We start from the raw sequence: 72,089 nt of genomic DNA, 5'->3' as shown, positions 1-72,089 counted from the left end.
GGCGCTATTAGGAATGGCCGCCAGCTGGTATTAGGATTGGCGCCAGCATGTCTCGAGGATTGCCACCAAGACAGAATCTCTCGCCAGGTGTCTGCGGGGTGCATTTACCGCCCTCGCCCGGTCGTTGCTGCGTGGGACAAGCTGGGAGCAGGGTTCTGCGAAAATCCCTTTAAGGAGTCGTTGCCACGGGCCGCGAAGTGGTTCCGGCTGTCTTCCGATTTTCTCCGACGTCTCCACCGACCCGACTAGCCCTGGCCTCACGGGCACAGCACCAGCGTGGGAACGGATCGCCACAGTGGCTTGTCTGCAGGCTTCGCCGGCCATCGCTAATGTCAGAACCACTGGGGATTATCTCCCGACGGGGCTGCGCCTCGGTTTCTGCGAAGTTCACCGACCGGCGGAGAGCGGGCCGACCACCTGACGTCTCCTGCCAGCCCGACGGGGTCCTGGCCACATACTCCTTGCCCTCAAGCTCAACTTATGCCAGGGGCGTGTCCATGTGTGCGGAGGTGTCTGTGTGTGATAGTGAAAGTTTTGTCCACACCCACTACGGCAATGGCGTCTCCTACCTGGGGAATCTAGGGAAGACGCAGGGTATAAAACTGGACTGCAGATGCAGTTGAAGCAGCTCACTTCAGAACTCAAAGGCTTGCAAATATGTAAAATAAACCAAGTCTTCTTCCTCCACTAACGAATCCTTCACTCAGCGGCACTCCTGTCCAGGACGGAGCGGGCGTCATCTTGACCGAGGTTGTGTCGAGAAGCGACCCCAATCCCTACCTTCAACAACTGGTTGGCAGCGCTTGGGATGGACCAGGTGACATCGTTCTGCATATACTGGTGCGCGCTTTGTCTTTGTTCTATGATTCACCAGGCTTTAAACTATGGGTAAAAAGTTTGAACTGCTGGTAATCGGGTGTCTGTAGCACAGTGTAGTTTGCACAGAACCCTAGAACATTAGCGAGTGGGCAAAGTCACCATTTGGGGCAACGATCATGGACTTCAAGAAGGTTGATAGGGAAGAGCAGTTGCTGATGTGTGATGAGTTGGATGTGGAAGTGGAGGAAGGAATGAGGAAATGGGCAATCATAAAAGCAATCAATAATAGCGATGCCGACGAAGAAGCGATGCAAATTGCGTGGGAAATGGCAAAGAAAGAGCTAGAACGGCGAAGAAAGAAAGCAGAGGATGAAAAAAAGAAAGCAGAGGATGAAAAAGAAAGCAGAGGATGAAAGAAAAAAAGCAAGCCGCAGATCAGATACGACTGAAAATGATGGAGCTTTAACTCGAAAGGCAGCGTCTGGCAGCCCAAAACGGGGGAGCAAGCATTATTGACAGATTAAACAGGGTAGAGTCTCACCGTACAGACAACGCCTGCTAGGTCTTTTACCGTGCTAGGCGGCTAATGTGATCGCCAGGCGCAGCGAACAGGATGATAATAATAATAATAATTGGTTTTTGGTGGAAAGGAAATGGCGCAGTATCTGTCTCATATATCGTTGGACACCTGAACCGCGCCGTAAGGGAAGGGATAAAGGAGGGAGTGAAAGAAGAGAGGAACAAATAGGTCCGTAGTGGAGGGCTCCGGAATAATTTCGACCACCTGGGGATCTTTAACGTGCACTGACATCGCACAGCACACGGGCGCCTTAGCGTTTTTCCTCCATAAAAACGCAGCCGCCGCGGTCGGGATCGAACCCGGGAACTCCGGTTCAGTAGTCGAGCGCCATAACCACTGAGCCACCGCGGCGGGGCTGAAAATTATGAAAAGGTGAAATCTGCTCTACTGAAGAAATACCGCCTTTCAGATGAGGCATTTCGGCAACGTTTTAGGGAGGCAACAAAAAAAAGCAAAGAGGATTACGCGGAGTTTGCGTACACATTGAAAAGCAACCTTGTAGAGTGGCTTAAGGGGGCAGGCGTGTACGAAAGCAGGGACAAGGTAGTTGAGTGCGTCTGTCTGGAGCAGTTTTTCCGCAGCATTCCACCGTCTGTAAAACTATGGGTGCAGGACAAAGAAACGGTAGAGACAGTAGAGCGAGCAGCTCAACTCGCAGACGAATTCTCGACGCGGAGAAAGGCGACTGCGGAGGAAGGCCAGTCAGAAAGAGGAACTACCTCAAGAAAGTATTTTTCTTCTAGACGGCCGGCTCTAAATGGAAACGTGGGGCACGATGTAACACAAAAAAAGTCACCGAAAAGGCTCCAGAGAAGAGCGGCAGTCAAACGAAGGACGAAGGGGTAGAAAAGGCGGGGAAAAAGGAGTTGGAGGCCAGGCAGCCGTTGCGGTGTTATAACTGCCAAGAAACAGGGCGCATCGCTGCAAGATGTAGAAACCAGCGATTGGTGTTCTCGTACATAAACGGTAGTGATGAAAACCTAGAACTGCTTCGCCCCTACCTTTATGAGATAGAGGTAAATGGCAAGCCTTGTAAGGTGCTCAGGGACAGTGCGGCTACGATGGATGTAGTGCACCCATCCTATGTTACATCTGAGGATTTCACGGGAGGAGTAACGTGGATTAAACAGGTGTTGGAGGAGCACAGTGTTTGCTTACCTATGGCAAGGGTTGAAATTTCAGGTCGGTTTGGAAAACTGGTGACGGAGGCAGCCGTCTCGAAAAGAGTTCCGCTCGAATATCCTTATCTGTTCTCAAACCGGTCTGACCGGCTGTTGCGTGAGCGAGGGCAGATTTTTGGAGAAGGAAAAGTGCAGGCACTAACGCTCTCTAAAACCCGCCAGCTCGCCGCTCAGTTAACACAGGACCTGGGACAGGGAGAAGCAGAATTCGGAGCAGAACCTGAAATCATGGAGCCAAACCTAGTGGCCGAACAAGGGGTCGAGGTTGTCGCTAGATCAGGCGACGTCGACGCAGCTGCGGCGCCAAGCGAACCGCAGGAAATAGAGCCCGTCGGAGCGTCAATACTGGCACCGACTTCGCGCAGTTTTGAGCGGCTATTAGAAATAGACAGGAATGTGCTGAAAGCAGAGCAAAAGAATGACCCTAGTTTGAGGCGCCTGCATGCTACCGCGGAAAAGGGCATAGCGAGGCATAACATCACGATACTCGAAAAAGGCGGACTGCTGTACAGGCACTACAGAGATCGCAAAGGCAAGACGTTTGGTCAGCTGGTGATTCCGGAAAAATACCGAGCGGACCTTCTGAGATTGTGTCATGGGAACAGCTGGCCGGGACACTTGGGGATCAAGAAAACGAAAGAGCTACTTTTAATGGAGTACTACTGGCCAGGGTGCTTCAGAGACGTGGAGCAGTACGTGAAGTCGTGTGACGCATGTCAACGAGTCGGGAAACCAGGAGACAAATGGAAGGCTCCCCTGAAATAGGTTCCACTGATCACAGAGCCTTTTCGGCGGTTTGGGATTGACACGGTAGGACCCCTGCCGCAGTCTAAATCGGGATACAAATATCTCCTTACCATGCTGTGTCCAGCAACAAAATTCCCCGAAGCAGTCCCCCTCAAAGAGCTAAGCTCTACAGAGATAGTGGACGCTTTGCTCAGCACCTTTGCACGAATCGGTTTTCCCGCGGAGATTCAGGCGGATCAGGGAACCGTGTTCACCAGCGCCTTAACCACCACCTTTTTGAAGAGGTGCGGTATAAAGTTAATACACAGTTCGGTATATCATCCCCAGTCGAACAGTGTCGAGAAAATACACTCCGTGCTCAAAAGGGTTCTGTGCGCGTTGTGCTATGAACGGAAAAAAGACTGGGAGAGCTGTTTGCCGGCAACGCTGTTTGCGCTCAGAACAGTTCACCATGAAGCGACCGGATTCACCCCGGCTGAACGTATGTATGGGAGAGCCCTACGTTCTCCTCTCCGGATTTTGCGAGAATTCTGGGAGGGAACAGAAGCAAGCCAAACTGTCGTGAGTTACGTTTTAGAATTGCTCGACCGACTAAGTTCTACGCGTACCCTAGTAGAAGAAAACTTGAAAGCGGCACAGCAGTTGGCAAAAGTCTATTACGATCGAAACGCAAGACAACGAACATTTCAGACGGGCGATAAGGTTATGATTTTGGGACCATCCAGGAAAAACAAAATGGAAGTGCAGTAGGTGGGTCCGGTGGAAGTTCAGCACAGGCTGTCAGAAACAAACTACGTCATGAAAAAACCCGGCAAGAAAAATGAGGTTACCATCTACCACTGCAATTTGATGAAACCTTATGTAGATAGGGAGGAGGTGGTAAATATGATGTTAAACGCACCCGAGGAAGTACAGGCTGATCTACCTGAGTTAGCAACAGACCGCGATGCGGATTGCAGCGTCCAGGACATTCTTGCGCGCTCTGCGAGGGCTGATGTTCTGAAAGAGGAACAGGTAGATGAACTTAAGGGTCTTTTGGGGGAATTGAAAGCGATGTTTAGCAGTCGGCCAGGGAAAACTGACCTGATCACTCACGAGATCGAGCTGACCTCCTCCGAACCATTCAGGTCAAAAGCTTATCGAGTGTCACCACGTCAACGGCAGATCTTGGAGACGGAGATTAAGCGAATGCTCGAAATCAGGGTAATCGAGCCAACTGAAAGTGATTACACTTCCCCTATGATTCTCGTCGAAGCGCCAGGTAAAGAGCCTCGTCCATGCGTGGACTATCGAAAACTCAATGCAATCACCAGAGACCAGCTCTATCCGATTCCCAATATTGAAGAGAGAGTGGAGCGGGTAAGTGGGGCACAGTTCATCTCTACGTTAGATCTGGTGAGGGGATATTGGCAGGTTCCTCTCTCAGACACCTAGAGCCGCTATGCCGCCTTCATTCACCCATTGGGACATTCAGACCTCTAGTTTTAAGCTTCGGCCTCAAGAACGCACCGTATAGGTTCTCCAAATTAATGGATATTGTACTTAAAGTCATTCAGAGCTATGCAGTCCCCTACTTGGACGACATAGCCATTTTTTCGAACAGCTGGGAGGAGCATATCCCGCATCTGAGAAGCGTGTTGGCAAGGTTGCGGGACGCTGGGCTCACACTGAAGTCTGAAAAGTGTAACTTTTGTTGTTCACAAGTGACCTACCTGGGACACATTGTAGGTCTTGGAACTAGGCAGCCTTCGGAACTTAAAATTAAGCCCATAGCGGACTTTCCAACGCCTCGAACAAAGAAAGACATCCGTTCTTTTCTGGGGCTTGTTGGGTATTATCAGAGGTACATTCCTCGCTATTCTCAACGAGCCAGTGCATTGACAGATGCGCTACGAAAGGGAGAGCCCGAAAGGGTTTTTTGGGATGAAGCAAAGGAGAGCTATTCTCAACGAGCCAGTGCATTGACAGATGCGCTACGAAAGGGAGAGCCCGAAAGGGTTTTTTGGGATGAAGCAAAGGAGAGCGCCTTTGAAGAGCTCAAGAAAGTACTCATTTCACGGCCCGTATTGCGGACGCCTGACTACACAAAAGAGTTTGTAGTTCAGTGCGATGCTAGTGATAGGGGGATGGGCGTTGTATTGAGTCCGGTCGGAAAAGACAACGAAGAGCATCCCATCCTGTACGCAAGCCGGAAACTGACGCTAAGGGAGGAAGCTTACAGCGCCTCAGAAAAAGAATGCGCATGCTTAGTCTGGGCAGCACAAAAACTGTCATGCTACCTATACGGATCAAAATTCGTTTTTGAGACGGATCACCGCCCACTCACGTGGCTGAGGCAGATGTCTCAAAAGAACGGACGCTTGCTGCGGTGGAGCCTCATCCTTCAGGAGTACAACTTCTCTGTGAGGTATAAGAAAGGGAAAATGAATGGCAATGCCGATGATTTGCAGGCTATTCTGAAGTGCTTAAGGTGAAAAGGGTCCTCCAGCTTTTATGATTGTGTGTGTGTGTGTGCGTGTGTGTGTGTGTGTGTGTGTGCGTGCGTGTATTACTAGCGGACCTATGTATGTTTTTTTTCAAGTTTAGTTATCTACTTCGATCCATTTCATGCACGGCTCCGACTTTGTTGTGGCCCAAATATCCACGATACGTTGACTTAGATGGCGGAAGCACTCGGAGTCGGAAAAACGTTATGTTATTACCTTATCTGTTGGGATAAGCCTGGTGGATCAGGGGCACAGACTGGGTGCTTTCGCGTCGTGTGGAGCCTTGTTGCTGGGGCCGAACCGGCCGCTGTTTGCCATTGTGGGAAGTTTGGGGGTTGTTTTGGTGCTCGCAGAAGATAACCGGTCATCCCATTCCCAAGACCAGCCCATCTCTCATCGGCAAGGGATTGCTACCACTGGCCGAACGAGATTTTCCTGGCCGCGGAGGAGTTATTAGGAATGGCCGCCAGCTGGTACTGGGATTGGCGCCAGCATGTCTCGAGGATTGCCACCAAGACAGAATCTCTCGCCAGGTGTCTGCGGGGTGCATTTACCGCGCTCGCTCGGTCGTTGCTGCGTGGGACAAGCGGGGAGCAGGGTTCTGCGAAAATCCCTTTAAGGAGTTGCTGCCACGGGCCGCGAAGTGGTTCCGGCTGTCTTCCGATTTTCCCCGACGTCTCCACCGACCCGACTACCCCTGGCCTCACGGGCACAGCACCAGCGTGGGAACGGATCGCCACAGTGGCTTGTCTGCAGGCTTCGCCGGCCATCGCTAATGTCAGAACCACTGGGGATTATCTCCCGACGGGGCTGCGCCTCGGTTTCTGCGAAGTTCACCGACCGGCGGAGAGCGGGCCGACCACCTGACGTCTCCTGCCAGCCCAACGGGGTCCTGGCCGCATACCCCTTTCCCTCAAGCTCAACTTATGCCAGGGGCGTGTCCATGTGTGCGGAGGTGTCTGTGTGTGATAGTGAAAGTTTTGTCCCCACCCACTACAGCAATGGCGTCTCCTACCTGGGGAATCTAGGGAAGACGCAGGGTATAAAACTGGACTGCAGATGCAGTTGCAACAGCTCACTTCAGAATTCAAAAGCTTGTAAATATGCAAAATAAACCAAGTCTTCTTCCTCCACTAACGAATCCTTCACTCAGCGGCACTCCTGTCCTGGACGGAGCGGGCGTCATCTTGACCGAGGTTGTGTCGAGAAGCGACCCCGATCCCCACCTTCAACAGCACTCGGCTACTGATCCGGAGTTCCCGGGCTCGAACCCCACCGCGGCGGCTGCGTTTTTATGGAAGCAAAACGCTAAGGCGCCTGTGTGCTGTGCAATGTCAGTGCACGTTAAAGATCCCCAGGTGGTCGAAATTATTCCGGAGCCTTCCACTATGGCCCCTCTCTCTTCCTTCTTTCATTCCGTCCTTTATTCCTTCCCTTAAGGCGCGGTTCAGGTGTCCGCCAAAATATGAGACAGATACTGCGTCATTTCCTTTCCCAAATCCAATTATTATTATTACAACATATCACCTGCCACCGTTGACAGGTTGCGTTTCGCTCTGCTACTGCGTGCCACGCCTGTAAGATGCATGGCGTGTTAAGCCGCCACCGACGACTACGAGGAGGAATCCACGAGCGGGTGCCTAAGACCGGCGCTCTAAAACAAGCTTACTGTTACGGCAAGGTGTACTCGGAGGGATTCACTTTGATGCTACAATTCGTGTTTTAGCTAAATTAGGCGGTAGATTTTATGGGAAAGAACGTGTGGCACATTGTTATGCTCTGGAATAGCTTTTCTTGGCAACGAAGGGAAGGCTACAGAGGCCGAGCGTCCGTAACTGCGTTGTTCCCAGTTTGACCGCGCTACAATGCGCATGGCCGTCTGGCGCGTTGCTCTCATTGCGGCCGCTTCACTCCTGCGCTGGTGTAGCTGGCACCATCCACAGAGTAAACAGGCAGAAAAACTTTATTGGTGCAAGTGAGTTTTAGACACTGCCAATGTCCCTGGGCCACTGCGCGGTCCTGCGCTGCATCATGTTGATCATGTCGGGACATGACACCGGCAGCCCGAGTCACCGCAGCTAGCTGCGATGTCGGGTCTGGAGACGTGAGCAGAACCTCCCAGTCCTGCCAGATCGAGGTGACGTGCTGTCCCTGCGGGCGAGGGTTAGCAGGGCAGCCCATAAGGATGTGGGAGAGTGTCGTGTGAGGTTCATCGCATAGGGAGCATGCAGGGGACGTGCCCCAATAGTCGGATAACAGTTGAGGGGATGACGGAGAGAAATCTGGCGGCGATACACTTCCTCGGCTAAGAAGAGGCCCAGGAATGCGTGGAAGACGACACTTACTTGGTTTTAGTTGGAAACGATACATGGATTTAGCCGTAGAAATAGACTACGGCTAAATAATCCATGTATCGTTTCCAACTGAAACGAACTTCCGGTTGCGTAGAATCAGTTGAACAAGTGAAAAATGCAGTATAAAAAAATTTAATCTGCGCACACAAAAGACCATCGCGGCGCAACTGAAAATTTCGAAGTACAATCCACGCTTTACGTCTGTGCATAAGCCAACCATGCACAAAACCTTGTCTTCCTGGCATTCCCGCGGTTGATGAAGCGCTGCTTCAAAAACTCGCATGGACGGTGGCGGAGGCTTTCCCTCTAGGTTATACTTACAAAGCCTATGGCACCATCCATGGATGCTTTTTTATAACTAGACGAGCCTAACAAACTCATTCTATCCAAGAAAACTTTTGTAGCGACAGCTACACTACGCCACCTCTTCGACCCTTCAGCGTGACACCACTTGAGCTCCGTGGCGGCGCCGTTGGTCACGTGGTTGGTCACGTGGCGCGGCCGTTGGCCATGTGGATTGGTCACGTGGTGCGGAGCAGCTGCTGCTGCCGGCGCGGCGCGCAGCAGCTGCAAGAAACAGCTGTGCGCATGCGCTGTGTCTAGTGCGATGAAAATGAAGAAGGAACGCCCGGGGATACGGAGCGACTAAAGACACTGCAATTCGACTGAGCTAGTTCCACTCGGCCACATGTAGCTTCGCGTCACTCCAAATTTAGCCAGAGTCAAACCACAGCCATTTTTTCCCTTGACTTTGTAACTTTGAAAGTCAGTGATTGAACAGGAAGAATGTATCAAATTAATATTTTTGTCATTTATCTGCAGGCAATGTTAATGCCACTTCGGATAGTTACAAGAATGGTTGTCACATAGGAGAATATACAATTGCACATTAAAAGCGTCAAGATTAGTAAAATATATTGTCAGTGAGGAAACAAGTGCACAATCCGGTATACAATCAAATAAATTATAAAAACTTCGTATGGACGTATAAATTATGAAAAGAGTACACAGTGACCATCTAAAATTCATATTTTTGTTCAGGTACTATCACAGTGTCTTCGATCTCTAGGCAAAGAGCATTATAATGGCGCCTACAAAAAACTGAAGATTGCATTTCAAACATGCGGTGGGGCCACCAATCGTTGTCTTGAACATTCGTGCAGACCTTCCTAGAATAATTGCCGGAAACATTTATATAATACTTTTTTTCAGAGAAAGATAATAACTTTGGGCGGGGAGTATATTACGCTGTCGAAACAGGAAAGTTTCCCAGAAGGCTTGATGACCACAAACGTGAAGTAAGAAATAATCACGTGAACGCCATTTCTCAGCATGTGCAAGAGCATGCTCACACGATTTACTGGGACCGCGCCACTGTCATCGCGAGGGAAAGGAACGTGTCATCTCGGTGGCTGATGGAATCTCTAATCATCCAATCGACGCCAGCTACCATGAACTGGGTGCAAGGAACCATGCCACCCATCTACGCACGCTCTTTGCGCCCCGTGTTACGTCTATAAGTCGCGACAATTTCTTGTCCCGCTCAGTGATCAAGGAACCTGTACGAGGTTCCGAGACGTCTTGAACTTCATGACTTGGTCAGTGACCGCATTCCTTTCTTTCTTTACGCTGCGCAGGAAGACAGAGAGTGTTTCCGCTCGGTCGATTTCGTTCCACTGCCAGAAAAAGTTGATTTGGAGCATAGTTGGTGTCTCCAACATCGCTACCAAGAACGTTAACAGTCCATTTACAGACTCTGGGGCACTCGGCCCCTCTGTCCAGGCGCGTAAGAATTCGCACGATGAACCCACGCGATCGGCGCCATTCGTATTCGGACGAGCGCAACCGGCTGCCCTTGTTTGGCTCAAAAGCTCAGGACAGGTCCTCGCTATCCGAGCTGCACGCCAGAAAGTGTGCCGGAAGCCACGCGCTTTCGCATGGACAACTGGGAGTCTTTGGCCGACGGCGCAGCCAATGGTAGCGCGGATCGCGGCGTCGTCGTCTGCTACATTGTCTGCTGCGCATGCGCAAGCGTGGTGAGACTGGCCAAGTAGGCAGGGGTTGTAGGTTCGAGCGCCTTCAAAAATTGTGACTTAACCGCCTCTCCTGAATTCTTTCCTTCTTCCATGTCTTGCGCCGACCCTACTGCGCATGTCGGGCAAGCCCTTGGGCGGTAGAGCGTAGAGCATGCACGTGACCCGACCAGCGCCTAGATAAGCCGCGAGCAGTCAGCTACTGGGGCTTTTGTTTTCTGCGGGTGCGTGAGCTTAGGACGGAGGACACTTCATGTGTTCCCCATGTGTTCCTTTTGGAGGGAACGAAACTTTGCGTATGTGTGCGCGTACACGTGTAGCATTCTCTCGTTTCTCCAGCGAGTACAGTTTGTTCCTCCACCTTCGGTTGCCCTCATGGGAAGCCCAGCATTTGTGGCCACCTCATTGGCGCGGTCAGTTGCTTGCCTTGACTTATCGGCGCTTACCTGTTCGCCTCTTGCGTATCCAACCGGAGGTTAACGATGTGTGTTTGTCATGATCAGCAACATCGCTGTAGTTTTCTTTTTTAGTTGCTGCTTGAATATAGGTGGTTTTTGTTCCTTTGTTGCTGGTCGTTGGTCGCACGGAGCGCAGCTCACGAACCCCCCTGTGGGAAGGTCAAGGCCCTCAAGGTGCTGTCATCCTGCAAAGTTGTTGCTCGCAGGCGACGGTCGCTCTTGTCGGGATTTGACGCTTTGTATAGGCAAGACTTTTGAATATTCTGACGTCATTCTTGTGGCTCTCGTTTTCGCAGATTCCTAGAGCAAAAGTGTCTTTGAAACATTGTATGTCTTAAAACTATCCTATACACTACAGCTCTGCAAGCTGACCTTGAGGTAGCATAGCATAACGAAATGAAGATTGAATGCACGTGCAGGTCATATAGTGACACACAAAGCTGCCGCATTCCGACCATGGCGGACGTCGATCGTATCGTTAACAGTAATTTAGCACAGCGTTCTACGAGGAGCATGTGATGAAACTAACACACGGTGAACAATCTAAGAAAGGAGGTGGTGGATATGTCGAACATCTTTCAGTGTGTTTCTTCGGTGCTTGCGCTGCACAGGAGTTATAATCACACTGCAAAGGCCAACTCTTAGTGTCTTGAGAGAAGGCAATGCGCACTATATTTCTTTTTGGTCCCCGCTGACCGGGGAGTCATTCTAGGATGAAGATGCAGGTGCTGGTGAAGGCCGGTCTATGGCTGGCGCGAGCCATTATGCCAGTTTTGTGCTTTTAGGGGATTCGCTTAAATTTTCTTTAGGCACGTGATTAGTGGGGTTAGCTTACGGGGGTTCACACTCTTCTTTTTATGCGACAGCATTATACGTTCAGTTAGCACAAAAGTCGGCGTCCGTCGTCCTCCAGTCCACGAAATTCCCCAGTGATGTCACCCTGCTCTCGCAACCCGCTAGCGGTAGACCGTAAGGCAGTGGCGTCAACAATATAAATAGACGTGACCTTAATTGCCTGCACCGAATTCGACTGGACAATGCCTTCTCTGATTGCTATCTACATGAAATGAGTGCATCAAGTAGCCCTCTGTGCACAACATGTGGTGTTCCCGAGGATCTTCCACACTTGATCCGCCACTCCTCAATCTTTAGCAAATATCGTAAGGAACAGATAAGTGCTTTAGGACTCGGACAGGACGGCCTCGTGCACCTGGAGCATGTAATTGGACCCTAGAGGGATGCGGCTTTGGGTGCGCGCGGAACAAAAGCACAATTTCATTTATTCACTCTATGGGCCCTTTCAGCATTTACATAAGAGGGGATGCCACTAAAGAAGATAAGTTGTACACGCACATCAGCAAAAATCTCACTTTCAAGGTACCCATAGAATAAGTAAGAGGAAAAAAAATGCAAGAAAAATTTAATATAATTTTTGAAACCTGAGTATACAATAGACACATAGCACGTACAATATATACTATACAATATATATACATACTATATACATATACTGTGAGCCTTGTGCGCAAACTTTCATCTCTTTAATCTGTCTATCTCCATCAACATCATCGCCTGCCTGGGCTCTGGGGACCGCGCGCTGAGTGCCCGGCTGTTCCCGAATAAAGACGCCTGTTGTAGAAATAAACATACACTTGCCAAAAGTTTCGACGAAAAAAAAGGAAGCACGACGTTTCGGGGCCCGTACGGGTACCTTGATCACATAATTGTAGAAGTAAACATACATTCGCCAAAAGTTTCGACGAAAAAAAGGAAACACGACGTTTCGGGGCCCGTACGGGTCCCTTGATCACATGATTGTAGAAATAAACATACACTCGCCAAAAGTTTCGAAGAAAAAAAAGGAAACACGACATTTCGGGGCCCGTACGGGTCCCTTGATCACATGATTGTAGAAATAAACATACACTCGCCAAAAGTATTGACGGAAAAAAAGGAAACACGACGTTTCGGGGCCCGTACGGGTCCCTTGATCACATGATTGTAGAAATAAACATACACTCGCCAAAAATTTCGACGAAAAAAAAGGAAACACGACGTTTCGGGGCCCGTACGGGTCCATTGATCACATGATTGTAGAAATAAACATACACTCGCTAAAAGTTTCGACGAAAAAAAAAAGAAACACGACGTTTCGGGGTCCGTACGGGTCCCTTGATCACATGATTGTAGAAATAAACATACACTCGCCAAAAGTTTCGACGAAAAAAAGGAAACACGACGTTTCGGTGCCCGTACGGGTCCGTTGATCACATGATTGTAGAAATAAACATACACTCACCAAAAGTTTCGACGAAAAAAAAGGAAACACGACGTTTCGGGGCCCGTACAGGTCCCTTGATCACATGATTGTAGAAATAAACATACACTCGCCAAACGTTTCGACGAAAAAAAGGAAACACGACGTTTCGGGGCCCGTACGGGTCCCTTGATCACATGATTGCCGAAATAAACATACACTCGCCAAAAGGTTCGAAGAAAAAAAGAAACGACGTTTCGGGGCCCGTACGGGTTCCTTGATCATATGATTGTAAAAATAAACATACACTCGCCAAAAGTTTCGACGAAAAAAAAGGAAACACTACGTTTCGGGGCCCGTACGGGTCCCTTGATCACATGATTGTAGAAATAAACATACACTCGCCAAAAGTTTTGACGAAAAAAAGGAAAAACGACGATTCGGGGCCCGTACGGGTCCCTTGATCACATGATTGTAGAAATAAACATACACTCGCCAATAGTTTCGACGAAAAAAAAGGAAACACGACGTTTCGGGGCCCGTACGGGTCCCTTGATCACATGATCGTAGAAATAAACATACACTCGCCAAAAGTTTTGACGAAAAAAATGAAAACACGACGTTTCGGGGCCCGTACGGGTACCTTGATCACATGATTGTAGAAATAAACATACACTCGCCAAAAATTTCGACGAAAAAAAAGGAAACACGACGTTTCGGGGCCGGTACGGGTCCATTGATCACATGATTGTAGAAATAAACATACACTCGCCAAAAGTTTCGACGAAAAAAAAAGAAACACGACGTTTCGGGGTCCGTACGGGTCCCTTGATCACATGATTGTAGAAATAAACATACACTCGCCAAAAGTTTCGACGAAAAAAAGGAAACACGACGTTTCGGTGCCCGTACGGGTCCCTTGATCACATGATTGTAGAAATAAACATACACTCACCAAAAGTTTCGACGAAAAAAAAGGAAACACGACGTTTCGGGGCCCGTACGGGTCCCTTGATCACATGATTGTAGAAATAAACATACACTCGCCAAACGTTTCGACGAAAAAAAGGAAACACGACGTTTCGGGGCCCGTACGGGTCCCTTGATCACATGATTGCAGAAATAAACATACACTCGCCAAAAGGTTCGAAGAAAAAAAGAAACGACGTTTCGGGGCCCGTACGGGTTCCTTGATCATATGATTGTAAAAATAAACATACACTCGCCAAAAGTTTCGACGAAAAAAAAGGAAACACGACGTTTCGGGGCCCGTACGGGTCCCTTGATCACATGATTGTAGAAATGAACATACAGACGCCAAAAGTTTCGACGAAAAAAAAGAAACGACGTTTCGGGGCCCGTACGGGTTCCTTGATCACATGATTGTAGAAATAAACATACACTCGCCAAAACTTTTGACGGAAAAAAAGGAAACACGACGTTTCAGGGCCCGTACGGGTACCTTGATCACATGATTGTAGAAATAAACATACACTCGCCAAAAGTTTCGACGAAAAAAAAAGGAAACACGACGTTTCGGTGCCCGTACGTGTCCCTTGATTACATTATTGTAGAAATAAACATTCACTCGCGAAAAGTTTCGACGAAAAAAAAGGAAACACGACGTTTCGGGGCCCGTACGGGTACGTTGATCACATGAGTGTAGAAATAAACATACACTCGCCAAAAGTTTCGACGAAAAAAAAAGGAAACACGACGTTTCGGTGCCCGTACGTGTCCCTTGATTACATTATTGTAGAAATAAACATACACTCGCCAAAAGTTTTGACGAAAAAAAAGGAAACACGACGTTTCGGGGCCCGTACGGGTCCCTTGATCACATGATTGTAGGAATAAACATACACTCGCCAAAAGTTTCGACGAAAAAAAGGAAACGCGACGTTTCGGGGCCCGTACGGGTACCTTGATCACATGATTGTAGGAATAAACGAAAAAAAAGGAAACACGAAGTTTCGGGGCCCGTACGGTTCCCTTGATCACATGATTGTAGAAATAAACATCCACTCGCCAAAAGTTTTGACGAAAAAAAAAGAAAAACGACGTTTCGGGGCCCGTACGGGTACCTTGATCACATGATTGTAGAAATAAACATACACTCGCAAAAGTTTTGACGAAAAAAAAGGTAACACGACGTTTCGGGGCCCGTACGGTTCCCTTGATCACATGATTGTAGAAATAAACATACACTCGCCAAAATTTTCGACGAAAAAAAAGGAAACACGACGTTTCGGGGCCCGTACGGGTACCTTGATCACATGATTGTAGGAATAAACGAAAAAAAAGGAAACACGAAGTTTCGGGGCCCGTACGGTTCCCTTGATCACATGATTGTAGAAATAAACATACACTCGCCAAAAGTTTCGACGAAAAAAAAGGAAACACGACGTTTCGGGGCCCGTACGGGTACTTTGATCTCATGATTGTAGAAATAAACATACACTCGCCAAAAGTTTCGACGAAAAAAAAGGAAACACGACGTTTCGTGGCCCGTACGGGTCCCTTGATCACATGACTGTAGAAATAAACATTCACTCGCGAAAAGTTTTGACGAAAAAAAAGGAAACACGACGTTTCGGGGCCCGTACGGGTACGTTGATCACATGAGTGTAGAAATAAACATACACTCGCCAAAAGGTTCGACGAAAAAAAAAGGAAACACGACGTTTCGGAGTCCGTACGGGTCCCTTGATCACATGATTGCAGAAATAAACATACACTCGCCAAAAGTTTCACCGAAAAAAAAGGAAACACGACGTTTCGGGGCCCGTACGGGTCCCTTGACCACATGATTGTAGAAATAAACATACAGTCGCCAAAAGTTTCGACGAAAAAAAAGGAAACACGACGTATCGGGGCCCGTACGGGTCCCTTGATCACATGATTGTAGAAATAAACATACACTCGCCAAAAGTTTTGACGAAAAAAAAGGAAACACAACGTTTCGGGGCCCGTACGGGTCCCTTGATCACATGATTGTAGAAATAAACATACACTCGCCAAAAGTTTTGACGAAAAAAAAGGAAACACAACGTTTCGGGGCCCGTACGGGTCCCTTGATCACATGATTGTAGAAATAAACATACACTCGCCAAAAGTTTCGACGAAAAAAAAAGAAACGACGTTGCGGGGCCCGTACTGGTCCCTTGATCACATGATTGCAGAAATAAACATACACTCGCCAAAAGTTTTGACGAAAAAAAAGGAAACACGACGTTTTGGGGCCCGTACGTGTCCATTGATTACATTATTGTAGAAATAAACATACACTCGCCAAAAGTGTTGACGAAAAAAAGGAAACACTACGTTTCGGGGCCCGTACGGGTACCTTGATCACATGATTGTAGAAATAAACATACACTCGCCAAAAGATTTCACGAAAAAAAAGGAAACACGACGTTGCGGGGCCCGTACGGTTCCCTTGATCATTTGATTGTAGAAATAAACATACACTCGCCAAAAGTTTTGACGAAAAAAGAAACACGACGTTCCGGGGCCCGTACGGGTCCCTTGATCACATGATTGTAGAAATAATCATACACTCGCCAAACGTTTCGACGAAAAAAAAGGAAACACGACGTTTCGGGGCCCGTACGGGTCCCTTGATCACTTGATTGTAGAAATAAACATACACTCGCCAAAAGTTTTCACGAAAAAAAGGAAACACGACGTTTCAGGGCCCGTACGGGTCCCTTGATCACATGATTGTAGAAATAAACATACACTCTCCAAAAGTTTCGACGAAAAAAAAAGAAAACACGACGTTTCGGGGCCCGTACGGGTCCCTTGATCACATGATTGTAGGAATAAACGAAAATAAAGGAAACACGAAGTTTCGGGGCTCGTACGGTTTCCTTGATCACATGATTGTAGGAATAAACATACACTCGCCAAAAGTTTCGACGAATAAAAAGGAAACACGATGTTCGGGGCCCGTACAGGTCCCTTGATCACATGATGGTAGAAATAAGCATACATTCGCCAAAAGTTTTGACGAAAAAAAAGGAAACACGAAGTTTCGGGGCCCGTACGGGTTCCTTGATCACATGATTGTAGAAATAAACATACACTCGCCAAATGTTTCGACGAAAAAAAAAGGAAACACCACGTTTCGGGGCCCATACTTGTTGCGTGATCACATGATTGTAGAAATAAGCATACACTCGCCAAAAGTTTCGACGAAAAAAAGGAAACACGACGTTTCGGGGCCCGTACGGGTCTCTTGATCACATGATTGTAGAAATAAACATACACTCGCCAAAAGTTTCGACGAAAAAAAGGAGACACCACGTTTCGGGGCCCATACTTGTCCCCTGATCACATTATTGTAGAAATAAGCATTCACTCGCCAAACGTTTTGACGAAAAAAAGGAAACACGACGTTTCGGGGCCCGTACGGATCCCTTGGTTGCAAGAAGTAGCACACAAGTGGCGGAGGTGCTGGTTCTCTATTCCAGTACCTCTCGCTTTGGGCCCGTTTTTTGCTCTCTCTTGAGATCCGTTCAGTCCGTCGTTTGCGTCTGCAGCCCTCTGGTATGGAGGAAGGCAACGGAACACGCTCACCCCCGTCGACTTCGGCCGCTGTGGCTGCCGCAGCCTGGACCGTCACCAGCCGCCAGCACGACCCTCAGGCCTTCGCCGGATTTCGTGGCGACGGCTTCGACGACTGGCTCGACAACTACACCAGGGTCAGCACGTTCAACCGGTGGGATGACTCCCACAAGCTACTGAATTTCGTTTTCTACTTGACTGACGTCGCCAACACGTCGTCCTTTAATCACGAAGATGACATCTCTGACTGGCCTACATTCACATAGCAGCTGCATCAAATTTTCGGCAAGCCAATAGGCCTCTTTGAGCTAGCCAATAAGAAGGTAACCGCACGCCTGCAGCAGCCTAGGGAGTCCTAAACATCTTACATCGAGGACGTACTTGCTCTTTGCCGCCGCATCTGCGCTGACATGCCTGAGTCGGAGAGCGTCCACCACATTCTTAAGGGCATCGGGACCGTTGCTTTCAACGCCTTGTTAGCCCAGAACCCCTCCAGCGTATCTGCCATTACCTCCACATGCCAACGCCTGGACGACCTGCAGTTGTTCCGCCTTCAGCCAGACCCCAGTGAAGGTAGCGTCTTCGTCGACGGGAACCTTCGTTCCGTCATTCGTGCCCTGATACGCGGGGAACTCTAAGGGAAGATCACCGCTCTCGCCCCTCCCGCCTTAAATATCCCGCCTGCTACACCTTACTTGCGCAGCGTCATCAAAGATGAGCTGGCCGCTTTCACTTGCGACGTGGGCCCCCCCCCCCCCCCCCCCACAAATTCTCGCCTGCCCACCTATGCCGACATTGCCTCGAGGCCACTCGCCCCGGTCCCTCCGTCTTCTCCAACGCCTCTCTGTGGTCACGTGGCTGCCGTGGCTCCGTGTCCCCCAACAACGCCTTATGCTCGAGCCTGTCGTACTTTCCGTCCTGTCTGCTGCTACTGCGGGGTCCACGGTCATGTTTACCGCGTCTGTCGCCGGCGACAGCAGGATGAAAGACGCGGTTATGCTGCCTTCCCTAGCCTTATACTTCCTCCATGCCATTCTCTGAATTTTCCCGTCGCTCTCCCTCACCTCCATTGCCCCAGGGTGTTTCTAGGCCCTCCCATTTTGTTTGCCGCTGCTTCCCTTCAAGTCTTTGTCCCGCCTCGCAGCCCATCGCTCCTAGCCCGGAAAACTAAACGAAGCAGTTTCTGGAGGGAGAGCTTGTGTCCGTGCGAACTGTAAAATTCCTCCCTACCGCACGTCAAATATTTTAACAGTGTGTGTCGAAGAGGTGTGGACTCAAGCTCTCATCGATACGGACGCCGTTTTCTCCGTCATTCACATCGCCATGTGTTCCCGCCTGCGCAGTCACAACTCCGTACAGCGGTTCGCCTTTCCGTGGAGCCAACGGCACCCTCATCCAGCCCGCTCGCCAATGCACTGCGCGCGTTTTCATCAATAACCAACGTTATTATATTGAATTTGTTTTCCTCCCATCGTGAGTTCACTCGATAGTCGTGGGCTGGGACCTTTTGTCGTCGGCATCTGCCTTCATCTCTTGCCACGACTGCCTTATCCACATTGCAGATCCCGCCTTGGCATCCTCTTCTGACCGTTTACCACCGCGTGCGCTCGTTGCCGTCGACTTCGCTCTACCCGCTGGCCGTCAACAGCTCATCGTTGTCACTTCAGACTACGCTTTCGACGGCAATGCCTTAGTCATGTCTGCCCCACTCTGGATCTCCGAAGTCATCGCTCTTGCCTCACACGTTTCCCCGTGTTGCTTGGTCGTCACGGCGCTGAACACTACAAGCCAGTCCATGTTACTACCGAAAGGCGCTACTATTGGTTTCCTGCTTGAGGGCGAACGTGTCCCTCTCGACACCGACCCGATTTCATGTGCTGTGATAGCAGCCGATACTCCCGCTCCGTGTTCTTCCTCTGCGCTCTCGGCCGTTATCAGCCCTGACCTTACGCCTGAGCAGTCGGTAGCCTTAGAAGTCCTTACGGCTCACTAGAACTCATTTGATGTGTGCACGTTCGCTTAGGCCAGATTTATGTCACGTCCCATCGCATAGAGACGGACAGCTCAGCTATTGTAAGGTGACTTCCGTATCGCGTTTCCGCATCTGAGCGCAAGATCATTGAGGAACAGACTTGCTTTCGTGTCTTACATTCGACCGTATACAAGCTCTTGGTCCTCTCCTGTCGTCCTCCTCTGTAATAAGGATCGATAAATACGTTTCTGCGTAGATTACCGTGTGTTTAACAAAATAACCCGTAAATATGTCTACGCGCTGCCTCTCATCGACGACGCGCTGGACTGCCTCCAAGGTAATGAGTAATTTCAAGCCTCGACAACCAGCGCCTGGTGAACACTGTCAAAGGTTCGCTTACACGCAATAAACATAAATACACACGAGAGCAGCAGATTGGAGAGCCGTCGCCGTAGCTCAGTTGATAAGAGCACCGGACGCGATATTCAGAGGTCGTGGGTGCGGATCCCACCGGCGGCATGGTTGTTTTTTCTGCTGCTTTAGAAGCAGTTTTCTTTAAAATCAAAGCTTGATTGAAGTATTTTTCTCCCACTAATCCACACTATAAATTAAAAAAAACAGAAAACATTCCCCATTGCACCTTGGTTTCGGTGACTGTTGGCTTCCTTCATGTATTTGTCAAACGAGCCCCTCATTTCCCTTAACTTGTCTGCTTATATATATATATTATATATATATATATATATATATATATATATATATATATATATATATATATATATATATATATATATATATATATATATATATATATATATTTCGCGATGGCTCTCTGTGGAGGTGATTGGCGCGGCGATAGCGTGTAAGCTGTTAACCCCAGGGCTGAACGCAAGAACGCGTGGGTGATGCGTCAGGACAACCCGGGCAAGCGAAAGGATGCGCACGAGAGATTCCGTTCGCGTGGACCGGGCGCAACTTTCGCACGAACTACTTAGCAATGCAGAGGTCGCGTTCAGGTTGTGACCAGCAACCACACGTTTCTTTGAAGATCGCCATGTCCTGACCATGGAGACGCAGGGCCTAGACTCTGTTGCGACAACGTTGGTTGCCTGCTGGTATCTGTAAGTCTGGACCCGCAACGAAACCAAGCGGCCAACCTGGACTGCACCGCAGCCAACGGCAAGCAAAGCTGCCTACCATTGCAACCTGAGCCCTCCTCCAGGAAGGCTGGCTGTCGTATGGTGGTTACCACTGTGCATTTAGGACATTATATACGGGAGAAGAATCTCGAACATAAGCAGTATGGGTGGCTTCCCTTAACCCTCTACATACCTAGGGTGGAAAGCGGAGGACTGGAGCTAGAACGGGGCGATTCTGGTAACCTACGCCGTTGTGCGTCTGCGAGTGCTCTATCATTCTCAGGAGCACCCGCGTGCAGAAAAGAAAACGGTAGATTTAACTTAGTTAAACCGAGTGGACTTGCGAAAGCGTGTGTTCTTTATTCAACCGGGGGGGGGGGGGGGGGGGCACTTAGGCTGCGCCTTAAGGTCATGCGCGATAACTTTAGTAGGTTGATGCCCATATATGCAGAATTGGTCATTCTCTACGTAACATCCATAGATGGCGCCGAGTCCTCATGCCACTACCAGCAAAGTGGCGCACCGGTTCAGCGATGCGCCACTGCACTGGCAGGCGGCTGGTGATACCACAGCCACTGGTAGAGATTGTGCGACCCATCTTGCTCTTTCCGACCACCCTCTCGCGGCCAGTCATTAATTTAACTGCCACCTGTTTCCTATTGGCTGCAGCTGGCGCGAAGCTCCTCCTAACTTACCCGAGCTTCCCCTCATTGGCTGCAGCTTGCGCGACACTCCTCCGAATTAATCCTAGCTTACTCAAGTAACTCGGGTAAGCTAGAGTTAATTTAAGTTCGGTGCACAAGACAAGATTGGAAGATCCTTGCGCGGGAATTGTACGTCTGGAGTAGTGCTTTCTAAGGAAAAAATGATGTCCCTAACTTCATGTGGACAACCTCGGGAAGCCAAGCTCAGTGGGAACCTTTCTCTTTCCACTTCTCTCCGTGCGCGCCAAACTCGGCACCACGTGGCTGCTTGGACAGCGAACCGCCATGGGGGGTGAGGGAGGGGCTGCGGACTTTGTTCGCAACACGAAAGCCGCAAGCACGTTTTCACTACCTGCAAATTAAAATAAATGCTTTCCCAAGGACTTTTGGGGAGCCACAGTTGTGCGTATACAAAAATGAGCGGCTAATGTTCCGCAAGGAAAGGACACACCATCGTACATCTGCTTGCACCTTCTGGAATTTACCTGGCAAACCTGCCAAGATCTTGTCGGCTGGAGGACGAGCGAACACGACCCCCTTGCAAATGAAACTTGATGGCTAGAAATAGGCCGCCTTACTACTCGAGCCGTCGTACATTGAAGGGTGTGCCGCTAGTTGTTTGACTCGCTCGCAGTAGTGTGTCACTACTCGAGAAAGTCGTACATTTCGCAGGAATAGTTACCGCTAAAAAATACAGGACTAAAGGAGCGGACAGACACAGGCGCTGACTTGCGACTGATGATTTTATTGCTGTGATTGTGATAGCGCAATAAATATGACAACCAAAGCACAATCAACGTGCGACATTCCATCGCTGATTGAGTACGTCAACAAAATAGAAGGAAGGGAGGAAGGAGGTAAAACCAGGACTAGTCACTCAGCCGCTAAGCTAATCAATTTCTTTTTGAGTGAGTGCTAGAAATCGTGCTAGAGCTGGCTTGCTCACGCACTTTTCTTGCTTTTCATGAATCAGGAACGCTTCAACTATTTCACGCGTGCGTTGGTCTCTACGCCTCTACAAAATTGTTGTCGTACTGAAAGCTGAGGTGCATTTGCACTCAAGCCAGTGTAAGGCAAGATTAGTTTTGGGGGTGGTGCCAAGGAGCGTTGATGTACCCTTAAGCAGTCATTCACGCAAATCCCAGGTTGTCTGATGTAGCAGAGTCCACAAGATAGCTCAATTTTGTACACTACATTTTTTCGGCACGGGGCATAACGGGATTACTGGTCCTTCTCACAATCGGCACGTGGCGGTCTTTCAAAGTTCACTTTCTAGCAAAGACGCTGCAATTTGTCAGGAGCGGAAAAGGCGATTTGCACACCGGCTTTCCCGGCTATCCTTTTCAAGTTGTGCGATACCTTATGTACATAAGGTATTATCGCACTAACACGGCTGTGCAGAACTTTACAGGAGGCATTATTTGTTCTTGGTTGGAATTCGCCAAGCATCGTTCTTGCCACTGAGCGCATGATGTGTTCCGGAAAACCGGCTATTCCCAGCCTCATTATCTAGCTTTTGAAACTTGCTTGCATTTGATGGCAGCATGATCTAGATATAGCATTTTTCAAGGCGGCTGTTACGATGCCTCGTTTAACTAGCCTGGAGTGCGAGGATGAGCAATTTAAGAACCCTTTTTGCGCTCGGGGTGTGCAACTCTAGCACAGCTCTTCGTTGCTTGTTAGCATCTGTAGATCCAGAAAACGAATCGCATCTTGGTCAGGAACTTCCATCGTTAGGCGAAACGGATGCAGACCGGACTTGAACACGGAGATAATATCGCTGGCTTGATTTGCATCGCTGTAGTCGTTCTTATTAAAATCTCCAGAAAATCGTCGACATAACGGAAACAGGTTACACTTAAGACCCGGGTAAGGACTCTTGTAGTCTTTGGTCCAAGCAAGCTAGTAGACAGTCGCTGAGGAAAGGGGCTAGCCCTGAGCCTAAACAAACGCCTTCCTTCTGGATGAAATGTCTGTCGTTGAAGGAGACGACCGTAGAGCGTAGGTACAGGTCTAAGGGTTCGAGAAGGCTGTCCACATCGATGCCACAGTGGTTTTGAAATTTTGTGATGCAGTACTCGTCAATCGTTCGACCTACAGCACTGTGCAATGCGTCCTGAAAGAGGGAATAATACATGTCCTTGATGTCGATGAAAAGGGCGTTGACATTTTTTTTTGACATTTTTTAGTTTGTGCTTCTTAAAGAATTCGGACACAAGTGCTGACCTACGCACTAGGAAAGGGTCCTTGATTATTAGCTCGGAGAGAGACTGTTTAAGAGAAGAGCCAACGGCAAGTTGCCGCGCCGCCACCGCCACGGCGCCGCTACACTGAATGCTCGAAATGCTAGCATAATGTAGCTATTGCTACAAAAAAAGCGCAGCCTGAAAATAGCCACATAGCCAAGTGAGAAATTTTAATGCCAACTCAGCCTAAATGTAGCCCAATATGGCTATTATTAGCCCAATCGGGCAATTTTGACGGCTGCCCGCATGCATGAATGCGCGCACGCCGGAGCCGGTCTTCATATACGACCGCAGCGCGAGACAAGAGCAGACGCTAGCGTGTCGCGCACAGCAGAACATGAGATATGCACGCTCGGGAGGGCTCGGAAGCGGGGTCCCACTTACACCGCCGTACAGTCATTTTTCAGCGCATGCGGACGCGTCCTTGCGACTTTGTGCACGGACCCAGCAACGAGGCAGACGGCCGCTTGCATCTCGCGCACAGAGGGCGCGTCAAGCTGGGGAACTTCAACTTTGGGGAGCATGAACGCATGCTACAGACAATGTCGCATTGCAGCAGGTGACTGCTATCATGTGACTTGACAGGTTCCTTCTCATTTTTACGTGTGTAAAGACGGACGCTTGCGAAGCGGAGGGAGAAATCAGGCCAAGTTGGTGGTAGGTTTGACGCAACATCAAACACATGGTCAGGGCTTTGTATTTCAGGCCAACCTCCTCAGTTAACTTGCAGGGTCGTGCCAGACGGGCTTTTAATGTTGGCCGAGCAGTTCGGCACGGGTGCTCTATTTTTCCCGGCCTCTACATCCTAGCATTTGAACCCCTCCTCAAAGGACTTACTCATGACAGTCGGATCAATGGGTTCTTTTTACAACCTGGTTCCCCGCCAGCTCCCATCTTTGCTTATGCAGATGACATCATCATTGTCATCCCAGATGAGACATCAATCTCCTGTGTTTTTGGATGTGATGTGGGTACCAGAGAGCAAGTGGGGTTAGGCTTAATAGGATGAAGAGTGCTGCGTTGTGTTTTGGCCGAGTAACCTGGTTTCTCAGCCAATACCCGGTTTCTCGGGCTCTGGTAGAATACCCTCTGTGTCACTATGAATACAACACTGGGAATGGATGGTCGTCCTCTCTGACACTGATTGGCATTAAAGGTCTGATCACACAGTTGGCTTGCTGCCACAGTGGTGACCGTGGCCGCTTTCGTAAAAGGTATAACCACTTCTCAGCGATACCGCAAGACAGCCACTCGTGCCATTGAAGGGGCCTCGCCCGATGCCAAGAATCTCTCCCCTGTTCCCCCTTGGGCCCGGGGGGTGGGGGGTTGTGTCGCGCGTGTGAAGGTGTCAAGGGCTGATGGGTTATGTTTTGGGAAAAGGGGCTTTCGGGCGCCATTCATTTCTGACAACGGCAGCGTATTATATTCGCCGCATACAACTATTACGAATGTTGAGAGCGACTTGCCCTTAAGGTCTTTAGTTATATGGAAGACTTTTTTAACTGTTTACAACAAATGTACTTCATTTCAATTGAGATTACCTTTAAAAATTGCAGACGATTTAGCGTAGTTAGGCTAAAACATATTTGGCGCACCAGCGCTTTGGTTCTCACTTTGGTTTCTGCTAGAGGGTCGGTTTAAAAGTTAAGGCAGGCTTGACACTAATATCGGCCAAATCATACCAATTATGTGGGGGTTCCTACTAGGCCGTTGAGCCTCGTTTGAGGTCTAGCCCGTGAGCTTCGAGCTCCTGGTATCGCACACCACGCGCGGCCGCTCTCACGGTGGGGCAGCGGAAATGCGAAATAAATACAACGCGGAACAGGACGCTTTGCCTGGAGCCAAACGTTTATTGGGTACTCCCAAAATCGCTGGCTGCTGGATCTGCGACCCTTGCCCTCTGGCTTGGTCATGCGGCTGACGGGGCAAGATGGCCACCACAAAGAGGGAATATGGGAGGTATTTACATTTCGTCCTCTCTTTTTCGGGTAAGTGCGCCGAGATCGGCCCACTTGCCCGTTGTCACATTCGGCCAATCAGCGACCGCTCCGGCGGCGCCTGGCGGTGGGCGCTTGCGACCGGTTTTGAAGGAAGGAGGCGGCGCAACGCTCTTGAGCAGACCTTCTGGCTACTCGCCCGTAGGGAAGGAGGAAAGCGTCCGCCCGCTTTCCTGCGTTTCCACGGTGCGCCTTACCGGCCAGGGAAGGGTACGGCACTCCGAAACTCCCACACTCCTCCCCCCTAAAGACCGAACGTCCCCTGGGTTCAGCGGACTGTAGACTGCAATGATCTCATTAAAGTCTTTAACTTTGCCGCTTATAAATCCCCCAGAAAATCCAAGTTCATCACCATGTCCCCGATCTCGTCGTCCTCTGGGGGTGGTGCTCCTGGGGATCGATGGCGTCGCGGCAGCAGGCTCGGTCCCTGGCCCGGGTTGTGCGACCAGTGCTCGGGGCTCAGGCGCGATCTCCACCCGAAGCACACTGGCTGCGAACACAGGGCCCCGGGCCATCCGGGCCCGCATCACCTCGACGTGGAGTTCGCTCCTCTCCAGGTGCTGCCGGTGGTAGTGGGAGGCGACGTGTGTGCGCCGGCTGGTGACGAAGCCACCGCACTCCAGGCAGTACGCGGCTGCCGGCTCCGGTAGCATCACGGAGGCTGGGTGCTCCGCCAGGTGGTCTGCAATGGTGCCACCCCGAAAAATGCAGGGCACCCGTCCCGCCCGCCTCCACCTGCCGATCCCACGGCGCCACGCTCCCGTAGGAGGAGCGAGGTGGCGCATCGCCGGCCTGATGTGTCCACGTGCCGACGGACTGACAACGGGGTTCGGGTCTCCCGGCCGGAGCGGGTCCTCGGTGTCCGGCTGCATAACCCGGGCGGTGAGGTGGGGGCGCAGCTCCCGAAAGCTGCTTGCGGGGGCGAGGCACTTGCGGTCAGCCGGTGTGCTGCTCCGCTGCGTCGCGGCCTCCGTGTGCAGCGGTCGCGGACGTGGTCCTGAGTGTGGCCACGATGCCGGCTGATGTCTCGTTGTACCGCGGCCTCCTTGCTGCCGCGGCCGCGGCGGTTGTCGTGCGTGGGGCCGCGGCGCCGGCTGGTAGCGAATTCTTCGTGACCATTGCCGGTGAGCCCGTTGCCGCTGGTGGTCAGCCGGTCACTCGTGAACGGATCCCCGAGCTCGCTCCAGCGACAATTGCGACCGTTCCTGCATGGTGGTGCGAGGGAAGTGAGCGCCGCGGTCACTGTGGGCTGACAACCGTCCTCCCGCAGTGTCTTCTGGGAAACGCATTCGCCCTCATCATTGGCTCTTCCCTTTGATTCCAATATGTCGTAGCTTGCCATTTGGTCAAGTCACGGTTCGTCTGAGGAGCTGGGGTTGGCGAGGTCATCGCGTGGTCCCCTCCTGGAAATTCTTTGCGACCTCGGCCGCCCCTTTGCGCCGGTTGGTGCAATCTCCCGGGCTGCCTCCGTCCTTCGTCCGCTAATTAGCCTTCAGCGCGGCTCGGGCCCCATTCGCCCAGTGTACTCTTAGTAGAGCTTTCGCTTGCAGCGGGTATTGTAGGAGTGCGTTGGGGAAGCGACCTTTCCCCGCGATTTCGCATGGCCGGAGCCTCCCTCTCCAAGGCGACTTCCCTTTCGAAGTACCTTTATAGCTCCCCCACATGGATGGGTCCGCTGAGTCGAGCCGAGTTCGGATTCCTCAGTTTGTAGTTAAGTGGCGAGAGCTTCTCAGCAACAATGAATGGGCCGACCCATTTGTGCGCGAGGCCTGCCGCAAATCCCGTGCTCGCATCGCTGAGCACGTGGTTGCGTTTGAGAACCATGTCTCCCACATGGAATTGCAAGTCCCGATGCGCTCGATCATAGGCCGCCTTCTGGCTCACCCTGGCTCTCACGCGATTGCGGCTGGCCTCCTTCACTGCGTTTTCTATTCGTTCTAGAGCATGGGGCGAGTAGACGGCAGCTGCCGTCTCGGCCGCAGCAGCATTTTGTCAGTTGGCGTCTAACTCCCTCCCGAACATTAGGAAAGTCCGCGAAAAGCCTGTGGAGCGGTCTTCGCTCGTTCGCAGTGCGAAGGTGGTGGCGTCGAGGCTCGTCTCAGCCGCTGTGCGTCCGGGCGTATGCCCCGAGCAATGGTTTCACATAACGAGTGCGAAGCTCTGTCACATTGGACTGCGGATGATAGCACGTCATTTTTTGCTGCCGTACTCTCATTGCTGCGCACGTGTCACGAAAAACCTGTGACGTGAAGTACGATGCATTGTCGGTCGGGGAATCCAAAACGACAGAATAATCCTGAAATTCTCGGCAGGATCTCCTTCGCAGTGGCTCTTTGCAGCGGAAAGAGTTCAGCGATCCCGCTGAAGTGGCAAGTGAACACCAGCACAAATCTGCGCCCTCTTCTGCTGCGCGGCAGCGGTCCGATCAGCTCGCACGCCGCGATTTCCCATGGCTTTGTGCTCACTGTCGGCTGAAACAAGCCGGGTGGCCTTCCCCCTTTCGGCTTTCTTTCTTTACAGACATGGCAGGTTTGTACGTATTTACGTACTTTCATTCCAAGCCAGGCAGCGAACCGACATAGTTTCCTCCGTGTCGTTGGCGCGCTCCCATGTCCGTCCACGTCGTAGTAACGCTGCATCACATCTTGCCTGAGCTCCTACGGGATGACGGCTTTGAAGCACTCGATTGTGTCCTCTTTGCCTGGCACGTATTTCAGCAAAGCTCCGTCGGCATCAAGCAGAAAACTCTCCAGCTCACCTGCAGCACTGCAAGCTGCACTAGAGCTTGCGCCTACCGAGTTCATTGCGGTTCTCGGGCGCCCTTTGACTAGATTCGTCGGGTGGTTCGTCTCTTCATTAAGATTGGCGACAAGCCTCCGACAGTACGAGTCTTCGTGCTGAGCATTGAAAAGCTCTTCTCTGCTGAACGCAACCTCGATGGGAACCTTCACAGGAACGAGATGCGCGTGCAATCGAGCGAAATCTTTATCCCGTCGGCTCCGCTCTCCCGACGCTTGGGGAAATTGCTGCGGCGGCTCCTCCCCTCCACCGTCTGGGGAGCGGTCATTCACCGGCGCGCGCGACAACGCGTGAGAAACCACGTTTGTGGCCCTTTTTCGGTAGCGCACTCCGCATTCGAAGCGCTGTACCCTCAGGGCGCAACGCGAGAGCCTTCCGCGCGGCTCACGAAGGCATGTTAGCCATGTCAATGCCATGTGGTCGGTTTCGACCGTGAACCTGGTTCCTTCTACGTACATCTCGAATTTTTGCAGTGCGTAGATGATTGCCAACCATTCTTTCTACGTCACTGAATAGTTCCCCCCGGCCAGCGTCAGCGCACGGCTGGCAAATGCCGCAGGTAGCAGTTGTTTGTCTTCCATCTGGAGTAACACTGCGCCCACTCCGAAATCGCAGGCATCTGCCTGGATCACTAATGGCCTGTTTAGGTCTGGCAGTTTCAGTGACGCGATGTCGGCGATGGCCTGAGCGAGTTGACGAAAATTCGTCTGCTCTCCCCATTCTCACGGGGCTGCCTTCCTTAACAACTTTATCAGTGGGGCTTGCAGGCGTATGCAGTGGGAATGAACTGCCGGTAGAAGTCGACCATCCCGAGAAAGCGGCGCGTAGCCTTCACGTCGTTCGGCGCTGAGAGAGAGAGAGAGAAAAGCACTTTATTTGCACTCGACAGAGAGTATGGGTGATCGGGTGAGACGCAGCTCCCCCTTTCACCGTCTGCATCCCTCCTAGACGTCAGCCGGAATCAGTTGACTTCCGGCGGCGGCCTGGGCTTGACCGATGACTTGTTTCTGGACTTGTTCTTCCTGGCTATGGAGGGAGGATTCCCATGACTCTTTCTTTCCATGTAGACCATTTAGCGCTGGGCAAGCCAGGATCGAGCGAAGCTTCTCCGGATCCGGGGACACCTGTCCGCGCCGCACGCGGTAGTCGTCCAGGTAAGCGAAGGTGTGATGCCCTTTGGCGTCGCCGAGCACACGGTACGGTCAATCAGCCGCTGAAAGGTGCTCGAGCTTCCGGACAAACCGAAGGGCATCCTAGCGAACTCGTAGAGACCCCTGTGGCATGTGAATGCCGTTTTGCACTCGTCGCCTGGTCGCATCTCTACCTGAAGATAGCCTTTGCTAGCGTCCAGAGTAGAAAACGAGTATGACTGGAAATTTCCAGGGACTCATTGAGCGGCGAACAATGCCCGCATCGAGCAGCTCTTGCTGCGCCGCGTCAATCACCTGCCGTTTGGCGGTGCTGACCGGTCTGGGATTGGATTTCCAAGGCTGCGCGTCCTTTGTTTCGATGCTGTGCTGCACCATTTGTGTGCAGCCAGGGCGGTCCGTAAATATCTCCTCGAATCCGTTTAACAAGGAGAAGATGGGGCCGCGCTCACGCTCCGTCAAGTCACCCGCGGTTGCGAGGAGACCTTGGGGCGCCTTGGCAGCCGTCGACGCCACCGCCGCCGCGTAGGAACGACGCAGTCGGGGGTGGGATGGGCCCCACCGCGGCGCTTGCATACGGGCCTGCATTTCGCGCCCACGTGCCCGTGAGCGCCGCATCGTCCGCCTTGCAGGCAGCACCGAAGTGGCCCTCTCCTCCGCAACGGGAACAGACGCGCCTTACGCCGCGGTACTCGATCATGGCTCGAGTCCCGGCCACCGTCAGGTAGTTGGGTTGTGACTTCAACATCTCCAACTTGGCGAGGCGCGTCCCGTTCCCGAGGCTGTTCTTGCCAAAGGATGCTGTTCTTGCTCAGGAAGGCAACCTCCGTAACTGCGCGTACTTTCCCATACGGCGTGAACGCCGCGATCAGGTCTGCGTCGCTGACGCATGGCGGGAGACGGTAGACCGTTACATGAACCACTGGAACTCCCATCTGTTCCAGCGGCACTTCTTTTTCGGCATTAAGCAGGCTGCCTCTCTGCAACATCTTCGCTACCTGCGCCATAGAACCCACGGCGGCCAGGAAACGTAGACCTCCGAGGTGCTGAAGGTAAGTCAGCCCCCCGACTCCGACCACCTCCTCGACGATGTCGATGGGGTGGTCGGCCGGAACAGGTTCCGGCACTGAAAACAAAAAAGCATTGCGCCTTTATGGGGCGCACTGCAGGGCAAGGGCGCTCCATGTCACCACGCCTGGATCACCACGACAGGGGCGTGGCGCCGGGAAGCAGGACAGCAGGCAGGACCTGCGGGAAGCGGGATCCGTGGGCCCGCCTGGTCAGAAACACTGGAAGCTTCACTGGATCGACGGGGTCTTGGGTCCAAGGATCCGCAGCAAATATTAAATCAGGTGTCTGATATCCATGTCGTTCCGCCATATATACTCCGACAAAGAGGGGCACCAATCCGGGAGCAGTTTTGTATCGAATTTGGTAAGCAAATAAAACCCTATGGGTTGTGGTATAAAAATAAAACTGCAAACTGCAATTATATAGTCGGTAAACATTGTATACATGCAGTTACTAATTGAAGTGTTACCATATCGCACCGCAAACGGAATTGTAGGCCCACCTTGCCCCCCAGACGAAGAAAATTCCAAGTGGGACTTATCTTGATGGGGTCTAACTCGACAACGGGTAGACATGCATCGTAATCTCTCTGATAGCGCTAGACGTCGATCGCTCCGCTAGGTCGAAAACCTATGTTACTTTTCCGAACTGCTCAGGGTTTTTTTCACTGGCCCCGCTGGATGCGGAAAGACTCGTTTTACGCATGGCCAATAAAGCTAACGCTCGTTACTTCGTCTTCCAGACCGGGGCAGCCTTTCTTTTTTATTTCAACGGGCTGTCTCATGTTTCTGTAGATAAGATCTTACCCATCGGACAATGAATGAGGTTAGGGGGAGCAATTCTAGCTTATAAGTTTTGCATGCGGCACTTTGTAGAAGGCCTTCCTGAAATCTAAGAATAACATGTCAATTTGACCAGATGTATCAAGTACTTGGGCAATCTCATATACTGTCAGGGAAAACTGTGTGGTTAATTAGCGGAGGCGTGCGCGTGCTAAACATCATTTCCAATTCGAAGCAGTTCTGCCTTTTACTTTCCGCTTCACGGATTGAGAGATGGTGATATCCAAACATAACCAAAGTTATAATTGGCGAAGTGAAGTTAAACACTACGGCATGACGACACAGACGAGCGGTGGGAGTTCCTCGCTCGCGTGGGTGTACATAATCTACGTTAATGGTATGCAGGAACACAAGTCGTCCCTCTTTTCCGTTCCGAATTCGGTCTTGGTCTAACTTGTTACTAATTGCAGTACACCTTATCAGTAGTGTAGTCTCGCTGCGCACGCAGACGCAACTGAAAGCGACCGAAAAAAATTGGTGGTGGCTTAGCTCAGCTATGCCAGGATATACGTAGCGAGAGCTGAAGTTCCCCCGTGGTCCAATCACGTGGATCAGTTATATGACGAACCTTTACATCCTCCTCTGCAGTTGTTGTTGATGATGATGTTGTTGCCATTGCTTCATCTTGATTTTCTTGCAAAGGAACCGTGCGAGCTGCTATGCGCCACGTGTTACGCTCCTCCTCTTGGCCTCTCCGCTTGGCAAGACGTTCTTCTATTTACTTAGGTGTCTCCGCCGCTCTTTTAGCCTTCTGATGTTCGTTCTTTCTCTGCACAGCGGTGAAGTTCCAGGTGACTTCTTGTTCCGAATAATTGATCTTCTCTTTACGATACCGCCGCCTAGCGGCGGCTGGGGTCTCCTTTTCGTCACCCATGCGAAGCGATTGTTATACACCGAGTCGTATCACCTCAGCTTTTATACACACAGCCGCACATACGCAGTTTATCCACACGACACCACGCGCGCCCGTGTTGCGGCGGCCGAGCTCTGACGTCATGCGCCGCGCACCAGGTGCCGTTCTCCGGTTGCCGCGCATGCGCATTCACGCGCGGCGCCGGCAGGTGTAGTCGGGCCGGCGCGGCTCCTCGCGCGGCAGCAGCTGCGAACTCTGTCATCATGCGCCGCGCACCTTCTGATCTTCTCGCCACACCCCCTACCAAGCTCTGCCTCTTGAAATCATTAGTCTCCTGTCATTTGCTCAGGAAAAAGGCCACCGTACAGCGTTTCAGTGGGTCCCTGGACAGTGCGGACTCGGTGGAAATGAGACCGCCGACGCTGAAGCAAGGAGCGTCTTCACCAGTGGCCTGCGTACAGCTGTGCCGTTCTGTATACCGGACACCACATAATTGTCTCCATTCGGAATCAGTGAGGAGTGCGACGACTAGGTACTGGGCCCTGCCAGACACCCTACACATACGCCTTAAACGGCTAGATCCGGCGATGACCTTTTCTGTTCCTCGCGGAATACCAAGCCCTACTGCATGCGTAATCCATAGATTACGGTTAAACGTCGCCTTCACACGCAAATATACTTGCACTTAATAGAATAAGAGGACTCCCCGGACTGTGCCACATGTGGCGTGAAAGAGACTATAGAACATGTTTTAGTGGTGTGTCCAGGATATGCACATGAAAGACTCGTGCTTGCATCTGCTTTGAAGTCTATGGACAGAAGGCCCCTCTCGGAGGTTTTGATTCTCGGCGCTTGGCAAGATAGTGTGAAAACTGTACAGGAAACGTTAGCGCTCTCACGCTTTTAAGCGACACGGACCTTGCCTCGCGTTTGTGATGTTAGAAAGTGCGCCTTTTTTGTATTTTTTCATCTGTCTCCTCCTATCATCATCACCCCCCATCGTGACCCTCTTTTTTTCTCCTCTTCCCTTTCCCCAGTGCACAGTAGCAGGCCAGATATTTTTCAGGCCAACCTCTCTGCCTTTCAAGTCAATAAACCGTCTCGTTCTTTTCTGGTTTCCCGCATACGCACTATCGGCCTCCCAGGCTCACGGCAAAATGCTCGACTGCGTAGCATAGTGCAGCTCGCGCTATAAAAAGCCGCGACGGTTTCGACAGCGGATACAGTTGGTTAATGTGTCTAGCTTTCCTCCTCACCCACGCAGCCTTACCTAGAATGAAACTTTTCTGAGTTGGTTATCTGAAGCTGGCATATTTCGTACGCCCGTCGGGTAAGGGTACACGACAGATGGACACGAATATGGGCTTTGCTTGTGCAGTTCTGGGCCGTGAAGCACTCAAACGATGTCATCCCGCACCCTTGTCTCTGTCGCAATTTTTGCAATCCACAACACAAGTTTTACCTTTGCCTTAAGAAATCTTTCCAGAAAAAAACACATTAGGCAGCGACCCGCGTTGTCTGCACTGCGACCTACGAGGTCAGTGATGGCGCCGAGCGTTCTGAGCGCGGCTGTGGCGTCATCTGCTCTCGAACTGAAGAACTGTGCGCTGTAAATGCCCTATACAGTCAAAAAGTTTAGGTTTATGGTTTAGGTTTAGTTTATGAGGGTTTAACGTCCTAAAGCGACTCAGGCTATGAGAGACGCCGTAGTGAAGGGCTCCCGGAATTTCGACCACCTGGCGTTCTTTAACGTGCACCGACATCGCACAGCACACGGGCCTCTAGAATTTCGCCTTCATCGAAATTCGACCGCCGCGGCCGGGATCGAACCCGCGTCTTTCGGGCCAGCAGCTGAGCGCCATAACCAGTCAGCCACCGCGGCGGCCCCTGTCAAAAATTTGAGTTGACACTTACTAGGTAATAGGATGAAGGAATCGTAATAAAACGCAAGCAGTAATCTACACGCTGTCGATTTCGTGAACACAAGAGTGCAACTGTCTCATTATGAAATAGGCCGAAATAATACGTTACATTGCGCTTGGTTTAATACTTCAGTCAGCTATTGAGGCCCCCTTAATATAGCCACTATATCAGGTACCGCCAATACAGGAATTGAAAGGACCCAGAGCACGGATGTCCTTTTACATTAACTGTTGTATGAGTAGCAGTTTACGGGAAAGAAGACGCTTCTCGGGCATTTTCTCACAGTGGAGAGTTTTAGTTCCACGTACGTACCGAGTTTACGTACGCAAACGTGAGAAGTCTACGCAGCATATGCGCATGTCGCTTCAAGCCCTTTATGTTGCACGTACGCGACAGACTCCGCACGTAGCCGCGCGTTTTTCCTAGCGCCATCTACTGAGAGATGCGGACACTGCTGTAGCCACTCTAAGACAAGACGAGTCAAAGCCAAGCCAGTCGAACTGCGTCGCAGCGCTGCTTCGTTAGGCTGAACAGCTGCGAAATCGCCTCTATATCTGAAAAACAAAAGCTATTTGTCGCTTGAAACTTTATGTGAGGGTAAGAATGGGCAAATCGAAGGCGAATACAACAGTTTAGAACACGATGTTGCGTCGAGGGATTAGCGATGAAGCTGTTATTAAATAACTGTGAAGAAAAAAACCAGATGCATGTAAAAAATAAGGACATTGCGTTTTCATCAACCGAAGTATGTAATTGAAATTCTCATTTCAGCCCTAGTCCAAGGGCTCCTTCCGAGGGTCGGGGAAGGCAGGCCCTCAGGCAGGCTGCCTTTGAGGCGAAGCGGTTGGTGCCGACGAGGCAGCGGTGTCTTCCGAATCTGGCCACCGAGACAGCCAGGCAACGGACGTGTTCCCCCGCGCCGTCGGCGAAGTACGGGTGCCTCAGCTCCCCCACAGCGCATGCCCGCACGTCGCCAGGGCGCAGAGGCTGGCACGGCGGCTCCGCGAGTGGCCGCCTCACGCATCGCTCGAGGCACGCGTCGAACGAGGGGAAGGTGCGGGCGTCGTTGGCCGGACACAAGCCCCGCGGATAGGGCCAGGCAGAGCAGGTGCGGCCCGTGAAATGCCAGAAGGTGGCATTCACGTCCTTGCTGCGAGAGTGCGTGTATTGTAGGAAAAGGCATTGTCAAGAAGTAAGTCTGAATGCTGACTAGGAGGCCTAGCCAAAAAAGATCCGAGTTTATTTTAAGCAATTTAAGCAAGTTGAAATCGCAGCCGATGATAATGTGAGTGCAGCATTCGCTATGTTCTCTAAGGAAGTCGTGCAGCGATTGCAACATGGATATGTCAGCGTTCGAGAGCCTGTAGACGGCAGCGATAAAACTACGTAGGCCGGAAACCCTCAGCACGAGCCAGACCACTTCCGCACTCGTATTATTGCGTACTAAAGTATAGTCCAGACCTTTTTTTATTACGACTGTAACGTCGCCTCCTCTTGGACAGTGGTAAATGCGAATAATTTCATGCGAATGTGTATAACGCAGTTATCAGGAATGCTTTTGTGAAGCCAAGTGTCAGTGATTACAGCAACGTCTGGATTGTACTTGTGAAGAAAACTTTCACATTCATCGGTCTTGCTTATGATATTCCGGGCGTTCAGATTAATCACAGAAAACAGGCCTATCGACAAACTGCTCTTTGGGGCGAAAGGTAATGTCTTCATAATCATCATTAGCCTGACTACACAGACTGAAGGGCAAAGGGCACTGCCATGTCTGTCCAATTTCCCGTTTCCTTTGCCAGCTACGGTCACCGTATCTCCGCAATCTTCTTAATATTGACACAGTGCATTCCGCATTTAAGGTGATGTCGTCGTCGTAGTTACGTCCTCCGTTGGGGATTCGACGGGGGCACGCGAGAGGCAATCGGCATCCGAGTGTTTCCGGCCGGACTTGTACGCCACGGTCATGTCGTATTCTTGGAGGCGCAGACTCCACCTGAATGATGGTACGTAACTACAGTAAAACGTTTTCCATAAAGGTAGGGTCGAAATTTCGACGTCGCCCACACGATCGCTAGACACTCTTTCTCAGTTGCTGAGTAGTTAGCTTCAGCGCGAGACAAAGAGCGGATGGCGTAGGCGATGACTCGCTCTCGACTGCTGTGGATTTGAACCAGAACGGCACCCAGGCCTACATTGCTTGCGTCAGTATGAAGCTCCGTATCTGCGTTTTCGTTGAAGTGAGCCAGAACTGGAGGTCCTTGCAGGTGGCGTTGAAGAGTTTCAAATGCTTGTGCTTGAGGGGCATCCCACGTGAAAGGCGTGTCTGTCCTTGTCAAAAGCGTCAGGGGCTCGGCGATTTGAGCGAAATATTTCACAAAGCGACGGTAGTAGGCACTTAATCCTAGAAAGTGGCGGACTTCCTTTTGGTCCTGCGGTGGAGGGAAATTGGCAATAGCTTTGGTTTTGTCCGGGTCCGGCCGAACTCCCTCGGAACTGACGACGTGACACAAGAACTTTAGCCCAGTGTAAGCAAAGCGGCATTTCTAATTTTTTAACGTTAGCCCAGAAGACTTTATGGCTTGCAGCACAACTTCAAGACGCCGAAGGTGCTCCTCGAACGTTGGCGCGAACACAACAACGTCATCAAGGTAGACGAGGCATGTCTGCCACTTCAGGTCTGCCAGAACTGTGTCCATCAGCCGTTGGAACGTCGCGGGTGCAGAGCACAAACCAAATGGCATTGCCTTAAACTCATAGAGCCCATCCGGAGTAATAAATGCGGTTTTTTCTCGGTCCCGTTCATCTACCTAGATTTGCCAATATCCTGATTTGAGGTCCATGGATGAGAAATATTTTGCATAGCAGAGGCGATCGAGAGCATCGTCGATTCGAGGAAGGGGATAAACATCTTTTTTAGTTACTTTGTTTAGGCGACGGTCGTCCACACAAAACCGCAGTGTACCATCTTTTTTCTTCACGAGGACGAGAGGTGCCGCCCAGGGACTACGAAAGGGCTGAATGACGTCGTCTCGAAGCATCTCCTTAACTTGACGGCTGATTGCGGCGCGTTCCGTGGAAGACACGCGGTAAGGTGACTGTCTGAGAGGGTGCACGGCGTCATCTGTAATTATCCGATGCTTGACCAAGTGTGTTCTGCCGACGCGGGAAGAAGTCGAGAAGGTATCGCCGTAGCGCTGGAGGAGCTTTTCTACTTGGCCTCTCTGCTGCGGCGAAAGTGCGGGGTTAATGTCGTACTGGAAGTCGGGAACACCGGTGTGAACTTCTGTTGACGACACCATGGCAAGACTGGGCGCTCGTCGAATGTCGGCGATACCATGAACGTGGGCCACAGTAGTCCCAAGGCTAAGATGTTGGTGCTCACTGCCAAAATTCGTAAGCAGGACTTCGGTTTCTCCGTTTTCGAGGTAAACGACCCCTCTGGCGACAGCAAGGCAGCGGTCGAAAAGCATAATTGGTTTGCTTTCGACGACACCTTCAAACTTTCCCAGCGTCTTCGCGCCGACAGAGACCACAACGCTCGAACGGGGTAGAATGGTGACGTCATCAAGGATGGAAAAAGCCGCGGGACGTTCGAAAGCACTGTGGATTGCGTTCTCGGTGGAGAACGTCACTGACTTCGATTTATGGTCAATGACCGCGTCATTTTCTGTCAAAAAATCCATTCCGAGGATTACGTCCCGGGAACACTAGTCGAGTACGACGAAGGTGGCCAGGTACGTGTCCTCTTCGATGGTTAATCGTGATGTGCACGTGCCAGCTGGGGTGATCAAATGACCCCCGGCAGTACGAAGCTGTGGGCCCGTCCAAGGTGTGGTCACCTTTTTCAGAGTCGCGGCAAAAGGTCCACTGATTACCGAGTAGTCGGCGCCGGTGTCCACAAGTGCGGTGACGTCGGTACCGTCGATTGAAATGTTCAGATCAGCAGTTGTAGTCGTAGGTGTACGGGAACGTCGCGGAGTCCGCTCACGGCTGCGGTGTGGCACCAGGCGGTTTTGTTGCGGCGAAGAATTGATGCGACGAGGCGTGTTATCGGTCTGGTGATCGTCGGTGCGTCGTATAAGCGGTCGGTCATGTTTGTGCAGCAGTGGAGGATCTTGGACATGTCGCAGGTGAGCAACCTTGCCCCCAAAGGTTGCCGCTTCTAGTTTTCCCGACGGGGACCAGGAGACCTTCCACGCGAAATGTCAGCGGAAAAACGTCGCGGAGATGAGAAACGACGTGGAGACGGCGACCAGGCATAGCAGTGTGGTGCTTCGGGTGTCGCGGCCAGATAATCGCTTATTTCTGGAGGCCAATGACCACGCTGCGGTCAGGGCGCATCGACACGATATCCCTGCAGACCCATACGTCGGTAACGACAGTTGCGGTAGAGGTGACCGGGCCCGCCGCAGTGATAGCACAGAGGGCGATAATCGGCGTTACGCCAGACGTCGCTCTTCCGAGGGAGAACCTGAGAAGGGTGAGGTGGGTTGGTTGGCGGTGAATGTGGCCAGGTGTATCCGGGCGACTTGGAGGCGGCGGTGGACGGCGAACGGGTGCGGCGTATGTCATCATCTGGGGTGTTGTGTTCGGGTGAAGAGGGGCTGGCGGCGTGAGCGCCTGTTGGACATCTTCACGAATAATGTGCGAAATGGAAGAAACTTGCGGCGACTCTGGGGCTGGAAAGAGCTTTTGAAGCTCTTCGCGTACGAAGGTCCGGATGGTTTCCCGAAGGATGTCGTGGCTAGAAGCATCGACACCGCTGGTAGACATCAGCGACGGTGGACGCTCGTACTGTCTGGATCTCATGTCGAGCATCTTTTCCATCGTAGTGGCTTCGGAAACAAATTCGGCGACCGTTTTGGGCGTGCTTCGATCTAACCCAGCGAAGATCTGCTCCTTGATGCCCCTCATAAGAAAACGCAGCTTCTTCTCTTTTGACATGTTGGGATCAGCCCGGCGGAAGAGCTTCGCCATGTCCTCGGAGTAAACGAGGACGGTCTCGTTTGGTAGTTGGACGCGTGTCTGGAGGAGCAGCTCGGAACGTTCTTTCCTGAGGACGGTGGTAAAAGCCTGCAAAAACTGAGTCTTGAAGGAGCCCCATGTTGTTATTGTGGCTTCTCGGTTCTCAAACCAAATACGAGCTGCACCCTCCAGTGAAAAAAACACGTGCTGCAGCTTCGAGTCGTCAGCCCACCTGTTGTATTGGGCTATGCGCTCGAACTTCTCGAGCCAGTCCTCCGGGTCCTCACCTGGGAAACCTTGAAAGGTGGGTGGTTCGCGTGGCTGCTGCAGCACGACAGACGGCAAAGGGATGGCATCCGGCATACTGACGAGGGTGTTTGTTTGTGGGCACTGATGGTCGCGCTGAGGTCAGTTTCCTGGCTGTCGGACGAGACTGCAGAGGCCCGAAGTCTGGTTGCAGTCCTTGCAGCTGCCGGCTACTTTGATGGGTGGGCGTAACTTCGACTCTCAAGGTGTCAAGTGGGCTGGAGTCCCGGCTTCTTGGAGGGGTCCTGAGCATGGGGTGCACTACCCAGCAAAGCTCCACCAAAATGTCACGCGTGAATGCGGTGATCACTGAACACAGGAACGCAGGATCCGACGAACGTCTGCACCAGAGCTCAAGATCGCTTCTTCTTCTTCTTCTCCTCAAGTAATATGGCACATACCCACGTGGGGGGGATTGGCCAAGGTATAGAGTAGAATGCCAATGAAGCATTTGCGCGGGGAAGGAAACGTCAGAAGACTGAATCAAGATAAAAAAAAAATAGAAAAATAAAGTGAATTCAAGAGGTATGAGTCATCCGGAATAGAATCAATCTAGCCTTTTTTGGACATGCGAAAGAATTTTGTATATAGCTAACAAGATAATCGATTAGTTGCACTTATGTAATCGTGAAGGTAGCCGCATACACTGCTTAACGGGAATCCCTTGGCGCTCGCACCGAACGACAGAAGAACTGTAAGAGACAGATGCAGTCCTAGTCTCGAAGGAGGAACCTCCAGATATTGCTTTCTCTGAACCGCGAACCGCCGGCAAGAGAGGAGAAAATGATCGATTGATTCAACTTGCCCACATGATACACAAAGGTTTGTCGCAGCGAACCCGCACCTGCATAAGTACAAGTTTAAGTGAGGGATTCTACATCGCAGGAGCGTCATGGACACTTCACAAAGCCTTGACTTACACCACCGGGTACATTAGGTGTTGAAAGTCCACGGTATTGAGCAACGGATCACTCAAAGTGGCTGAAATATGTTGGAACCGCTGGAAACGTGAAGCTGCTAACAGAATGAGGTGAGGGACGGGATATATTACAGGTGCGCTGAAAGCTGACCTTGCCACTAAATCAGCCACCTCGTTAAAATAGACGCCTGAATGCCCAGGTACCCAGACCAAACGGATCTCGCGCACTGTGCTCGGAACAAAAAACCTAAGTGAACGAGTCAAGAAAGATTTTTACGAATTTTGGAGAGAGACAATAACTGAAAGGCAGTCTGTAAGAATAAGAACCCGTGCGACATGTCTGGGAATTTTGAGAAGAGCCAAACCAATGGCCAAAAACTCTGCGAAGAGTATAGGAGTATTATCAGGGATACGAACGGAGTAGCTCCAAGCTAGATCCTGCGAATATATGCCAATCGCCGCCTTCTCACAGCTGCCGGAGGCATCAGTGGAGAGAACAGTATGATGTGGAAAATTCTTTATGTGTTCAGAAAGAAGGCCATTTAGGGCATGTGCGGGCATATGCTTCGCATGGGACGGGAAAATAAAGTCGTAATAGAAGACGGGATCAGCCTTCGTGTCAGCAACTCGTTGCAAGGAGATCAGATCAACCTGAAGCGGAGCTAACAGATTCTGCGTGAACCTAACTTGCGGAAGCTGATAACGTGGCCAGTGATTAGCCAAAAAAAGGTGTGGTTGGGATACAAAAATAAGAATACTAACGCCTGGGGCCGGGTCAAAAGACTTGAGGAAAGTACGCACTGTTAGAAATTGGAAGCGGGAATAAATGTTGGGGATACGGGCTTCCAGATAAAGGACAGCGTTGGAAGCTGATTTTGGGAGCCCGAGGCATAGCCGTAGGGCACGCCTTTCCAGTAAGGCTAATGGCTGCAGCTTGTAGTTCGCGCTACCAGAGAACAAGGGGCAACCAAATTCCAGAATCGGTCTCATATAAGCCTTATAGAGCAACAGTAGCGTGTCACGACGCATGCCAAACATTTTATTGCCAACTCGGGTCAAAAGGCCCAGTGCACGTTCCCCTTTAATAACATTATTCTTAATATGGTGTCGCCAGTTCAAATTTTGGTCATAAGTAACACCTAGGTATTTAACCGACTCCACCTGCGGAATTGGAGTGGAGCGGTAGGCTAGCGAGATGTACATAGGAGCGTCGGGTGGAAATACCATCACGCCACATTTGCTGACATTAAGTGATAAATTGATTTGGTCCAACCAGACTTCAAGAGCATTCAGATATGCCTGCAAACACCCGTAGAGCACATGAATATCCTTTGCTGATGCGAAAAAAGCTATATCATCTGCGTATACATAAACTGTAACGTTAGGATGAATGGGGATGTCCCGAACTAATATGTTGAAAAGCAGCGGAGAAAGAACAGAGCCTTGCGGCACACCTCTTGATTGACCATAGGTATTAGAACAAAAAGATCCGTGTGTAGAGAAGAAAAATCTATCTTTTAGAAATTCACAAATCCAGGCGTAGAGGTAATGCGGTGGTTGTAGTTGAGCAAGATTGTTAATGAGGACTGTGTGCTCCACGCTGTCATAGGCCTTCGCAACGTCAAGCGTCACCAAGGCCGAAACTTCTCTCTGGCGCATTGAGAGTCGTATTCGGCTCTCGAGATCCACATATGCGGACCATATGGAACAACCGCGACGAAAGCCAATCTGTGCGGGGCTGAGGCCGTTAATATGATGAACATGCTTTGTGAGGCGACTGTGTACTACTCTTTCTATTAGCTTTACTAAATTTGAGGTTAAAGCAATCGGCCGAATATTGTCTAATTGAAATCCATTGTCTGCATTTTTTAAAAGTAAAATTATTTTCGCAATTTTCCAACTGTGAGGAATCCAAGAGATTTCCAATGACGCATTTACAATATCTAGAAGGTGAGTTGGAAAGTCGTGCGCTAAAATCTTTAACATGCGCACAGTAATCCCGTCAGATCCCGGAGCAGCAGAGTGCATCGAGGAAGCAATTTGCAGGAGCTCCGACACGTCGACCTCAGGATAGTCCGAGCTGGGGGTGAGAGTGTGCAAAGATTCTGCTTTCTGTACCTGGAAACGTAAGGCCAGCCCCTGCGCGATGCGTTCAAGGTTTTGCTTAGCCTCCTGCGGAGAGATTACCATTGACCTTATGCGATTGGAGGCCGGAGAGCTGTTATTCTGCGCCATGAATCTATAGAGAGCCTTCTTATTCTGGGGTTTTGAGAGATACGTGTTTAAATTTTGATTATAATCCTCCTTTGCCTTTTTAACAGTTCTTTTGAAACATGCAGAGAAGAACTTATAATTTATCCAATTAGCTGGGCTCTGATTATAGGAAAGGCTTTTCCAGGCTGCTTTTCTACGACGATAAGCTTTCTCATACTCCTCCGTCCACCAAGGAGACGGCTGTCTGGCAGGAGCAGTAGTGCACACCGAGAATACAGAGCTCTCAGCAGCATCTTGCAGAAAGGTAATTGTCCGCTGAGCTCTTTGTGCTCGACCTGAGCTAACTATGAAGGGGAGTGAGGCAGATATCAATTTTTTGTACATAATGTGGTTTACAAATTTCATGGTTGCACCACCTTTTCTGATAGGCGAGGATATAATAGAAAAGGTTATTGGAAAGTGGTCACTAGATGTACCTGAGTCTTCAGTTGACCATGCAGATACGCCAACCCCACGAGATGCTAATGTTAAATCTATGATTGAACGGGATCCTCCTCGCATAAAGGTTACTGCTCCGGAATTACAGCAGCGCACTGCATTCATTGACATCCAGGACCACAGAAGCTGGCCGCAGGAGTCAGCGCGACTATCCCAGACACTCTGGTGCGAATTAAAATCTGCGATGACTGTTCTGTTTGCTCCGCTCAGTAAGGTATCCAAACAGTCTGTCCTGTGAACACCGATTGGGAAGTAGACGTTAGCAATAGTGACTTTGGCGCACTGTGGAAGGGAGATTTCAACCGCCAACAACTCACAGTCAGGGCGCATAACTGTGCGAGATTGATGCCCGGTGACATATTTTCGTAGAGGTCATAGTTATTAACCCACCACCCCTGCCATTAACGCGATCTACCCTGAAAACACGAAATTTTTTAAATGTGAATGATTTAAGTGGAGAGAGCCACGTTTCTTGTAAAATCACAATATCTGGATTATGTTTATGAAGAAGTAATTCAAGATCCGGTAAAGAAGAAAGTACGCAGCGACAATTCCACTGCATAACTTTTAGACCCGCCATGATTATCGACTGGTTAAAGAGGCATCAACAGCCTCCTTCAGCACATCAGTCTGGGGAATTAATTTGGGGGGTCCTTTCTTTGCTTTGACTTGCGGAACAGCTGACTTCGAGGGTGAGGAAGAAGCTCGACGCTTCTGGGAAGTGGTGAGCATTTCAACGTCCATGCTACAAGTATCTACGTGAGCGACACTGTCAGGAGCGCTGTTGGCTGGCGGTACTTGGGGCACGGTAGGAGGCGACATGGAATGACTCTTACTAGCAGCACTTGGGAGTGATGCTGGCGTAGCCGCTGAAACATGTGATTCAGTAGGCAGAGATTGGCCAGCAACAAGTTGAGATAGAGCCTCGGTGAAACTGCCCAGCATTCGCTCGACCACCACAGAAAGAGCCTGTTCTACTGAGGACACTATTGAAGTAGTCAAACTTGACGGTATATCAGCAACAGAGCTTCGCGCACGGCTGGCATATGTAGTATCCCTCCGATCCAGAAGTGCATAAGCATCTGCTCTCGAACATCGTTTCGCTTGAATTATATCGAGCAGGCTTTGTTCGTCGGCTCGTTTCGAGCAGTTGACATCATCAGCTGAGTGGTTGCCCTTGCATAGGCAAGACTGGGGCTGATCAGAGGCGCAGCTGTCATCTGAATGCCCTTCTCCACAAACACGGCAGCGGGTCGCCGACTTAAACGCTTTACCACTGTGACCGAAACGCCAGCAGTTGTTGCACTGAAGAGGACGGGGCTGCAGAGGGTCCACACGATACACTATCGGCCAAACCTTGAGTTCAGAAGGACAGGAGGAACCAGCAAACGTAGTGATAACTGACTCTGTCCCAACACGCACACCATTGAATTCTCTACTGCACCGGTAGACAGAAAGAACCCCCACACCTGCATCCTGAAACTCCTCCAGTATATCCTGCGGGGAAGATGCTGGGTCCACGCCACGAACATGCGAGCTGTTCCGGGATGAAGGCTTTAACCGCTAATGACTGAAAAATTTTGCACTGGAGCAGGTCTGTGACACAATCAATGTCAGCGGACCTGCAAACAATGCCTCTCCGGCCGAACGGTCGCACCTCAGAGATCTGGAGGTAGTGGGTAGTGAGAGATCTTAGCTCCTACTGAAGGACCTTGGAGCTTTTCATCTTGATCGTTCCCTCACCGATCGGCACGAGAGCCACAGGGATGATGTCAATTCCATTCTTACGAAAATTTTCTAGCGGCAAGCTTTGGGTGGGCAAGCTGGCAAACCAGGTTGCCGACCCTCCACCCGGGGAGGTCAGCGACATACCTGAGCCAAACGCACCCTCAAATGCACATTAACCTGGCCTACAGACCTAATCTGAGACCTGGCCAAATCCCCCACGCAGAACGGCCTCACCAGAGATGACAACGTAGGCACCACCAGGACACCATAGTTGAGCTCGAAGCCAAGCACCAGCAAGAACACGTCAGCACCGTCCAACACCCGGGAGTCTTCGCTTCAAGATCGCTGACACCTCCGCTTCCTCTTCTTCGAGACGGCGCGTGCTTCAGGTCAGCGCTAAGCGAAAATGCGGAATGCACTGTGTGATGATGTTCTTTTTTTTCCGGGGGCCCGTGACACAGTGCATTCCGCATTTTCGCTTAGCGCTGACCTGAAGCACGCGCCGTCTCGAAGAGGAAGCGGAGGTGTCAGCGATCTTGAGCTGTGGTGCAGACGTTCGTCGGATCCTGCGTTCCTGTGTTCAGTGATCACCGCATTCACGCGTGACAATATCATTCGCCTACCTAATTTTCTTCCACCCAATGCTACGCTTGCCTTCCCTTGGACTCCACTCCGTTACTCTTAAAGACCAGCAATGTAGTTGTGCATTCGATTTCAATGTTAAAACCTCTGTTTGGGACTGCGTTAGCTGGGCTTTTTTGATAGTGAGCTGCCTTCTATAACAGTTGCTTCTGCTACGCGTCTGCTTTACATCGAAGTACTTAAAAACAGTGTGAGCGGATAGAACATCAGGCTAGGCATCCAGACAAGCAGCCTCGACTGCGTCAAAATCCTTATCTAGGGGCTGCATTTCCTCTGAGCTGTCCATTGTACCCGTTTACCTTAGTCACAGTACAAGTTACGGGCATGGTAAGATGGTAATGCATAAGACAGTGGGGACAATTCCTAATATATACAGACATAAATGAAAACGATGAAAAAAAGGAAAAAAAAGATGCAGCTAGACCACAATCGAACATTGAAAGTAGCACTGACAAGGGGGAGGAAGGAAGAAGTGACAGTGCGAAGCGATATTCATGCATGCAAATTAAAAGTTTTATTCTACGCGAAAAAAGCAATCACAACATATATACGCCACCATTGTGGACGAAAGCCTCTTTGAACGGGAAAGAGTTCCTTAACTCATTGTTTTACATATTGTAAGATTTAGTTACAACATTCAGTAAACCTGATGTTCTTGCTTTTGTCAAAAGCGTTCCCCATTGGTTTTTACGGCTGTCTTGACTGATTTGATGGCAGTGATGGAAACACTACAAAAGAAAGATTTTGCAACACATCGGGAGAATGGACCATTACCTTGAATATTTCCTAAACACTACCTTACAGTTTTCTAATATTCTATCTTTATGTCCAAGAATGTTGGAGATGATCAAGAACCAATGCATAAAAAAGAACACATATTATTAAAACACAAAAATTAAAATAATTGTTGAAATTATAGGCAAAATACGTTGCATTGTAATAGCAACGCGGTTCAGGCATGTAAAAAACCTGTTAAAAACAATGCTTGTGATAATAATCAAAATAAAATAAGGAATAAAACAGTTAGAGACAAGGATTATCTACTAATTCACATTATATAGTTCCCTTAAAATTGGGAAAGTTTCGTTGACGCTGGTTAATCACAGGTACTGGCAAACGACTATTGTGCGCGGAATGAATGACTTAAAGAAGAACACAGGAGCAGAATGCAATGTGTCTAACTTAAAGCAGCATCAGCGTGGGAAAACGATTCCCTATGGTTGAAAGAAAGGAGGTAAAGTTAATCGAACTGTGCTCTACTCCAAACTTTCTAGAATTCCCTAGTGCTGAGTGTCCACTGAGGCATATCTTGGAATGCCGCAGAATACTTTGCTTGTTCGTAGTGGCAGGACAAATGATGTTGACCCTCATAGCTTCATCAAAGGTTTACAAGTTGTTGATAGTTGGGGGGAGAAAGGGGCTTCAGGGCAATCGATCAGGCTGCCGTGTATGTCTATAGCCTAAATTTCTGGCCATCCACAGTGTAATTACGAAAGTTCTTTCAGTTTCCAGCACTTAGGCGAAATCCCAGTAAATAAATACCATGGAAGCAGAGTTCACTCAGCCTCCATTATTGAAAACAGAGGTTAGGTGAACGGATATAAATGCTAACATAAGTTTAGATTGGTCATCGGCATGAGCACTGTCACAGCTGAAAAAGCAAAAGGAATGAATTCTACCGATCCGTTCTTTTTAGGCGCCTAGAACAGTTACTTACACGAGTTAGGGAAGAATATCCTATTCGCTACGGTAAGAACCCGCCTATCAACCAGCCTTCAGAAGCATTAGCAGACAGTAAATTTTATTTTCAAGCGTCCACTTTTAGCTGTCGACGATTAAAGTGTCCTCTTGAGTGCAGACGTGATTTTGGGTCACGCTTGCTGTGTAGTGATGTTCTCTGGCCTTTGGTTTTGCTTCTGAGGGCTCGCCTGTTCCTTTCGTCATGACGACGTATTTCCATTATATGCATAGTGCAAAAAAGTTCAGCCGCGAAACAGCGCCTATTTTTTGTGTTTCTGTAAGTGCGTCGCCTTCCGTCCACGCTGCTCTTCGTCATGATTCGAAATAGTCGGATGGGACACAAGCTCCGCCTCAAGGGTATGACGCGATCGCATAATGGTTGATGCCCATATATGGTTACTCTCGACTTAACATTCGTAGATTGCTGGCAGTCCTCCGGTTAATCGGTGCGCCTCCCCTGCGATGGCAGGTGCTGCCCCCGGTGGGGCTTATGCGACCGAGGTTGCTCTTCCCAGCGACCTCTCGTGACCAATCATTAATTTAACTGCCAACTGCCACGGTGCGCAGTGCGCTCACAAACCGGTGGGCGAACGGGTGGGCATGTTCTGATGACGTCACTATGTTATGTGACTCAGGTGGCCCACCTTCCTCTTAGGTTGGTTCACTGGGAATTTTTCGTGGATTTCTTGCTCACGGTCAAGGACGCCGGATTCTCTGCGATACGAAATCTTCAAAGCTATCGCGTTAATAGCCTACTGCGTTTGCCCAATAACAGTGTCTAGAAATTCTGATTACATAGCGTGCGTTAACAGGTTGTTCGTCCGGGGCACAGATTTGTTTTTGGCTTTGCAGACAAACAAAACTCACCTATTCAACACCGTCAGAGACAGGTAGGAGCGAAAAAAACCTTGACACACATAATAAAGCACATGTATAACTCGTGACTGGCGTTTCTTAAGAGACAGGGTAATTGGGCATTCCACATATCACTTGTCAAGCAAATAAGCCATCGCACGCCGGCACTTAAGAACAAAAAACGGAGTGTCTGTAATGTAAACACAAGCACTAAGGCTTCCGACTGTCAGCTTAACCTGCAAACTAGGGCTGCTTTTCTAATGCGTGTGAATTAAGGCTGCACAAGTTTTTAAAAAGCATTTTCTGAGATCGTTTGCGCATCAGAGGTAGCTGCCCCATAGTTAGTTATCCGAAAAAATGTGAAGTCAGTAACCAGGGCGGTTCAGTACTTTGTACCAACCTGCAGAAGGCACTGAGTACAAAAGAATGGAAGTCGAGTGCTGCTAAACTTCTGTTCCCAGCGGTTATTACTGCCCAGCTGCAAGTTGAGCACGTGACTCACCTTCCGCACTGGGCGAATACCGGTGTGTCGAAGCACTTCTCTTCGGGCGTGAAGCTGTGCACGCAGGTCTGGGCGCATTCGGCCTTGGAAGCGAAGCGGTTGGGGCTCTGGTTGCAGAGCTGCGCGCTGTCCTGCGCCGTCTGCACGCATGTGCCGGTGTCGCGGTCGTAGTGGAACTGCGTCGGTGCCCGGGCGCAGTAGGTGGAGAAGACGCCGTCGCACATGTGGCGCCCCTGGACAGAGCGAGCTAAAGAGTTTGCTCACGAGGACTGGCCTTGTCAGGAATGGGTCGCGTTCCCTGACAACACGGAGCACATGCGATAGAGCGCTGATATCCGGCGTTCCAAGAATAACCGCGGCCTAAAGTTGCGAGTTTTTTCGGTCAACTGTGCTAATGTCCGAAGCACCGATCAGCTAACCTAGTTACCACACGCGGTAACGGCATTTCTTCGACCTACCCTAGATTGTTCATTTCGTACGTGCAAAATATTCTGCACTGTTCGGCTAGCTCCGAGAGCATTCCCGGTCAGGAACATTACGTTTACATAGAAAGTTTTAAGTAGTACCCCAAGTATCCCAACTGTGCGGCGATGGCTTAATTGCTCCGCGACGATTGTTCGGCATACAGTGACCTGCGTATGACATCGCAACAACGCGCCACTCTGAGTGGTCCGAACAGATACGTTGTGAATGACAGCACAGAGGCACTGTGACCGGACACTAAGACAAATAAGAGCTAAACAATACCCACCTCAGAAAAAGCCTATCCCTGAGTGTTCTGTTACGCAGGTGTAGCGTTCATTGATTCTATTTTTAATGAAGTTTATCGTGTCGTAAACGGCAGCAGATGACGGCTGTAGCCAAAACGCCATTTGGGCTCCATGCGTGTTGTATGCAATTTTTATAATATTTAAGTCACCATTTTATGCTAAATATTCTACCTATGTATTCTCAGACAGGAAGCAAACATTTCTTTGTGATTTGTTACTGACTTGCCAACATGTTATCCTGCCAGGAATGCCAACGTAAAAGAGTGAGGTTGATTTACACTAACGTTTCCTTTGCGACAGCCTGCAGTTAAAGCAAAATTCTTTACACAGATGACACTTCAAAAACTCCAAATATCCGTTTTTAATCCTCATGGAAAGAAGATAGACATTTTCTTAGCCTCATTGTCATCGCTCAGAACGAGAGCCTGTTCAGCCTGACAGACCACTGACTGCGATTTAACGCTGCTATACTTTTGACCCAAACGTTTGGCTAAACTCCTGTTACTCCCATACTACTCTTGTTTCAGTTTTGCTCACCTTACGAAACCGTATTGCGTAAGTGCTCAACGTATTCTGATACATGAAGAGTGTTTTTGCTTACTAGGGTGGATACCATGTATTGTCGATGCATCACCTACCTATGCCGTACAAGCGTGGTTTTAAACTGCATTAAGCGGATCGTAATCGGAGAATGGTGCAGGGCCATAATTTTTTTATGTTTTCTACGGAGAAACCGATGCGTCCTGAAGGATCTCCGGCACACATTTCCGGGAAGTGCGCCTTGACGCTATTGCCTCAATTAAAGTATAAATATGATGGAGTAAAAGCAAATTAGCTATGTCTGTTATTTTGCGCAAAACAATATCCACACCTGACCGCATTGCGTTAACAGTATTTTAAACCTGTGGACGAATTACGCAATACTCTCAGTCTGAAGACCGACTCAAAACAGTCTCTAATTAGGACCAGCTTCTATTCGTTGGCCCTGACCGTGGTCACGGCCGACCAGTAGTAGCGGGGCATCTAGACTGCTTCGAGACTGTCTGCAGATTGTGAGCGTTCTGTAATTCCGCTCCTAAAGTTCACTCGCAATTCCTGTCTAAACTGTAATGGACACTGCTTCTCCGAGGCTGCTGTGCTTTCGATAAGCAGACCGTTACCTCGCTCTCGCCGCCGCTGTTGACGCTGGCGTTGGGCGGCCGCTTCCCGAACGCGAAGACGTCTTCCACCGTCGGAGACCAGGCAGCCAAGGGAGCTCCGAAGGTGGCCGGTGCTTCGGGATCGCTATCGAGAGGCCCCACTTTAGGTAGGAGTCTCGAAGCGGACTTTGAAGAATTGGCTGGCGCCGTCACCGGCGCGTCCGCATGGACTCCTTCCGGCGAGTTCACGTAGGGCGCATTCTGATGAAAGAGAAGATGGAGGTATTATATTCTTAACTAAGGCTTTCTTATTCCGCTCAAGACGTGCACAGTGGGATGGGAGACGACTACTTATGTATGCAAACACAAAATGCAATATGCAGTATAATACTGAACAGAAGTTTAATCGAATTACTCTTGAAATTTTATCTGTGTATTTTGTATGGACATTAGATGAGGTTACCACCTATAATATTTTTTATTACAGACATATTACAACACTTTCCTGCAAGCTGATCCTTCAGTCTTAGCAGCTAAGGACTCGGACACACAGGAAGTATATAGGGGAAAAAATACACGCAGGCATAAATGTCTCCACTCAAAAGATGATGTTGCTTTAACAAAGGGTCACAACACTACACACAATATTACTCAAAGATCGGAACCTGTGCGACCCAGTACGCACTTGCACTTGCATCCTGTCATCTTCCGTGTTATATTCGTCCGCCGCTGAGCCTACCACGACGTGGGAGACCCCCAGGGCGACGGCGACCACTGCGATCGTGGCCGCGAGTGCCGTCACCGCCAGGCAAAGTGCTGGGCGCCAGGACACCGCTTCGGCAACGCTGGATGAGCTGTCCTCGCTGCTCGCCACAGACCCTGTCAGGAGGGACCGGCTGCTCGACGCGAAGGGCACAGGCCGCGGCAGTCCGGCTGGGAGACAGACGAAAGGCCGCGCGTTTCTGGAGGCCTCGCCTCCAGCTGACACGTGGTGAAGGCGCTTGTCGATTTGACCAGACGCTGAAAAATGATAATCAAGTGCGCGGGCGGGACATGTAGAGTACCGTTTAACGTGGTTTAAGGTGATGACTTCAAGGTTGCCCTACTTGAATTAAACTCCTCTGATATGGTTTATTTTCTCAGGATGGCTGCTACAGATTCTTGCGCTTAATATGCTGAATCACTTCCTTTTGCTTCAAAGTCATGGCTGTGGCAGAGAAAGTGACATCACGCCAGGAAACATTTGTTGTTACGCTGCAACCGCAATAATCGTGACAATGGGACAGACCGTGCTAGACTTTACTGCCAAAGAGATACAACGGCACCTCCGGTAGTCCAGTGCAGTGGACTCGAAGGTAAGTTGACGCGGCAGGAGCCAACAGAGTCGGCTGTGGATAACCCTTACATAATTTATGGACGAGGCGCACTCAGCAGACGCACGATGTGGTTTATTGCAGGCCAGTGACAACGGCCTATCTTTTGCATTATAGACATTTTCTGGTTGACTGGGAAGATGTAAAACTTGTCTGTGGTTTAGCTAGCTCTGTTTAAACCAAGCCGAATTACGAAAGCTTCGTTTCCTCGGCACGTCGTCTACGCAGCGCCTCATTCCGACGCTCTCGAGAATTCAAAGCGGTCTCTTCCGCAGTTGAAGAGTCACTAAAGGAGGTTTCACTTCTTCTAGCCGCATCTGCGTTACGACGCTTCTCGAGTCTTGCGGCGCGTTCTTCTGGCGTCTCTTGAGCGCGTTGTCTCTTGCTGGCTTCGTTCTGTCGTTGTTGCGTCTCTTTCGCGCTCTCCATAACGACTACAATATGCACGCCGTTTAGCTAAACGTTGTTCCCACTCTTCATCCGTTGCTTCCGCACGCCGCCGCTTCTTTAGCTGCAGCACATCGTTGCAGCTTCACCTTATACACATCATCCGACATACCGTGGAGGATTCGCTGGGACGACTGCGACAAGCCGAGTTGGGGGGCCGCTTTTCCACAGCTGGCATGACGTCACGTAGAGCGAGCGCCTCCCTCCCGGCAGCGGCGCGTGAAGGATTCGCTGGGATGATCGAGACGAGCCGAGTTGGGGGGAAGGGGGCGCTTTTCCACAGCTGGCATGACGTCACGTACAGCGAGCGCCTCCCCCACGGCAGCGGCGCGCAGCTGCAGCATGGAGGATTCGCTGGGACGATCGCGACGACCCGAGTTGGGGCCCCGCTTTTCCACAGCTGGTATGACGTCACACATAGGTCACGCTAAAGGTCAATGGTGGATTCTCCGGGACGACGGCCAAGAGCGGAAACCTCGAGCAGTATTGCTTCCGCAATAAAAACTTTTCAGAAAAAATGAAGGAAGAGAAGGCCGACAAGTATGTACCACGATAGTTTTTTAGCGGCTATAACCTCTGTGCCGAGCCAGTGAGGATTTAGTTCGACCAAAAGGTGATGATTGCTTCATATTTAGCAGCATTAATTCTTGTCTTAAAAATATTTGCCTTCCTTACGCGTTGTCGCATTATCGATCTTCAAATTCCAAGGAAGACTACGACAGAAGAGTCCTCAAAGAACACCTAGCAGGAAGCGCGGATAACTGTCCCGCTCTCGTCTACATCCATTTACTCTCTCCCCATGCTCCGGTGATTAGCTGACGACCGTCCCTATACCAGGTGTTTCAGCAAAGCCGATGACTAATTCTTAAAAAAATGTTTTTTGAGGTAGATAGAAGCATTTTGCGGCTTACTAATACCAGTGTTGGCTGACGCCAGAAAACAGACGAATCATGTTTACTAGTAAAGTGAGTAATTAAATTCAAATAGTAAATTTTTACCTATTGCCGTCAGGTACCTGATTCCAATAACAGATCTGTAGCCAGCCTTTAGTAATAGCCAGATCAATGTTTAAGATTGCGAAAACGCGACTACCCTCGGCACTGTGGCTCGACAAAATCTGGCTATTTCAACTTAGTTATGTGCACTGGAGGGGTTGCTCTGCCTGCATGCTTTTCCAAAGCGCGTGTATTTTCGCATGATAAAGCCAAAATTACTCGAGCCATAGCGGCGAGGGTAGTCGCGTTTTCGAAATTGTAAAACTGATATGGCTATTACTAACAGCCGGCTACAAGTATAATTGCAATCAAGTGCCTATAGCTAAAAGAAAAACATTAAATATTATGATTTTGTGAATCTCTTCACTGGTATTAGTGTGCTACAAAAAGCTTCTATTTACCTCGAAAACCCTGTTTTTACATATTAGTGACCGGCCTCTATGAAACACCAGGTATATTTCCAGCCACCGTCTTCCTGGCGCCTGTTTCAGAAAGGAATGTCCTTCTCTAAAACGATATATTGTCACGTGGCTCGCATGGTGCATGGACACAAGCGTGGACGGGAGACGGTAGGCTGGCGTTGAACTCACACTGTTTACTCAGCCAACTCCTGCCCGCTGACGCAAACAACGCGGCGGGACCAGAAGCAGCAATTGCTCAAGGCGGTGGTTTAAGAGCATAATGGCTGCCTTTCTTAAGCACGCTAAATTTATATATGGCAAACAACTCTCGCGATACTTATTACACCCGCAACGACCTGAAACATCGTTGAACATGACGCGTGCAATCACTGTGGTTCCCGAACGGAACCTTGGCTCGCTTAGCCAACAATGATAAAACGGACTGCTGCCGTCTTCCTGTAAGTACTTGGGTATTACTGTAACGAAAAAGCTAACATGGCGATCTCATATCATGAACATCGCTAACGAGGCTAATAACACCCTTGGATTCATACGGCGCAATCTACGATTTGCTACCTCATACTTCAAATCATTAGCATGCATAACTTTTGCCCGCCTTAAAGAATACGCATCAGCATTATGGGATCCTCACCAGTCTAACCTCTCTTTAATCTTATAAAAATATACAAAATCGTGCTATCGGCTTTATTTATTCTCATTATTCATACTACACTAGCGTGTCTGCTTTAAAACGCGACGAAATATTTCTCGACTGTGCCTTTTTCATATGTTTTATCATTCATCTTTAGGAGAATCCGTCATATCACCTGCTTATCGCCTCTCAAGTTGTATTAGTCACCATAAGGCCGCCTACGCCCCCACCGCAAAAACTACGGCTAATTCTTGATCTTTTATCGCACGCCATCCTGGGAATGGAATGGTCTACCACAGGACGCCGTGCATAATATCAACGCCATCCATTTTAAGAACACTATCAAGACCATTGTTTTTTAACTGCCATGCCCATCCCTCATGTAATGACCCATACCAGGGGCCTTTGAGGTAATAAATAAAAAATAACAAATAACACATAGATAATCAAGCAACGCTTCGCTGAAATATGCTGCATGGTGTGCTTTACTGAAGATAAGGAAATTCCACTGTAATCGTGACAAAATTAAGCTTGGCAGGAGTCCCTTAACTTTAATTTGTTTATTTCCTCATACACCATGTTTTGGAAGACAAGGGGTAAGGCTTACAGACGGTGGGGTTATAATTCAAATTAGTTAATAAACAATTCGTTTCCATGACGAAAGCTGAGTTCTTGCTTTGACTATGAAGGCTGATAGCCAAATAATAGCTGTGGATTAGTGGGAGGGTCGTTGCAGGTCTGTTGCTGCTCGGATAAATATAGAGTATAACAAAGAGCCTTTGTGGTGTGCAGCGGGCGGTAGTGTTGTCAAATTTATGTCCATAGAAATGCGCCCTCCCTCCACCCGACCTGGATTATATCCCGCGCACGTAGGCTTACGACACCAACACGGAAGGTAATTATTTTTAAATTGGTTTTAGGGGAAAGGAAATGGCGCAGTATCTCTCTCATATATCGTTGGACACCTGAACCGCGCCGTAAGGTAAGCGATAAAGGAGGGCGTGAAAGAAGAAAGAGGTGCCGTAGTGGAGGGCTCCAGAATAATTTCGACCACCTGGGGATATTTAACGTGCGCTGACATCGCACAGTACACGGGGCGGGGCGCCTTAGCAGTTTGCCTCCATAAAAACGAAGCCGCCGCAGTCGGGATCGAACCCGGGAGGTAATAGAAGCTGTAATCAAACACAAGACGGAAATTCAGGATCTGTGGCAACGGCTTGGCAATTCAGACTGTACTTTCAGAGAAGAAATACTGCTACTGGTGCTTGTATGAGGTGTGTAGGAATAGCGTCGTTCTTTACTGCTCTGCTTGTGCTGAATAAGGCACTATATTAGTGCCGCAGCGGTGGCTGTGGAGTTATGGCGCTCGGCTGCTGATCCGAAAGAAGATGCGGGTTCGATCCCGACCGGGGCGGTAGAATTCCGATGGAGGCGAAATTCTAGAGGCTCGTGTACTCTGCGATGTCACGGCGTCGCTTAGATATGGCTTGAGTCGCTTTAGGACGTTAAACTCCATAAACCAGCTGTAATAGTACTGCATCTTTGTATATATATATATATATATATATATATATATATATATATATATATATATATATATATATATATATATATATATATATATATATATATATATATATATATATACTTATGAAGGGAGCCAACAAACGTAATTTTTTTTAATGGGTTGTGCTTATCATTGGGATAATATTACTTAGATTAGTAAATCGCTTAAAGAAAATTACTTATAAAGCAGCAGAAAAAACAACCATGCCGCCGGTGGGATCCGAACCCACGACTTCTGAATATCGCGTCCGGTGCTCTTACCAACTGAGCTACGGCGAAGGCTGTCCAGTCTGCTGCTCTCGTGGGTATTTATGTTTATTTGGTGTACGCGAACCTTGAGAGTGTTCACCAGCGCCACCCTCGACCAGAGCGGCGGACGTAGCACGTCCTGTACTACCGCGAGTGTGACGTGGAATGTCATCTAACGGCGAGGGCGGAAACTGTGCGAGAGCCCTCTTAAGCAACCTGTGGCATCAAGACTGCCAGAACCGAGAGCCTCGTTAAGCTATTAGCAGACAAGGTAAAATAAATGAGGGGCCCGTTTCACAAACTTATGAAGGAAACCAACAGTCACCGAAACCAAGGTGCATTGGGGAACGTTATTATTTTTTTAATGCGTTGTGCTTATCAGTGGGATATTATAGTACTTAGATTAATAAATCGCTTAAAGAAAAAATTACTTATAACGCAGCAGAAAAAACAACCATGCCGCCGGTGGGATCCGAACCCACGACCTCCGAATATCGCGTCCGGTGCTCTTACCAACTGCGATACGGCGATATATATATATATATATATATATATATATATATATATATATATATATATATATATATATATATATATATATATAATTCAGGGAAAAAGGGAAAAAGACTTCTTGGCACGGTCAATAGTAGTGAATAAACAGAGACCAACGTTTGAAACAATGTATTTGACGTTCCAGCCGTGGAACGGCCTTCATCAGAATAACAGAATAGGAACAGAGGACACAGAATATGATGGAGGGTGCAAAAAAAATTACAAACATATAAAGCACAGATTAAAAACGTATCACACACGTGACTAGAACGCGAATGTGGGTCACAATAGCTGAACGGGAGGGCTACGTTGCGAAATTTAGTGCGTTAACAATCTTAGCTACAGAATGCGATGACAGATGATTAAACGTGTCATGCCTAGAGTGCAAAGATGAGGAACCAGAATTATTGGACAGCAAAAACTTAAGAAGCCAGAAGTTGCACACTCTAAAAACACTAAAAAATACGGTAACTAAAAAACACAGGTCACGATAAAGCAGCATAAACGGTAACATTATCAGCTTTTATTACATCCTGACAAAGTAACTCATGACGCTATCTGCCTGTTGTGTCCGAGCAGAAGAAAAGATTAAATAACAAGCATACCCGTGCGGTGACGTAAAAAGATGAACGTAGCAAAATTTTAGCTATATGATGGAGCAGCAAGTTAAATATACAGGTGCAATGAAACGCAAACGCGGGGTGTGGTATACATGGAGAAAAAGCACGAACAGAATAGCCATTAACATCGGTGGATATCAGGGTGTTTGAACTGGTAGGGTGCTTAATTTCCCCGTGCTTTCGTTCAAACCAGAAGATACTGTATTAAACTTATAGATCAGGAAATACTATCTAATTTCTCGGTCGTGATTAGATTTCAATGCAGATTCCAGAATAGTAGCTGTAATGTGATCAAATGAATGACCTGGGAGCTGAACATGTCTTGATAGGGGCAGGTTTGGGAGGGACTTAACATGGGCTCTGTGGTTATTGAAGCGTAATCTAAAGGGGGTTTCTGTCTGGCCTACATACTGAAGGTTACATATGGTACACTGGAGTAGGTAAATGACGTTCGCACTATCGCAGGTGAAGTCACCCTGAATTTTTAAATGAAAGGCAGAACCCGTACTGCTAACGCTCTGATACGTAGTCATATGCGGACAAACTTTACTGGAGCTCCTGTTGCAAGGGTGGCAGCCTATGGGTTTCGGAGCACTAGTTTTTGAAGAAGTTAGTATGTCCCGTAGATTTCTCGATCTTCTATAAAAAGCCCTTGTTGGCTCTACGAATATTTCCTTCAGGCGAACACTTTGCATGAGAATATTATAGTGCTTTTTTAAGATTGCCGAAACATTTGGTGCGTATGCAGGATGCGTGAGGACAAGGTTGGTATTCGAGTGGGAATTATCTGGTTTTTCTTTAGCGAGTAGAATCCTTCGGGATTGTGTATCTGCGCGCTCTATGGCGTCATCGATCACCTGAGGGCGGTAATTTTGCTTTAATGAGCGCGCTACGAAGTGTGGCACAGTTGCTTTTAAAGTCAGATTGTTTCGAGCAGGTACGTTTGAACCGAAGTGTTTGACTTTAGGGGATGCTGGTTTTAATATGTTTGACATGTTTACTATCAAAGTGCAAATATTGCTGGCGGTCAGTAGGTTTTCGGTACACCGTTGTAGTCAATCTGTCTTCGTGAAGCGAAACACTGACGTCAAGAAAATTCACTTTACATCTAGAGTATGTATGGGAAAATGATATAGAATGATGCAGGTTGTTGAAATCGGCTATAAATGAAAGCAGTTCGTCTTCGCCATGGGGCCAAATAAGAAATATGTCATCAATGTAACGCCTCTAGTAAAATGGTACTAATGACCGGCTTTTCAAAAATTCGGTTTCCTACAAACCCATGTATACCACACCCCGCGTTTGCGTTTCATCGCACCTGTATGTTTAACTTGCTGCTCCATCATATAGCTAAAATTTAGCTACGTTCCTTTTTTTCATCACCGCACGGGTATGCTTGTTATTCTTTTTTTGTGCTCGGACAGAACAGGCAGATAGTTTCGTGAGTTATTTTGTCAGGATATAATAAAAGCTAATATTGTTACCTTTATGCTGCTTTATCGTGACCTGTGTTTTTTAGTGACCGCATTTTTAGTGTTTTTAGAGTGTGCTACTTCTGGCTTCTTAAGTTTTTGCTGTCCAGTAATTCTGGTTTCTCATCTTTGCACTGTAGGCATGACAGGTTTAATCATCTGTCATCGCATTCTGTAGATAACATTGTTAACGCACTAAATTACGCAACGTAGCCCTCCCGTTCAGCCATTGTGACCGACATTCGCGTTCTAGTCACGTGTGTGATACGTTTTTAATCTTCTGTGTATTATATGTTTGTACTTCGTACCACACTTATATATATATATATACATACATACCCCACTTCATATATATGTATATGTATGCGCAGCGGTAGCGGCGCAGCCAGGCGCGTGCCCCTGAGACATCCGGTAAGTGAGTGTACGTCTACGCTAATAAATCTCCGGTATGCTAACAGTGTCTAATGTAGAATGCGAATAGCAAGAGACCGAGGGGAGTTGCTCCTGACAGAATCGGTGTAATTTGTAGACGGTTACTGGAGTGGTCAACGACGGTGATCTGAGAGCGATGCCTAAGAAACGGATAGCAAAGAGGTCTATTTCTAAACTGCAGGTTACCCTTTTTGTTATTAACAGATTTTCCCCATTTTACTATTTACTCTTTTCTTAATGTGCGGTTCCTCTTTTCAGGCGTTCAAAAATAGCACACAGGGCATTTTTCGTAAGCCATCTAGGCGCAAATTGTCCTTGCGTGCTCAATACGTGAATGGCAGCGCAACCTTTGTGAAAGGCTCCGTTGATGTTCGTGAAAGAGCGGCCAGTAAATCCTGTCTTCGCCTCAATTAGAGGGAGCAGTGCTCTGACCAAGTCTACTGCTCACCAAGACTGGTAGTTCTGTGTAATGCTGCCGTGTCGAAGAGTGCCATGTCGCGACGAATGTATTTTACTTAGAGATGTCATGGCCGGGTCCTTTCTCTGTCAGCACTCTAACGTTAGGCGACATAAGAACTTTACGTAAATGGCTCTTGTTTTTTGACTTTGTGAAAAATAAAAAACTGAGCAAAGTCCAGCAATTTACGACAAAAATTTTGAAAATTGCAAAATTGTAAGATCTTTTATGGCAACATTGAAAGTGATTGTCCATTCTTATGGTATGTAGCAAAATCGAACAGTTAAGACTGCCATAAAAAAACAAAACAATGGGGAACACTTTTGACGATAGCAAAAACGTGAATAGAAAAAAATTCAAGACTGCTGGCGGGTGATCTGCAGAAATATTTATTGTTTTAGTGAAATCTTACATTATATGAAAAAAATGCGTTCATAAACGGTGTCCCGCTCAAAAAATTGGTCACTATCAGTAGGATGAGCGCAAATGTGTTCTTATTTTTGAACATGTGGTGTGAATTTGATGGTGCAAGAGGTGATGTCCTGCTGTTAACGCTGGGTCTCCTGCAATATGTTTACTCTCGAAGCAACCCCTCGTCACCCGCTGGCTTCGTCAACGAATGCTAAAACACTTTTATGCAAATGCTTACTTTCTAGCTCTTTTGGAAGATGCTAGAGGCTAGTATGACCCCCATAATTAACAGTTCACAAGTACCTATAGAACAACTGCCGCCAGACAACAGTAAGAGGGCAGCAGTACCATGCAAGTCCAGTTTATTGGACATCCGTTTTAATCTTGAGTACACTGTGGAACATTTTAAGAAACTATTAGGAACATATTGCTGGGAATGGTCTAATCTTCCGATATGTATCAAAATATTGCTTATAAGGTTCGTCCTGCAATCCCACCGAGTTGTTAAGGCTGCCATAGAAAATATAAGGGGTGCGTTTTTGACAAAAAAAGAGAAAACTACATGCTTCCCGGGGAAGGCTCTGCGGATGCAATTACTGCTATGGTGCAATCTTACGATACGCGAAAAATTTGCGTTCCTAAGGAACTTGCCATTGACAAAAACGTGTGCCGAAAATTTATGGGTATGAGCTAAAATATGCATAGCAAAAGTAGACAAACTGCCGCAGAGTGCAATTTAAAGTTGAACCAAACATGGCTGAAGCCCCCAATGCTGTTGATTAGAGCGCGATGGAGAAGCACGTTTTCCATAGAAAGGCGAGATTCCCTTAATATTCCTTTGACAATCTTACCATTCTGGATGTACATCGGGTATCGACAGTCCAGGCGGCACGGGCGGCGGTGGTCATCCCAGTCGCTGCTCCTCGAGGCACGGCTTGGGCGAGGAACCTCCGTGCGCGCTGGTCGGCGGGTGGAGACATGGCGTAGCCAGGAGGACATAATCTCGGCGGTGTCCTCTGACAGCGAGGTGCGGGAAGAGGCAGCGGGTGCAAAGCGGGCCATGGCTGCCGCAGATTCTTCCTCCAGTGTGTCTCCGCTCCTTTTTCCTCTTCTATGCCTACGTTCTGCTCGCGGACGCCGTCTTTGTCAACCATGAGCCCTGTGTAGACAGCCGGTGGCAGATCTCCTGCACATCCGTGCGCCGCATAGATCAGCGCGAAAAACCAACGTTAGCCCCTTTAATGGACTCTCTGCAAACAACGCCGTTGTGGGAGAATCTTAAGGAGTATAGGCAGAAAATTTATACGTGCACCTTTTCTTCTTTTAAAGGATGCGTTAGACGACAGTATATATCGCTTCCCTTCTAGTATTCGACTAAGGCTATGAATTAATTTATAACTAAATTTTTTCTTGGCGCCTTCTGTTTCCGCTTCATTAACCGATCGGTGACAGGAACGTGCACTGCAGTTTAGGTAACGTGAGGCGAAAAAAAAGTGGGGTATGGCTCCTGATATGTCGTTTGTTGCCATTCCAGCCTTTGAATTAGGCTGCCTTAAGTGCTGCACTGAAATAAAACTACGTATCACCGATTGTATAGCACAGCGAAAAATGGACAAAGGAGGCGAAAGCCTCAGGGTGCTTATCAATGTTTCGACAAGCCTCCCCTAATCAAAACATTGTTAAGCACTCTGAGGCTTTCCCTTCCCTCGTTCACTTTGTGTGCGCCAACAAAACCATCTCTCTGCCCTCTCTCAACTAAGGACTCCTATTATAGAGCAGCTTTTACCTGCATCACGTGACCTAAACACCAACTACATGTCAAAGCGATTTTTCGGTTGATGAAACCGAAACAGCACCAAGGAGGAATCCTAGCACATATTATTTAGCGCTCGTAGGCGAACATCCCGCGGTGACCGGCCTATCCTAACGTCTAGTGCATCATTTGAAAGAAGAAAATATTCAAATGAAATAAACTGTACATCATCTTTTAACCACAATTGGGACATTCCTTCGTTGCCCACGCGACCGCACTGGTCAGGTCTCGAGGCTTATCTGACGTATCGGTGATGTGTTTCTACGTACTGGCACCTCCTTTAACCTTGTCGGTACGAAGTATAATACGATGCCTACTCTTTTTTTAATTCGCACAAACAGGCCAGGGAATTAGCTCTCATGGCGGTCTCGTTGCTGGTCTTTGCAATAAACAACCACTTATTCTTATACTAAATGTGTTAAAGGTCCCGTTCAGCGGAAGGCCCGACGTCGTCATCAGCGGCGGTGACAGTCACGTGCGCGAAAAATTCCCAAAGAAGAAACCCAGGTGGCAGGCGACCCAACCTAGGTAACGGCACCTTGCAATGTCATAACAAGCTACACACTGGATTGTGAGCAAACTGCCCACCGTGGCAGGTGGCAGTTAAATTACTCGTTGGTAGCGAGAGGTTGCTCTTGAAGAGCAACGTGGGTCTCACAAGCCGCACCGATGGCTGTGTTTGAAACAGTGGCCTACCGGCGAAGAGCCCGCATCACTTGACCGCTACAACATGGCGCCAGGAGTAGACTCCCAGGGCTCTATGAATATACTGCGGAGAAAGTAAACATTGTCTAAATTTCATCACTTCAAAGAGCTGTTATCAGCAGCCTATATGGAGCAACGCCTGAATGTAGCTGGAAATGTCACAGCTTGCCTACGTCCTTGTAGTCTTGTCCTTGTATCTGTCATGTACGCCTCACCACGCGACCAAACCACGACGCCTTTGCTCTACTCCCTCGTAATTTTTCGTTCGCCCCTAGAACCTGTCACTTTCCTTCGCAGTATCAGGCCGAGATCAATTACTCCGTCAAAGAAAAAGCATGTTTGGCCATTCTGTGGACAATAATCAAGTTTCCATCATGCCACTACGGTCGCCTATTCGACGTAGTCACCGATTATCTCGCTTTATGCTGGTTGTCGTCTTTGAAGAATCCTTGGCCTTTCAGGAGTACGACATTCGAGTCGTCTACCGCTTCGTACGCAAGCACTCTGATGCTGACGTCGTCTCCCGCCCTCCATTTGCCTTCGGGCACTGGGACCTCTTCCACCATTGACCCCATGCTGTCCGCGTTGCACCCATCAAACATGATTGTGGAAGAGCGTTAGAACACATGGATTACATCTCTCGAGCACCCTCTGTCCGTCCTCCCTACGGCAGCAACCTGTCGATCGCTTCAACGTCAAGTCCGCCACTTCACTCTGCTCGACGGTCTACTCTATTGCCGTAATTACGTGCCCGGCGGTCGAAAATGGCTCCTCGTTATTTCCTTGCCAGCTACGAGCCGAAGTCTGCGCGTCTTTCCCTGCCAACCAACAGAGTTCTTATGACGGTGTTCTGAAAACGTACACTTATTTTCGGTAGGGGTACTACTGGCGTGGAATGTGCAGCTCTTTACACACGTGGATTCACTCATACCTTGACTGTGAACGTCACAAGTTCCTCCTGCAGCGCCTTTTAAGGCCCGTCGCAACCATTACCTTGCCGTGCCCGACGCTGTGACATCGTGGGCATCCACCTTTAGGGGCCCCTGGCGTCTTCCAATTGTGGTAAGAGTTGGATTATCGTCGCCATTGACCATTTCACGCGCTATGCCAAAACGGTGGCTCGTCTGGCGGCTACAATCAGAGATGTGCCTTTCTTCATCTCCGACAGCTCGTTACCCGCCACTGCAGCCCTCAGAGCTTCTGAGCGGCCGCAACGCTTGCTTTTATCAGAGGTGGTTCAGGCGCACTGTTCACAGAACTTACACGGCGTCCCATCCTCAGACTAAGGGTGTCATGGTGTAACCGAGGGCTCTCCGACACGTCGACCATGCACAGTAGTAGAGTAATACGTAAGAGAACTGGGTTCGAGCATTCATTGATTGATTACTGCATAAATAAGGGACAGGAAAAGTTTGCTCTTGCTTTATAACTGGTTTTGCTCTTTGCGTATAATATCAAAAACCGATTGTACAATTTATTCAAGAATTAACACGAAAAATCTCAATTTTGTGCAAGAAGATTTTTTCCTTTCTTATTGCACGCAAATATATATATAAGTCCCGACCATTCTAATTCTTATGTCGTATACGTAAGCCTACAATACCACCGTCTAGTGTACCACCGGATATTCTCTGTTTTTTTTTTTATTCTTTACGGACGCGAACCTACATGCATGATTGATACAATCCGCCCTTTTCATTTTCCTGTGCTGCCACCTCGCGTACAACGCTGGAAGCTCACTGGTAGGATACTGTGCGCCCAACCCGGCCGGACTGAGTGCCACTGCGGGGCACGTTTTGTTGGAATCTATCAACGATTGCGTGTCCTGGGCAGCACCTGAGACCTGGAGGATTTCTAGGGTTGACTGATGGCTTGGTGCGAAGTCCGAGGCAGGCTGCAGTGCTCACCGAAGAGCAAATTCTTCAGTATCTTCGATCATCCGGCATGCGATGCGAACACCAGCTAGCAAGGGCCGCCGCTTCAGAGATGAAGGCTACATTCGGAACATAATGTTCAATGAAATATCCCCGATCAGTGAGGTTGGCGTTTTCTGCTGTATATGCCTGCCATTCATGAAAGATGGATACTACATCGTGCACGCCGTAGTACAGAAAGCGACTGGGGACAACAGTTTCCACAAGCAATCGTTGTGCTCAAGCGCTGCCGAATAGCTACACGAGCTATAAAAGCACAAGCGTACTCGCAACAAAGCAGTTCTGCTAGCATTTCACTGTATTTTCCCACAACACACCGCTGCATAGGTTAAACAAGCATGCGCGTCCATAAAGACGAGCGCGAAAGGTGCACATTAATCCATTCCGGCGATACCACACAGAGCTCTTCATCATGGATATGATGCGAACTTCACTCCAATTCACTTTATTTCCTTAAAGACCCTCGTGTGAGGGTATTACATAAGGGGTGGGACACATATAGATTAACAACAGGAAAAGTACACAAAAATTGAACGAGTTATACAAAAAAAAATGATTATCGTGATGCAAGCAAACGCGTAATTTGGTTAAGAAACATACTTTGGCATGTGATGGCAGCAAGTTCATGGGGAAGGCCGTTCCTGTCGCTAGCAGTCCGGGGAAAGAATGATGAAAAAAAAGTTGTTGTGCGTGCTCGTGGCCGAGATACCTGCTGCTGCTGCGAACACACGCATAACGAGACTTCTTCTTCTTCTGCCTCTTAATACATGGCACATACCCACACCGGGGGATTGGCCAGGGTGTAGTGGCATAAACAAGGAAATTTCCATAGGAGATTATGACAAAATTTTAGCACCATGCGTGAATGCTCTCGTAGCTTCTTTTTCGTTGTCCGCTCCATCGCGCGTTGAAAGCGGCTCACATCATTTGCCCATTTGGCCGTCTTGCTTGAGAAAGCAAAAAGCGCCGGAATGAAGTCTGGGTGCCGCGGTGACATTCGAGGCCTTCCTGCTCATGAATAAAACACTTCGTGATAGACTGCACACGCATTTAACCGCAGTACCTCGTCCGTACCTGTCACAAAGTGATTCCCGCACAGTCTTGACGTGCTTGACGGTGCCCAAGGGCGGCACGATCGTCGAGCCGGCGAACTGCTTTTATCCACGCTTGCGTCGAAGGCTGTCCCGGGAAGCGCTCGGAAAGCGAAAAAATCCGAGTTTACTTCCCTTTACGTATTGGGCATTGCTGCCGTATGCAACACATTTCGTAGGTATCGCCAAATGCGTCGCGCTGAACGCCCGACGGCTGCAGCAACGCACCCCGCGTAGGAAGCCGGTTTGTTTACCATTCCACGACCGGTCTCGAGTGGAGCGAGCGACCCTTCCAATATGTTTCGCGACACCGCCGCCAGGAATGGGGGCATGCGCAGTCGCGTCGTGAAAAAGGCGGATTCTCCTCTACCATCCTGATGCATCACGCTAGACGCATGCCTCCTAAATATCAAAGTTTGTGGAGGAATGCCGCCAACTCGCCGATTCTCTCAATACTGATGATCATAATCGACAGAAAGTGCACCGTGATTCTGTTCAAACCCACGTAACACTACCTGCCGGCTCACTTGTTTGGGTCTTTTCTGGCACTGCTGGCCTGTCGTCCAAATTCCTCGCCAAATATCACAGACCTTACCGTTTTGTGTCTCAAGCATCCTCTGTGAACTATGTCATCGAACCGTTGACATCCTCCTGTGATTTCCGACGTTATGGCCGTAAAGCGGTTTGCGTTAGAAAAAATAAAATGAAAATTGGTTTTTGGGGAAAGGAAATGGTGCAGTACATGTCTCACATATCGGCGGACACCTGAACCACGCCGTAAGGGAAGGGATAAAGGAGGGACTGAGAGAAGAAAGGAGGAAAGAGGTGCCGTTGTGAAGGGCTCCGGAATAATTTCGACAACCTGGGGACCTGTAGCATGCACTGGCATCGCACAGCACACGGTCACCTGAGTGTTCCGGCTCCATCGAAACATGGCCGCCGCCGTCGGGTTCGAACCCGGGTACTCCGACTCAGTAGCCGAGCGCCCGAACTGAGCCACCGCGGGGAGTCACGTTAGCCGCCTGAAGACTTATCGTGACCCCGTGATGTGCACTACGCCTTGAGTTGTCACCATGGCTCCATTCCTCTCCGGGGCTATTCTAAGGATGAAGATATGTGTCGATGCGGTAGCGGCAGCGCTATCGCTGAGCGCGCGCTGTTGGCTGGCTGGCTCCGGAATGACCGCCTACGGGCAAATACCGTTCAGTGTTTGGTTCTTTTAGGACCAATAAACCCCTTTTCGTCGATGTTAGCTGGTGCGAAGCCTCTTGAAGGTGGGAACCTGCCCATGGAGTGTTGGGCAGACTCCCTGCAGGCTTTGTAGCCAACTGTGCAAACCACATTACTGCGAAACTCTATGCCCGGGATTGAATTGCAAAGCATTCTAGGGCCGCGAATGGGTTTCAAACACGCGGCGGCGCCGATATCAACTTCGCTCGCTGATGCATTCGACCGGAGTAACTTTGTGTGTGTGACACAGACAGCACATGTGCCTGCACTCTTTTTTTACGTCCCGTCTGTTAGTGCTGTTCAGTAGTAAAAAGCTACACGCACCAACCATTCCGCAGCCAATCACTGCCACAGCCGAACATCCCGCGTGTTTAATTGAGTGTCTCACTCTGTGCTTCGGATGTCGTCGTCTTCAACTGCCTACCATGCGCAATGGATCCAGAATTCATCTTTATGGCAGTGCCCTCTTAAACCAAGCCTCGAACCCTAATCGAAATGAAAACCAAAGAGCGAGTGCACTCAATTTAGATTTGGCCTAACCACGCTAAATCGTCACTCATTCTTTGAAGATAACGTGAAGCGGCCAGACTTTGTGGGACGAAGGGAAGAGAAACATAAATAAGCCGAAAGACAATTAGAAGACTCCTTAGAAAACAGCAGTGCTGCCTGAAAAATAAGAAAAAAGAAATGAAAACGAATACAGGCAAATGCGTTTGTTTATCAAGGCTAAAGGGACGTCGGAAATAGCTAACCGAAACAACCCAACCAGAAGCAATATAATATGCCACAAAACGGAACGGCCTATACTTTTTACATATATGCGTTACGGAAACACTGTCCAAAGCACCCTACATCAGCGGACTTGGGGGGTCTCAGTTGCTTGCAAACCAAGGAACGTAGCATAGATGTCCAGTCATGTGATCAGCATGGCTCGTGCAGTCTTTGCAGTGACTGCTCTATGTCGGTGGGGGAAGAGGTATCGGCACGTTTAGTGCTGGCATTTCCTCACTGGTAGTCAGCTGCATAGCAGTTTTTGTTTAGGCAGCTAGGCTTTCGACGCCAACTTTGACACACCTTTTGTCGACATAATTCTGAGGCCATATTTTGTGCAATGGCAGGAGGCCTGCAGAGTTTGCCCTTGTTGACATTGAGCTTCATGCATGGTTAGGCGTGTGTGTGATTAGGGGAGGGGAGAACGATGCGGTTCTATCTTCATGCGTTCCTTGTAGACCTGGTTGGGCCTGTGCTCAAGGGGTAGGAGGTGCCAAACTTCGTAACCTAAGAGTGACGTGCCCCTTATATTGTAGCTGCAGATGAATCTTCGGAAAAGGCGCAGCATTTATTTCATCCTCGGCCTGAATGAATCCTTTATGAAGCCTCAGAGTCATTTCTATAAATTCCTATTAAACATCGGGGTGACAAGTCTGTTCTGCTTAAGCCCAGCTACTCAACACAACACGCCGTGACGGGCACACCTACCACTTATTTAGTGCAGCACTGTGACGATACACACTGCGCCTTAGGTTGGTTCTCAGGCCTATTGGATTTGGAACAAAAAGACTATAGCAGACGTATCTCCTTAACGAGGAGTGAATTGAGAACGAAGATGTCTGTACCATATCCAATTTGCTTGGAATACTCTGTATGATTTGTTTGGGGAATGAATATGGGGCGTACTGGAAGAAAAGAACTTTTTTGAAAACTACGCTTCAATCAACAAGTGAAGCGAGCACCGAGGCTGCTATACCATTCAGGACGACTTGCTCTGCTCGGCCTGACATTTTCGCTGAAACATCATCCCATTCTTTTACCTCGGTCAACGTTTTAGGAGACGCGCGGTGCATCCTCGAGAAGGCCAACTGCATGCATGCTGGGCACAGAATTGAGATGCAAGTTTCAAATCCAGATCCACACGTAGAAATGGTTGGGTGTAGTTCGGATGTTACTTGACGACATCGGGTAATTTGGGAGAGGAAATACTGTAACGAGACGTTTTATTTATAAGGCTACAAATAAGGTGTCTCTCAATATGAACGGCAGACCTCCTGATACGAAGAGTGACGTGTATCTTCAGGTGGGCAAGGAAGGTCAAATTTGTGTTCTGGCGAAAACCGGTTGAGCCAGAAAAATGTAACAATATTTGAAAACAATGTTTTTAGAACGCAAGACGTTTCTTAAGAAAGTGTAGGGGGCGAAATCGATAAGTTGTTATAGCTTTTATGCGCCGTAGGGCAGGAAATAACAATGTACACAATCTTGATCGGACGTGGAGAAGGGCTTCGTATGTCTGGTGAAAAATCGCGGCGACGTACTGGCTATTCGTCCGATACATCAGAAACGATATAGCACGTTTCGGATCAAATTTTCTGGAATGCTTTCAAATGAAAACACCACGAGAGCATCCAGCAAGTTTTGTCGGCCTGCAGGAATTCTACTTCAAGCGACTGTAGTCAACTATTACATAAAACCGTAATTAGGAAGCGGGCGCTCTTTCTGTAGCATTATTCACCCGTTTCCTTTCCCTTCGCGGCATCTCTGACTCCACTTCTGCAATTCTTTCATTACTAAAAGGTTCGCGTAAGGGGCATTTCCAGGCGCTACCTGCAAACAATGCAAAATGAACATGAGAGCACAAGTACACATGCTTAGTAGCTCCTGGAGGCATTTTATTAACTTCTCTGAAAGAGCCTTCATGCACTAGAAGTGAAATTCATCATCATCAGCGTGCCTCCGACTACTGCAGGGCAAAGGCCTCTCCCATGTCTCTCCAATTGACCCAGTACTTTGCCAGCTGCGACCACCGTATGACCTCAAACGTCTTGATATCATCTGCCCACCTAACTTTCTGCCGTCCACCGCTACGTTTGCCTTGTCTTGGAATCCACTCCGTTCCCCTAAAGACCAGCGGTTATCTTTCCTTCGCATTACATGCCCATTTCCTCCTCTTGATTTCGACTAGGATGTCATTAATGCGCGTTTGTTCCCTCACACATCTGCCTGCTTCCGGTCTCTTGATGTTACACCTATCATTTTTTTCCATATCTCGCTGCGTTGTCCTTAACTTATTCTGAACCCTATTCGTCTGCCTCCGCATTTCTGCCCGTTAGGTAAGTACCGTTAAGATAGAGCTGTTTTATATTTTTTTCTGGGGGGATCATGAAAAACTGCCATTCATTATCTGAGAGGACCTGCCATATGCGTTCCACCGCATTCTTATTCTAGTTAATTCCCTTCCATGATCCGGATAAGCGGTCACTACCTGCTCTAAGTAGATGCACTCCCTTACCACTTGCAGTACCTCGCTACCGCTTATGAAGTGCTGTTCTCTTGCTAGACTGTTGAACATTACTTTCGTTATCTGCATGTTAATTTTTTGACCCACCCTTCTGCTCTGCCTGCCTAATTCATTCATCATGCTTTGCAGTTCATCTCCTGAGCGACTCAACAAGGCAATATCGTAAAGAACTCGCAGGTTGTATAGGAATTCTCCATTGACTCTGATCCCAAACTGTTCCCAATTTAAGCCTCGGAATACTTGCTGTAAACAGGCAGTGAATACCATTTGCAAGATAATGTCTCCCTGTTTGACCCCTTCATTACTAGAATTTCATTGCCGACCTCATGAAGGAATATGGTAGCTGCGCAGCTGCTATAGGTATTTTCCAGTTTTCCATATAAGATGCTTCTACACACAGATTCCGCAAAGACTGAATGACGGCTGAGGTTTCCACTGAGTGAGATGCTTTCTCCTAATCAATGGAGGCTATATAGAGGGGTTGGTTTTGAGCTCCCACCTCTTAAGTTATATTCTTTATCTGCGCGTTTTAACTGTCGCGTTGGCATTTTTTTGTGTTGTTTCTGATAGTACGCGGTCGTCTACTGGAGGTTATCAAAGACTTTTAGCGCCTGAATTCACTTAAGTCGTTTTTTTAAGGCGAAATTTATTGCCCCAGGGCATCAATGATTTGTGAAGGTGTGATGAATGATATACTAGAATTAAATGAATGAAAAAAGGTTAGCTGATTTGATGAAGTCCAGTAGAGAACGATGGTACGGTCCCCTGCGTCCAGGCAATATATGAAGCAGGGCTGCTTGGTGGAAGACCTGCTACCATCAGGTGCCAGATCCTTGTAGGCTTGAGAGCTGGGCAGTCCCACAGTAAGTGATGAATGTCGGCCTCAATGTCCTCGTGTTTACATATCGGACACCCTGGCCGGGGAAACAATTCTCGGTACTGAGGCCACTCCCGAGTGATGGCTGGTGTCAGGGCAACCCCGACCCAGATCCTCCTAAGCGCAACCTCCTGTGCACGGGTAAGACCGCGGGGAGGGTTACCGCACACGGAGGGATGAGAGCACGTGTGCGGCGCCGGAGTTCCTTTCTTGATGAAAGGAGGGTAAAATTGTCCAGATGAAGGAGCCGAGGCGGTGATGAGTTTGGATTCGCAAGGCGGGTCGCTAAATCTGCCTGGCTTTGATAGGTCAGCAGAAGTCGTTTGATATGGAATAAAACATTCGCCTAAAAACAGGACGCGTGCTATCGGCTCATCAAAGATGTGGAAAAACTTGAGTCTTAAGTTCCAAAATGGGATTATAACAGAAAATATCCTCGGAGTGAACATACTGCAAACAAGGGAGACATGGTACATTCTTCATACATACTTCTCTTCCTCTTTTACAACGTAAATCGAAGTACGAAAACTGAGCAATGTTGAGCTTTGTTCACTGGAACTCTTTTATTTGATACATTTTACCATAAACAATGCGAACTCGGAAGCAGGATGCTGACGGCTGTGCAGTTCTTACCTGAGCGCATTATTTAGTTGGTCCCGAGGCTGCAATTATTTGCGCGCGATTTCAGGGTCGCCATTAATGGCTTCGCTGGGCTTACCTCTCATGTAATTTTGCACTGCAAATGCAGCACCCAAGTTACAAGCTCAGCACGGACGATGAACTGCGCCGTCTATTTGTACACTGCAGTGAAAAACTATGCACCGTTAATTCTGGTTTACGGCCGGAACCCTTTTATTGTCCACACAAAAATTTTTCTGCTGTAAAAGAAAAAATTTGCTCCATTCTTGGCACGCGGTACTTATCCCGCGGGAGCAAGGTGTTCGACCACATCATAAAGATTTATGTTAACACAAAGCGTCAGCCTTACTACATCCTGTAATAAAATAATCGTTCTGGCAGCAGAAGCAGCAGTGTGTTCCACCGAGCGCAGAGGTACT

At 49.1% G+C, this 72,089-nt stretch overlaps 1 protein-coding gene across 1 annotated transcript; it reads right to left on the bottom strand.

The window, feature by feature from the left end:
• Positions 1-34,940: 34,940 nt before the first annotated feature.
• LOC144102592 (uncharacterized) lies at positions 34,941-61,148 on the bottom strand. Its single transcript, XM_077635820.1, has 5 exons — positions 60,938-61,148; positions 51,145-51,479; positions 50,481-50,720; positions 48,551-48,783; positions 34,941-35,328 (listed from the first exon to the last, which is right to left on the bottom strand). The coding sequence occupies exons 1-5, from the start codon at positions 61,146-61,148 to the stop codon at positions 34,941-34,943; spliced, it is 1,407 nt and encodes a 468-aa protein (XP_077491946.1).
• Positions 61,149-72,089: the final 10,941 nt, after the last annotated feature.

Source organism: Amblyomma americanum, chromosome 8, assembly GCF_052857255.1.
Source record: "Amblyomma americanum isolate KBUSLIRL-KWMA chromosome 8, ASM5285725v1, whole genome shotgun sequence".
In the NCBI taxonomy this organism is placed as follows: Eukaryota; Metazoa; Arthropoda; class Arachnida; order Ixodida; family Ixodidae; genus Amblyomma; species Amblyomma americanum.
This window is presented reverse-complemented; position numbering and strand designations above follow the sequence as displayed.

Bases quoted from the DNA above. Each gene is read 5' to 3' on its own strand.
- LOC144102592 (XM_077635820.1), bottom strand. From the start codon at position 61,148: ATGGCCCGCTTTGCACCCGCTGCCTCTTCCCGCACCTCGCTGTCAGAG. The intron at 50,721-51,144 runs GTGCGTACTGGG...CTCTTTCATCAG, and splicing joins ATGACAGGATGCAAGTGCAA to AATGCGCCCTACGTGAACTC. The intron at 35,329-48,550 runs GTGAGTCACGTG...GCACTCTCGCAG, and splicing joins GTATTCGCCCAGTGCGGAAG to CAAGGACGTGAATGCCACCT.